The sequence below is a fragment of the Engystomops pustulosus genome, chromosome 4 (genome assembly GCF_040894005.1).
Source record: "Engystomops pustulosus chromosome 4, aEngPut4.maternal, whole genome shotgun sequence".
NCBI lineage: Eukaryota > Metazoa > Chordata > Amphibia > Anura > Leptodactylidae > Engystomops > Engystomops pustulosus.
The window spans coordinates 65,904,034-65,976,122 of record NC_092414.1 but is presented as its reverse complement, the minus strand read 5'-3'; the positions used below and the strand labels follow the sequence as shown (position 1 = coordinate 65,976,122).

The 72,089-nt window shown below is 43.3% G+C and overlaps 1 protein-coding gene across 1 annotated transcript; it reads right to left on the bottom strand.

Annotated features, from left to right (window-relative positions):
- Positions 1 to 30,241: 30,241 nt before the first annotated feature.
- RBM27 (RNA binding motif protein 27) lies at positions 30,242 to 71,523 on the bottom strand. Its single transcript, XM_072146138.1, has 21 exons — positions 71,181 to 71,523; positions 63,875 to 63,993; positions 62,797 to 62,939; positions 59,794 to 59,882; positions 58,166 to 58,338; positions 56,219 to 56,482; positions 55,031 to 55,255; positions 53,207 to 53,344; positions 51,814 to 51,963; positions 51,580 to 51,724; positions 50,813 to 50,966; positions 49,384 to 49,629; positions 47,334 to 47,471; positions 46,904 to 47,017; positions 45,121 to 45,195; positions 43,049 to 43,204; positions 42,859 to 42,963; positions 40,616 to 40,807; positions 32,434 to 32,520; positions 31,363 to 31,473; positions 30,242 to 31,004 (listed from the first exon to the last, which is right to left on the bottom strand). Exons 1-21 carry the CDS (start codon positions 71,237 to 71,239, stop codon positions 30,921 to 30,923), a joined length of 2,967 nt encoding a protein of 988 aa, XP_072002239.1. The 5' UTR covers positions 71,240 to 71,523; the 3' UTR covers positions 30,242 to 30,920.
- Between the last annotated feature and the right edge of the window lie 566 nt (positions 71,524 to 72,089).

The window sequence follows — 72,089 nt, the reverse complement described above, 5'->3', positions numbered from 1 at the left end:
GCCGCAACGTAATGCTGTGCTAAAGGAGCATTCTGGTGCACATTATCACCAGCCGCCCTATTTATGTCGGCAAGTCCGACATAATAGTGGCGCACACCCATTACACTGTGTGCACCAGAAAAAAAAGGTGCACTCAGTTCAAGCGGGAGCAGCGCGTGAAGGGATTGCCAGATAAATGAAGACCGGGCACACTGAGAAAAGTTGTACGATTTTCAACTCGGTTTGTGCCAGTTGCGATTACGAGGCGCTTGCGCCACCGTTACACAACTCTTGCGTCACAGTTACGCTTACACGGCATTTGAGTCACGGTTATGCAGCGTGTGCATCACGGTTATGCTTACATGGTGCTTGCATCGCGGTTACACAGCATTTGCTGCATGTCTGCGCTTATTCCGCATTTGTGACAGGGTTACGCTTACGCTGTATTTGCGTCCCATTTACGCTTACTCTGTGTTTGCGTCCCGTTAACACTTACGCAGTGTTTGTGTCACATTTGCAGCACATTAACACTTACGCAACAGTTGCGTCACTTTTACGCTGCATTTGCGTTACGCTTACACAGTGTTTGAATTATGGTTATTCTTACGCGCTGTTTGCGTCAAGGTTGCGATTCACAGCATTTGCAGCACACTTTCCCCTACGGACCGCTTGTCTCACATTCATGTTTGCGTTTATGCGTACCACTTGTGGTGCGTTTTTAGGTGCATGCAGTGTTTCAGGTGCGTTTACAGATTTTCTGTTTATGTTGAATTTGCGCCATGTTTAAGCTTACATAGCATTCGCCTTTATGTCGAGCTTGACTTGTATTTTTGCTTATGTAAACGGCGCTTGCGTTTACGGCACATTCACACTTACATTTACATGCCATTTGCATTTATGTCTGGTTAGCATCATGTTTACACTTATGTGGTATATGAGTTGATGTCTCGTTTGCACTTACGTTTACACAGCGTTTGTATTTCCGTTTACATTGCATGCGTGTTTACCAATGGTTATGAAATTGCATTTTTGTAAACATTGTGTAAATGCAATGTCAACAGAATTATTAGAATGTGTGTGAACATAGTCTTTAGCTGCAGATAGAGAAATTACATCTCACCACTGACAGTATGAGAGAAGATTAGCATAAGACACGCCCCCAGCTCCAGACCCAGCTCCTCGTCTCTGACCAAACACCGGTTGTAATGGTCACATCTTGTGACTAATAACTCTGCAACCGCGAGCGCTAGAAAGAAAACTCAAAGTGCCCGTGAATCTATGTAGCAGCCCCTACAGAATGGCATTCTAATCTCCATATAAGTGAGGTAGTGAAAGGTCCTCTTTAACCCCTTAACGCTCTGCGCCGTAGCTCTACGGCGCAGAGGTATAGGGAATGTATGAAGAGGGCTCACGGGCTGAGTCCTCTTCATACAAGGGTGGGGGTTGTTGCATATTGCAGCAAACCCCCAGCGCTAATAACCGCGGTTGGTGCTTGCACCGATCAGGGCTATTAACCCTTTGATTGCCGCCGGCAAAGTCGCCGGCGGCATTTAAAAGACGGCGGCGCGCGGGAGCCACATCTTTATTCCAATCGCCACGCCCACGAACGTCATCGGGGGGCGGCGATCGGTTGCCATGGTAGCCTCGGGTCTTCGTTTGACCCGAGGCTTAATGGCTTCTGCAGATTCGTTACAATGAGCCAGTGGCTCATTGTAATGAATGAGCTGCAAAAATGCCATATATTGCAATACAGAAGTATTGCAGTATATGGTAGGAGTGATCTGACCATCTAGGGTTAATGTACCCTAGATGGTCTAAGATATAGTGAAAAAAAACAAGTTTAAAAAAAGTTTAAAAAATAAAAAAAATTTATAAAATATTAAAAATTCAAATCACCCCCCTTTCGCTAGAACTGATATAAAACATAATAAACAGTAAAAATTACAGACACATTAGGTATCAACGCGTCCCAAAATGCCCGATATATCATATTATAAAAACGGTTACGGCCGGCGGTGACCTCCGAGACGGGAAATGGCGCCCAAATGTCCGAAATGCGACTTTTACACATTTTTACATCACATAAAAAATGGAATAAAAAATGATCAAAATGTCGCACAGACTTCAAAATGGTAGCAATGCAAACGTCGGCTCATTTCGCAAAAAATGACACCTCACACAGCTCTGTGTGCCAAAGTATGAAAAAGTTATTAGCTTCAGAAGATGGCAAAAAAATTTTTTTCTTTTTTGTACACATTCGTTTAATTTTTGAAAATGTATTAAAACACAATAAAACCTGTATAAATTTGGTATTACCACGATCGCACCGAACCAAGGAATAAAGCTGAGGTGTTATTTGGAGCGCAAAGTCGTGAAAACTGAGCCCACAAGAACGTGTTTTCCACATTTGGAATTTTTTTTCAGCTTCGCAGTACACGGCATGTTAAAATAAATAACATTATGGGAAAGTAAAATTTGTTACGCACAAAATAAGCCCTCACACAGGTCTGTACACGGAAAAATGAAAAAGTTATGGATTTTTGAAGGTGGAGAGCGAGAAATGAGCGAAAAAACCCTGCGTCCTTAAGGGGTTAAGTAGGCCCCTGGGCGACAGACAGAGACTTAGTCCCAGGAGGTGAGTTTACTAAAAAGGGGCCCACTAAGTGCAGTGATACACCAGGGCAGCAGTGCCCCCTTTCCACAGACACATACGAGCAAGTTTTGTGCCCTCCCACACCAGTCTAATATATTTAAATAATCTGTTGCTTAGTGCATAAAAACAATACAAGAGTAATAATACTTGTTACATAGGACCTATACCATAACCAAACATATTACATGGGGATATTACCAAAACTAAGATTATTGCATAGACAGAGCACAAGAACAAAGATTACTATTTAGATAAATTACCAGAAACATTATACACAGGGCCGCATCTGCCATGAGGCGGGATGAAAATTTCGCCTCAGGCGGCAGATGCGGAGCCCTGAGGCAGGCGGCGAAACAGCTGTAGGTGATTTGGGCACTCGCCCGAATCACCCACAAGCAGGGCGGACCTGCCGCTGCCTCGATTCCTCACAGTAGCGCTGATGGAGGACGCTGACGGCATGACATCATCAAACGCCGCCTGTGTCCTCCATCAGCGCTACTGTGAGGAATCGAGGCAGCGGCAGGTCCGCACATGAACAGCAGCGCTGATGGCAGGAGGAGGGGGAAGGCTGGCTCCCGGTGGGCTGATGAAGGAGAAGGGTCAGACGGGAAGCCTGTGCAGAGGCTTCACTGGCTGGTGGAGCAGCAGTCAGATGGAGAGTTATCACTTTGCTGCTGCTCCACCACAGCCGGGCAGCCAGAAAGTATCCTCCGCTGAGCTCTCTGCTCCTGCTGTAGAAGCTCCGATGAGCAAGCTCCGCCCACCAGCTCAGAGCTCCTGAACTTCATCAGCAGCTATGTGTGCTGCTGTGTGTAAGATACAGGTATGTTGCTGGGTGTATGCTGGGTGTATGCTGTACATGTTGCTGTGCATGTTGCTGTGCATGTTGCTGTGTGTAAGCTACAGGTATGCTGCATGTTGCTGTGTGTATGCTGCTGTCTGCTGTGTATGCTGTTTTGTAGGTATGCTGTGTATAATGCTGTGTATATGCTGCTGTGTGTATGTTGCATGCATATTCTGTGTGTATGATGCTGCCTGCTGTGTGTGATGCTGTGTATGCTGCTGCCTACTGTATGTGATGCTGCATGTATATGCTGTGTGTATATGATGCTGTGTATGCTGCTTCCTCATGTTTGTGATGCTGTGTATGCTGCTGCCTGCTGTATGTGATGCTGTGTGTATGCTGCATGTATATGCTGTGTGTATGATGCTGTGTATGCTGCTGTCTGCTGTGTGTGTGTGATGCGGAGTGTATGCTGCGGCCTGCTGTATGTGATGCTGTGTGTATGCTGCATGTATATGCTGTGTGTGTATGATGCTGTGTATGCTGCATGTATATGCTGTGTGTATGATGCTGTGTATGCTGCATGTATATGCTGTGTGTGTATGATGCTGTGTATGCTGCATGTATATGCTGTGTGTATGATGCTGTGTATGCTGCATGTGCAACATCCCCCACCGGGGCCTAGCCTTTTCTTGGGGCCTGGAGACAGCCTGGGCCCGCAGTACCTGAGTGGCTGGCAGTTGTGGCCTAAGCACGCTTGTGTCACGGTGCTTGGTATGGGGAACCAGAGGGCTGTCCTACAGCCTGGCAGGTCTCCAGCAGGGTGGTGTTGGCAAGAAATGATGAGGGAGAGGCTGCTATAGCGGATCTCCCTGGGGCAACCCTTTGGTGTCTAGAGTATGAGTCTCTGTGTGGTGGACAGGGTGCCCGTGATGGTGACAGCCGGAGTAGCAGGGACCAGACGGAGGCAGAGGTTGAACAGAAACACTTACAGTTCTTTATTGGAACCGACAGGAACATCAGCAACGTGCCTTTAACAAGATGGTGGAGTACTGGAGAGGTATTTGGAGGAAGCCACAGGATGTAGATCACCAGCCTGGATGCAATGGCAGGCTGGGAGGTAGCTGTGTCCTAATAGGAAGCTTCAGCTTTATCCTGGATATCTTCAGGTATCACCCTTGAAGGTAGGATGATACCCCTTTCCTCACTAACTCTTATCTATTAGCTCCACTTCAGGCAGGGGCTAGGCTCTTCCTGCTCTGGTCTGGTGTGCTAGCTGTACAGACTCCGAAGAGTCTGTACTGGAGAGACTCCAGTCTCCTTCTGAGCTACTGCTCAGCTAACTGCTCTCTAGAATATTCTTGGCCAGGGGTTTTATTATCTCCCCTTGGTCAGGTGGTGGCTGCTCCTCCAATTACCTCTCAGCTCACAGAGACAGGATGTAACACAGATCATTAGATACTAGACTTTTACATCATACACAGATTAACTTCTGCCTTGCCAGGCAGGATTAACCACTGCAATGTCCCCTGTGTGATGTGGTGACATACTATGGGGCTTATTCACAAGCACTCCTTCGCCATTGCATCGGCGAGGGTGTTGCATACCCCCGGGGCAATTGAAAGAGCCGCCCTCGGCTCGACTACGGATTGGGGCGCAGAGGTAGATAAGGGCACTTCTGGGAAGTGCAGGCTACATGACATGTAGGGACAATCCGCCCATGGTCCTGGAGACAGGCACCTGGGTTGGTGTCGGACTAAGACACAGATATGTAAATGCTAAGTATGACAGTTGGTCGCTAACGCCATTAAACCAAACTGTACAGTAGGAAAGGTGTGGTGTCATGTACTGTAATCCACTCCTTGCACCAAGGCCTGTATATTTGTTATGTAAACACTTCTTCCCTGGCGACAAATATATAATGTGTATATCTGCATTGCATTAGCATATGCGACACGAGTACCTCCTGACTGACATCCTTACCCATAGTATGAGTGGCATCCAGGTGCTAGCTCTGTAACACCCCCGGTCCCCGAAGGACCCGCAGTTTACGGACTACCCCCATGTGCAAACCTCGGTTTGGGGATTAAGGTAGCGGTCAGTGTTTCACAGAAAGACGGTCCGACACAGCCACACTACAACCTGTAAAGCCTATGAAAGGGTTAATGCAGACTACTGGCATATATTCTGACTGTGCAAACAGTAGGTAAATTCACATTGGCTTAGGAGCCCAATGGGTACACATCTTGAACGTTACAAACGTTACAGGAGGTAGGCTACTCAGGGTAGCAGGATAAAATGTCTCTTTACCTGAAAAGGAAAAGGCATAAAAGTGCAAGCAGAATGTCCATACCTAAAAGGAAGGCATTAAGTGCAATATAAAAATAAGTCAGTAAAGTAGCAACTTTTCCCTGGAGTTGGCAAAAGTCTCACAGAAGGTCTTTAATGGCAAAGTCCATCTTCTGGGCACAGCCCTTGATGTGGGGAAAAGTGCAATAAAGATGCAAAGGGTCTCCTCTATGTGTAGAGGGACAGAGTCATTTGGTAGGAATCTCTGCTGTGGCAGAGGAAGGGGTGCTATCATAGCACAAGACAGTAGAAAATCTCTTGACTGAGATAAATAAGGGTAAGAGTCTCAGGACAGTTTCTGGCTTTTTAGGGTAAAGAGGAATAGATACACATATATACACGTGGTACAGTACCTGAAGTGGGCTACAGCCCTTCAGGGGTTAATCAGATGCATCGCTGGGTTTAGCAGGGACAGGATCCAGCTCCAGCAGGGAATCCTGTGTATCCTCAGCGGTGGAAGATTCCGGCTGGGGACACCCGGTGGCAGTAGCGGGTACTGCAAGTGCAGCAACATCCTCCTGACCTTCGGGGGAAGGAGCGCTGTCGCCCGGGATGTCGGCTGTTCCAGCCGGGGGCTCAACTGAGCCAGGGACCACAGAGGGGTCCAGCAGTAAATAAATAGGGGCCTACGGCAGCGGCGTGGCTCCTTCTAGCTCCGGTTCTTCTGGGGCCGGGTCATCACCCCATTGGTAACCGGCAAGTGGAGAAGTGGGCCTCGTCGGAACCTCCGGACAAGGTTCAGTAGCCTGGATGTCTTCTCCCACAGAAGAGCCGCGGGACCTGACAATGCTCCCGGCAGGGGAGACAGTGGGGGTGGCGCCCTGGATCATGCCCGGCCCATGGATGGCAATGGGACCCGTACTCACGATTACCGTGGACGGAGCATTCACGTGGGTCACCGCCCGGGGACTCGCAGCCAAGGAAGAAGAGGTGTTCGGGGATTCCGGCCACTCGTCGTCCTCATACAGCTCGTCATACGGTGGGTAGTGGTCCTCATCGGAGTCGGGGATCCGGATCACACCAGCCGCCCATGGTCCTCGGGGGCCCTCCTGCAGGGAGAACTCAATACACTCTCCTGGCTTCAGGTTGTGCAGGCTCTCTGGCAAGTCAGGCCTCTTAACAGACTGGCGGGGAATAAATACCTCCCGTCCGGTGTAGTCTTGGATGGCGAAACCATAGCTGCGTTGTTTGTCGAAGAACCGGACCATGCCGGTGGTGCGGTTCTTTTCCACCCAGGCCCCAGCTGCAGACCGGCCGGCCATGTAATGCTGGGCCTCCTTCTCGTGGCGTCGCTGTTCGGATACAGCGTCTCGGAGTCTCTGTCGGACGGCCTCACCTCGGCCTCGAGGCTGCGGAGGTGCCGGTGCTGGGGCTCGTGGCTCCGGTGCAGACTCGGATCTCTGGTTGTCGGGCAGGTGCCGGAACAGGAGCAGGAGCAGCCGGAGGATCAGGAACCGTCTCACCAGGGCTAGCAGGCCGAACAGCAGGGACAGTAGGCCTCGTAGCAGGTGGCACAGCAGCAGTAGGCCCAGGCGCTGGCTCGACAGGAGTCGGGGCCTCCCCACGTGGCGCCTCCACGTGGGCCCGCGGTACCGGCGTGGTAACCGGGAGAGGCACGAGGAACCGCCCGGGATGTAGTTGGTACTCCGTCACCGTCTGGACATACCTCCTGGTGACGAAGGCTCGGGTCAGTCCTCGGTGCAGCCGGTGCCCAGCAAAGGGCCTCCGGACCGGCTGCGCAGAGACCACCACCATGGTCTCCAAGACTTCATAAAACTCTGGACGCTACACAGGAGGGAATGGCGGAGGACCCCACATGGTGCTGACCTCACAGTCCAAGATCCGCACGAGTTCTGGCGTTTTGTTGAGGCGGGGCAGGAAGTCTGCGTCGCGCCAGAGGGAGGAGTCCAAGTCCTTCCCGCCAAGAGCTGTGGCGGGCTCTAATTTTTCTGCACCAGAGGAGGCGGGGTTCGCGCCCTTCACGCGTGGGTGGAGCTTGGTGTGTCGTCTGGGTTTCCCGCCAGTGAAGGTTTTGGCGGGCTGGAATTACTTGCTGCGCCACAGTTTCTGAGGTAAAATCTTTAGGCGCGGCAGCGCCGGATGTAGCAGAGCTGGTACAGTTCTTGCAGGGATTAACCTCTTGAGTGCTGGAGCGGCGCTCAACAGCACGTGGCAGCATTAACACAGTTCAATCCAGAAACACACAATCACTTGGGCCTAAACCCGAATGGCAGCAGGGTTAGGCAGCACAGTCTTTAATAAAGGAAAGTCTTTAATGCCGTAATAAGGCACAGAAGTATCAATCCTGTTCGTGACGCCACTTGCAACATCCCCCACCGGGGCCTAGCCTTTTCTTGGGGCCTGGAGACAGCCTGGGCCCGCAGTACCTGAGTGGCTGGCGGTTGCGGCCTAAGCACGCTTGTGTCACGGTGCTTGGTATGGGGAACCGGAGGGCTGTCCTACAGCCTGGCAGGTCTCCAGCAGGGTGGTGTTGGCAAGAAATGATGAGGGAGAGGCTGCTATAGCGGATCTCCCTGGGGCAACCCTTTGGTGTCTAGAGTATGAGTCTCTGTGTGGTGGACAGGGTGCCCGTGATGGTGACAGCCGGAGTAGCAGGGACCAGACGGAGGCAGAGGTTGAACAGAAACACTTACAGTTCTTTATTGGAACCGACAGGAACATCAGCAATGTGCCTTTAACAAGATGGTGGAGTACTGGAGAGGTATTTGGAGGAAGTCACAGGATGTAGATCACCAGCCTGGATGCAATGGCAGGCTGGGAGGTAGCTGTGTCCTAATAGGAAGCTTCAGCTTTATCCTGGATATCTTCAGGTATCACCCTTGAAGGTAGGATGATACCCCTTTCCTCACTAACTCTTATCTATTAGCTCCACTTCAGGCAGGGGCTAGGCTCTTCCTGCTCTGGTCTGGTGTGCTAGCTGTACAGACTCCGAAGAGTCTGTACTGGAGAGACTCCAGTCTCCTTCTGAGCTACTGCTCAGCTAACTGCTCTCTAGAATATTCTTGGCCAGGGGTTTTATTATCTCCCCTTGGTCAGGTGGTGGCTGCTCCTCCAATTACCTCTCAGCTCACAGAGACAGGATGTAACACAGATCATTAGATACTAGACTTTTACATCATACACAGATTAACTTCTGCCTTGCCAGGCAGGATTAACCACTGCAATGTCCCCTGTGTGATGTGGTGACATGCTATGGGGCTTATTCGCAAGCACTCCTTCGCCATTGCATCGGCAAGGGTGTTGCACATGTATATGCTGTGTGTGTATGATGCTGTGTATGCTGCTGTCTGCTGTGTGTGTATGATGCGGAGTGTATGCTGCGGCCTGCTGTATATGATGCTGCATGTATATGCTGTGTGTATGATGCTGTATCTGATGGTGTGTATGCTGCATGTATATGCTGTGTGTGTATGATGCTGTGTATGCTGCTGTCTGCTGTGTGTGTATGACGCGGAGTGTATGCTGCGGCCTGCTGTATATGATGCTGCATGTATATGCTGTGTGTATGATGCTGTATCTGATGCTGTGTATGTTGCTGCCTGCTGTGTGTATGCTGCATGTATATTCAGTGTGTGTATGATGCGGTGTGTATGCTGCTGCCTGCGGTATGTGATGCTGTGTATGGTCCTCCTGCTTACTTATTTTTGACCCCCTCAGTTACTCTTTTGAGCCCTCCATCTACCACCTGCTGATGTACCAGCAAGATCCTCTGAAGAAAAATGGGTAAGTCATGATTCATTATAGGAGTAGTGGTTTATTTCATATATATGGCTGATGTATGTATAGATTAAAAATGTCTTTTAATGTGGAATGTTAATGTAGTAAGTTGTATGTACATATATATATATATATATATATATTGTAAGGGATTAGCTCCGGGGATCGTCGTCTCCTAAGCAGACGACCAGCACACACAGGGAATTCACACAATGTGAGTAAGGTTAAAACTGGCCTCAGCCAGCTTTATTTGGCAGTACACAAACTCAAAACATAAAAATAATACCTAAGCCTCTCCGGCAATAACTACACATCGAGGTTCCCTACCTCACCAGGTGCTGGCCTACTGCCAGCCACCCCAAAAACACAGTAACAGTTCACTGCCACCGCTCCACAGGCCTTTGTCGTAGCCTGTCTCTTCCCCAGGGTGGAGCCCAGTGTGAAGTCTGCCCCATGTATTAGTGCAGCCCCTCCAGCTGAAAACTAATCAACTTAATTAGACAGACCCAACTTTTCCAGGTCTGTCTTCTACTCAGCTTTTCATAAGGCAAAATGCGCCTTTTATGCCCAAAAGCTTCTCTAGTGGCAGCCACCCTGCCACATATCCTCCCCCTGTGATCAAGGCCGTAGGCCTGATCAATAAGCTTAATTCTCCCTCCGGGGTCAAAGCTCCTATATTGGGGTCTAATCCCTACGGTTCCTAGAAGCACTGTAGAGAGCCTACTATCTACTACATCTTCTATACCTGGAAAATGACAGCTTTTTTCCTTAACTGCAGGAGACACAGACAGCTCAAAATTAGTCCCAGCATCTCTTCCTTCACACAACTGATAATCTTCAATCATGTCTCTATTAACAATGATAGATTTTCTTCTCCTCTTTCTCTTGCATTTTACTGGAGACTCCACATACCCCTCAGGGCTTGGCATGGTTAGGCCCCATCTCTTCATCACCTTGTGGATGCCGTCACACCGGTTACCATCCCCTGAGGCATATGCACTGTGCTTTTTCCCCTTAGCATTGCACACGACACGCACGGGTTTGCCCGTTTTCCAGTCTTCAGCTTCGGCACCTTCTTTGTCATTGAAGGGGGCATTACCGTTCAGAACCAGGGCACGATTCACATTGGTGAGCTTCTGGTCACATGTCTGCAAAGCTGTGCGCTTGCTACCTCTGAGGTCACAACCTCCGCTCTCGGTGTAGGTGAAACTCACCTCAACATCAGCATCATCCTCATCACCTCCAGCTAACACTTCGGACTTCGGAGCCAAGTCCTGGCATGGACTTTCCACAATGGCAGCCTTAAGCTCTTCATGGCTTGCACTAGGTTCCTGGCTGACCTCTTCCTCGGTCAGTCCTTCATACGCCTTGCTGGCCAACACCTCAGTCTTCACCGAGTCTTTCCTGTGTAGGAATTTCGAGGGCTCTGTTGACATTATATCAGACACCGTCTCCTCACATCCACTGCAGTCATCACCCGGTATATCTTCAAGGCACTTCTCACCATCCAGACCATCTTCACTTTCGCTCTTCAGATGATCAGGCAGATCTACCGTTGGGTGCAGCTGTGCTGGAGTCTCTGTAGGGCCCATCTGGGTATTCCTCCACTTGCCCAGAGAATGCTGGCATGCACTATGACAGAGACGAGACGACAGAGCTTCCACACGTACACAGCAACTCGGCTGGTCCCTTTGTTGTAGACTTGGCGCCACTTCAACCTTCTCCACAGGTTCAGCAGGCTGAGACAGCTCTTCACCTGTCTTCGGGGGGTAACCATTAACCCATTCTTCGGATTTTCCCAAGACTGTATTCAGACTACTGGTTATAAGCGATCCCACTTGGGTAGCCATCACGGTTGAGACTACAGACTTAGTCACACCCAGACCGCCTTGTACTGCACCAGCTTCCCAGCCCAATATATCGGACGTCGCACCTGTAACAGTGTCTCGGGCACCAGTCACTGTATTTGTCTTCAATACGGCTTTTCCAGTTGGCTGCTGAAGAAAAGCCAGGTTGGACTCCTGTTTCCCCAAACCTTTGCGAGCAAAGTCATTACTTGTGGCAACCGGTGGTTCCAGAATGCCTATGAGAGGCCTTGATCCAGTCACTCTAACGTCAGTCAAGGGCTTCTCCTCCTTCTCAGCAACATCACGATCACTGCGGATGCATGGGCGACCTTCCCTCACAGAGTTGTAGACTGCACTCACCACACTGCAGGCAGGACTACCAAAGGGCTGGTGCAACACATGTTCCACCACATTCTGGGGATCTGGGGTCCCCTCATCCGTAGGTGTATGATTAAGAGTGGCGCTTCCACCCTGTTCACACACAATTTCAGTCAGCACGCCATCATGCGTATTCTGCGGTTCATCAGCAGGTGTACAGGGGTCTGGTTTACGCCTGGTCTCCTTCCTAGGACACTTCTGGTGCCACATCACGACAGAACACACCTGGAGGTCGGCATCACCATTTTGGCACTTTCTTTTGTTCCCCGAACACGTACACATGTGAACCTCCCATTCACTTTTCTTTGCAAACACTGTATCACAGAAAGGACAGTACGAGATATCAATCTTCAAGTCATGTTTCTGTAATATATGTCTCTTTAGGTCATCTTTTCTTCTATAAGACACGTGACAATTGTAGCATTTATACCAGTTATTCCGCAAACCAGTATTCACATGACGCTTCAGTTTATTGATGCTTCTTCTGGCCTTGTTCACACACGAACTCAGTACATCAATCTCCTCAGAAGCCTCAGGTGTATCAGATGTCTGGTTTCCCCCTGACATTTCCTGAACACTGATGTGAGACTCCTCCACAGGTGACTGACACAGGCTATCCCCACCTCCTGCAGGTTCTGAGCGAGTAGCTGCTTCTCTAGGGCTCTGTTCACACTCACTGTTTGTGTAACTCTGGGCTGAAGGGAAACCACTAACAATCAGGATCTCATTATCTTCACCTGCCCTTGCTATGGCGGTATCCCTATCTGAACTGCCATTAGCTACATTACACATCTCAGGCTCGCTAACTGTGTCATTACAACTCACCACCTCTAGGGGCACCTCTGAGCTAACTCTCTCAGTATCTAGGGCTGCACCTAGTTCACACTCTGCATAATTCTGAACAGACATTGTAACGCTATCAGATGTTATCGGCATTGCAGAATTGTCACATGTTACAGGTAGTGTCATATAATCACAGTTAACACTATAATGACAGGTTAGAGGCAGATTATGCACAACATTACACTTTTCTGGTTTAACTTCAGAAATTAAGGCATCACAAATATTATCATCATCACATAGTCCATCAGACTTTATCAGTCTCAGTGGCAGAGTCTCCTTCTGTGGGATCAAGACCCCTTGGTCACAGTTCAGACTGCAACCTGTTGAGACTCCACCCACCATCACCTCAGGTCGCTGAGACTTCTCCAGATCGTCCTTTGGGGAGATTGGGACTGTACCCGATGTCAGAGGGGTCTCCCAGGAAAAGCAGCTATTCCCACTACTTGGAATACTTTCCCACAAGTCCCAGAAAAAAGGGAGGTTTTTCCCCAGGATGAACTCCACCTCCAGATCTGCACAAATCTCCAGCTTATGTGTCACAATCGCAATATCACTTTCAAAGTCAATCCAGACAGTCTTACCCTTCCCTGGCTGGTACTTCAGGAACAATAAGATGTCCGGTTTAACTCTGGAGACATCCTGAGAACAGTCCAGTTCCACCATCAGCGGGATTCCACCCACTATCATCTCACAGGTCTTGACTGGCAACTTCTCTGGTCTCCTGACCAGAGGACAATGAGGTGCACTGACCTCACATGGCACAGCCGCATGCTGTCGCCGTTGGTTGCCCCTAGCAACCACATCTTTGCGCTGCTGCATACACGCTGCAACACGTGGCCACTTGGCCGCAGGACATTCCGCCACACACCGGTTCATCCGTAGACATCTGCAAAGCTGCTCCCGTCGGTTGCCCCCGGCAACGGCACATAGCAACCTCTCCTCAGGAATTGCAGACCGATCACAGACACCTTGAACCATCGGCTGGGATCCGCTCGCCTTGGCAGTTGGGGTCTCCATAACCCGAATGGCTTCTGGCATTCCAAGGTCCTCCCACATCATCTGCCGGCAGCGTCTCTGGAACTCATCCATCGGACCCATGGCGATTACTCCCACAGCAAACAAGCAGTCTCTGTATATCTCTCACACCAAGACAAATCTTCCCGTGACCACAGCGCCTCCAGCGGCAGGAACAACAGTCTCTAACATGAGGGCTACTGGCCCTTTAAATCTCGCTGTGTGTGCCGATTTCCATGCCATAGCATACCGCCACCATATGTAAGGGATTAGCTCCGGGGATCGTCGTCTCCTAAGCAGACGACCAGCACACACAGGGAATTCACACAATGTGAGTAAGGTTAAAACTGGCCTCAGCCAGCTTTATTTGGCAGTACACAAACTCAAAACATAAAAATAATACCTAAGCCTCTCCGGCAATAACTACACATCGAGGTTCCCTACCTCACCAGGTGCTGGCCTACTGCCAGCCACCCCAAAAACACAGTAACAGTTCACTGCCACCGCTCCACAGGCCTTTGTCGTAGCCTGTCTCTTCCCCAGGGTGGAGCCCAGTGTGAAGTCTGCCCCATGTATTAGTGCAGCCCCTCCAGCTGAAAACTAATCAACTTAATTAGACAGACCCAACTTTTCCAGGTCTGTCTTCTACTCAGCTTTTCATAAGGCAAAATGCGCCTTTTATGCCCAAAAGCTTCTCTAGTGGCAGCCACCCTGCCACAATATGTACAGATAGAATGTTTCGCGTGTTTATGTACTTTTAGTGTAAATACTATTTAATTTCTATTACTATTTAAATTAATTTAGTTTTGTATTGTTTTATTGCAAGAGACCGGGTTCTGGTTACCGATCGCATGCGTTTCCATAGAAACCTATACGTGATCGGGCCAAGACCCACCTCTGTACACTAGTGCTATGTTAGTAAACACAGCGCTAGTGTTAAGTTGCGTAAGTTGCGTATGGGCGGTATATAGAAGGAGATCAGGGCTAGGATTTTTTTTTTTTTTTTTAAAGGGGGGGAGGGGGCAGCATTTCAGTTTTCGCCTCAGGCAGCAAAAAAGCTAGAATCGGCCCTGATTATACATATATACAGGACCAGATTAAAGCTTAACACAGATACAGGACCAAACTCCAAGGAAGGAAGCAGCACTCCAAGATAAATAGTGAATATTTATTCCACCAGTGGTAAGTGCTACGTTTCGGCTGACTCTATGCAGCCATTCTCAAGCTGCATAGAGTCAGACGAAACGTAGCACTTACCACTGGTGGAATAAATATTCACTATTTATCTTGGAGTGCTGCTTCCTTCCTTGGAGTTTGTATGCATATGGGATCCTGAGTCAGTTCCTTGAAGCCTGCACCCACATTGGATTTAATCCAGTTATCCACAGTGCTGCTCCTTCTACCTATTTAGATACAGGACCAGAACTAATTTTATAACTTAGATATATTAACAGAACCATGCCTACTATATAGAAACAGCAAAGGAACCAAGCTTACTACATAGAGGACAAAAACTACTGTAGCTATTATAGTCACAGTGCCCCCACAGTAGCCAATATTCACAATGCCCGCCTACAAAAGTCACAATGCCCCTTGAGCAGCCACATGGCCCACCCAGCATTCACATGGCCTCCACACTGCCCCCCAGTAGCTACAGTGCCCACTCAGTAGCCAAAACGCCCATCCAGCAGCCACAGCGCCCCTATATTGCCCCCAGTAGAGACAGTGCCCATTTAGTAGCGAAAGAGCCCATCTAGCAGCCACAGTGCCCATTCATTAGCCAAAGTACCCGTCCAGCAGCCACTGTGCCCCCACACTGCCCCCAGTAGCGACAGAGCCTTCCAGTAGCCATGGTGCCCTTCCAACAGTCACAGTGCCCCAGCCTCCTCAGCAGCCACAGTGCCCGCACACTGACCCCAGTAGCCACAGTGCCCATTCAGAAGCCAAAGTGGCAATCCGGCAGCAAGTGCCCCAAGTATTCACCGTGCCTCCCCAGCAGCCACAGTGCCCCTAAACTGACCCCAGTAGCCACACTGCCCCCCTCTGTGGTAGCCACATTGCCCCCTCTTCCTTGTAGCCACACTGTCACCCTCAATAGCCACACAATCCGCCCAGTAGCCACACCATCCCCCTTCTCCAGTACCCAAACTGTCATCATGCTCCCCCGGTAGCCACAACGCCCCCATCAGTAGCCACACTAGGAAGGAAAACATTTACTCACCTTCCCTCACTTCCCCAAAGCAGCACCAACATCGTCCTTCTTTCTTCAGCATATGCCGCTGTACTCGATAGCATTGAAGTCGGCACGTGATGACATCAACATGTGTGCTGGCTTCAGAAGGTAGAAGGAAGCTAGGGAAGGTGAGTTTTGTACTGTGCATCTATGCTGCGCTCGTCGGGAGGGGGATGGGGCTAAAAAAAAAATTCTGTTCACAAGTGCCGCCTGAAGGTCTGGGACTGTACTTTTAATTATAGGCACACTTCCACTGTAAGAGACAGAATCTAAAAAAAATTCCGGAAAATCACATTGTATGATTAAAAATAATGAATTAGCATTTTATTGCATGGAATAAGTACTGTATATACTTGAGTATAAGCCGACCCGAGTATAAGACAAGGCACCTACTTTTACAAAAAAAAAAAAAAATTTGAGAAAATTTATTGACTAGAGTATAAGCTTAGGGTGGGAAATGCAGCAACTACTCTTTAATGAACCTTCCAGCAGCAGAGACCCCCTAAATGTCCAGCAGCAGAGCCACCCTTAATGTCTAGCAGCTGAGCTCCCCTAAATGTCCAGCAGAAGAGCCACCCTAAATGTACAGCAGCAGAGCATTCTGCAACGTCCAGCAGCAGAGCACCCTGTAACGTCCAGCAGCAGAGCATTCTGTAACGTCCAGCAACAGAGCACTCTGTAACGTCCAGCAGCAGAGCATTCTGTAACGTTCAGCAGCAGAGCATTCTTTAACGTCCAGCAGCAGAGCATTCTGTAAAGTCCAGCAGCAGAGCACCCTGTAACGTCCAGCAGCAGAGCACCCTGTAACGTCCAGCAGCAGAGCATTCTGTAACGTCCAGCAGCAGAGCATTCTGTAACGTCCAGCAGCAGAGCACCCTGTAACGTCCAGCAGCAGAGCACCCTGTAACGTCCAGCAGCAGAGCACCCTGTAACGTCCAGCAGCAGAGCTTTCTGTAACGTCCAGCAGCAGAGCAGAGCACCCTGTATAGTCCAACGGCAGAGCATTCTGTAACGTCCAGCAGCAGAGCATTCTGTAATGTCCAGCAGCAGAGCACCCTTTAACGTCCAGCAGCAGAGCATTCTGTAAAGTCCAGCAGCAGAGCATTCTGTAAAGTCCAGCAGCAGAGCACCCTGTAACGTCCAGCAGCAGAGCATTCTGTAACGTCCAGCAACAGAGCACTCTGTAACGTCCAGCAGCAGAGCATTCTGTAACGTTCAGCAGCAGAGCATTCTGTAACGTCCAGCAGCAGAGCACCCTGTAACGTCCAGCAGCAGAGCACCCTGTAACGTCCAGCAGCAGAGCACCCTGTAACGTCCAGCAGCAGAGCACTCTGTAACGTCCAGCAGCAGAGCACTCTGTAACGTCCAGCAGCAGAGCAGAGCACCCTGTATAGTCCAACGGCAGAGCATTCTGTAACGTCCAGCAGCAGAGCATTCTGTAATGTCCAGCAGCAGAGCACCCTTTAACGTCCAGCAGCAGAGCATTCTGTAATGTCCAGCAGCAGAGCCGCCCTTAATGTCCAGCAGCTGAGCTCCCCTAAATGTCCAGCAGAAGAGCCACCCTAAATGTACAGCAGCAGAGCACCCTGTAACGTCCAGCAGCAGAGCACCCTGTAACGTCCAGCAGCAGAGCATTCTGTAAAGTCCAGCAGCAGAGCATTCTGTAAAGTCCAGCAGCAGAGCATTCTGTAAAGTCCAGCAGCAGAGCACCCTGTAGCGTCCAGCAGCAGAGCATTCTGTAACGTTCAACAGCAGAGCATTCTGTAACGTCCAGCAGCAGAGCACCCTGTAACGTCCAGCAGCAGAGCACTCTGTAACGTCCAGCAGCAGAGCACCCTGTAACGTCCAGCAGCAGAGCACCCTGTAACGTCCAGCAGCAGAGCACCCTGTAATGTCCAGCAGCAGAGCACCCTGTAACGTCCAGCAGCAGAACATTCTGTAACGTCCAGCAGCAGAGCACCCTGTAGCGTCCAGCAGCAGAACATTCTGTAACGTCCTGCAGCAGAGCCGCCCTTAATGTCCAGCAGCAGAGCATTCTGTAACGTCCAGCAGCAGAGCCGCCCTTAATGTCCAGCAGCTGAGCTCCCCTAAATGTCCACCCTAAATGTACAGCAGCAGAGCATTCTGTAACGTCCAGCAGCAGAGCACCCTGTAACGTCCAGCAGCAGAGCACCCTGTAACGTCCAGCAGCAGAGCACTCTGTAACGTCCAGCAGCAGAGCACTCTGTAACGTCCAGCAGCAGAGCACTCTGTAACGTCCAGCAGCAGAGCAGAGCACCCTGTATAGTCCAACGGCAGAGCATTCTGTAACGTCCAGCAGCAGAGCACCCTTTAACGTCCAGCAGCAGAGCATTCTGTAATGTCCAGCAGCAGAGCACCCTTTAACGTCCAGCAGCAGAGCATTCTGTAATGTCCAGCAGCAGAGCCGCCCTTAATGTCCAGCAGCTGAGCTCCCCTAAATGTCCAGCAGAAGAGCCACCCTAAATGTACAGCAGCAGAGCACCCTGTAACGTCCAGCAGCAGAGCACCCTGTAACGTCCAGCAGCAGAGCATTCTGTAAAGTCCAGCAGCAGAGCATTCTGTAAAGTCCAGCAGCAGAGCATTCTGTAAAGTCCAGCAGCAGAGCACCCTGTAGCGTCCAGCAGCAGAACATTCTGTGACGTCCAGCAGCAGAGCACCCTGTAACGTCCAGCAGCAGAGCATTCTGTAAAGTCCAGCAGCAGAGCACCCTGTAGCGTCCAGCAGCAGAACATTCTGTGACGTCCAGCAGCAGAGCCGCCCTTAATGTCCAGCAGTTGAGCTCCCCTAAATGTACAGCAGCAGAGCATTCTTTAACATCCAGCAGCAGAGCACCCTGTAACGTCCAGCAGCAGAGCATTCTGTAAAGTCCAGCAGCAGAGCATTCTGTAAAGTCCAGCAGCAGAGCATTCTGTAAAGTCCAGCAGCAGAGCACCCTGTAGCGTCCAGCAGCAGAACATTCTGTGACGTCCAGCAGCAGAGCACCCTGTAACGTCCAGCAGCAGAGCATTCTGTAAAGTCCAGCAGCAGAGCACCCTGTAGCGTCCAGCAGCAGAACATTCTGTGACGTCCAGCAGCAGAGCCGCCCTTAATGTCCAGCAGTTGAGCTCCCCTAAATGTACAGCAGCAGAGCATTCTTTAACATCCAGCAGCAGAGCCGCCTTAAATGTCCAGCAGCAGAGCATTCTGTAACGTCCAGCAGCAGAGTCGCCCTTAATGTCCAGCAGCAGAGCACCCTGTAACGAACAGTAGCCAAGTCACCTGTAAAGTGCAGCAGCAGAGCCCCCATGGTGTTTTCTATTTTATTGTGACCACAGAGGGAAAAAAAATACAGGACATTTTGGGACAACATAAAACAAATTGCAAAGACATGTGGTATTGATATTTTATATGAAGTGTGTGCCCATTAAGAATGAAAGGGTTGCCAACTCTCTTCATTTTGAAATGTTTGTACATCGCCATGTCTCCGAAGCTATTATAAGGACAAACCCTATCAATATATATATTTACAATATGATGTAATAAGAGGTCCATATAAGGATGCAGGCGAAGTCACCACAGAATATTGTATTGTATATTGAAATGAAACAAATACATGTTACACTTATAAGATTTGATGTTATGTATGTCAAATCCCCGAAACAGTACATTTACCAGGTCAAAAGAAATATTGCCAGAAAATATATTTATCTGTAAATTAACATAACTAAACAGTTTTAGATGTGGGTTCAATATAGACTTTCTTAGCAAGATGCACTTCTGTGGAATCCCAGGGGAAGTAAATTACTGGGAGAGCAGAGACCGGATTGGAGAACGCTGACGTCTGATGGACACAAATAAAAAGCTTTAGCAAGCAGTGACATCTCGGCTGAGAACTGTGCGGCTGCAATAACTGGAGAAGATATGCAGAGAATTGGAGTGTGGGGTAAATGAGAGCGGGGGAGGGGGCTCATCACCACAATATGAGCACTAGACAATACACTCAATATAAGATTACAGGTCATCTCTCTATCATACAGATAACATTAAATGGGTATCTAGGACTAGGGGGCATTGTATAAAATATCTACACATTGCTCCATATCACCTTATCACTGTACTGGAGGGAGCATAGGCACAGCTTTGAGGTATGTTATCTTATGACCACATAATGGAGTTTTGTGGTAACACAAATTTTAGTGGCATACAATCCTAAAACCTTCATGGCGACCTCATATCAATGTGGAGCAGGTCTTTGCAGAACTTAATCCTAGAACTGGTGGTACCAGGAGTCTGCATGGGATATCCGCAGAGAGAAGTCACCAGCATTATATATAACATCTCTATTAAATATTTTCTCAAAGTACAAAAGTATTCAGTTGTATAATGTCAAATTATCTTCACAATAACAACCATATATATTAATATCCATATAAAATTCAATAAATTGTTAACTCCAACACAGCTGCAGTGTAAAAAAAATTAAAAAGGCCCATTTTAAACCTGCGTTGCAGATCACGTTAGAGTGCAGTACGTGAAGAACAGACATTTTTGCCTGCATTTTTGTTTAGTTTTGGCTAGGAGTCATTATCCTTTTTGCATTTTTCACACACACGGTTTTTGTGTTTTTACTGCATTTTTGGTACTTTTTATCGGGTGTGTTTTAAATCACATGATTCTTCAACTAGTGCCAACATTTTCCTACCTTTCATTCACATCACCTTGCAACCGATCTGTTAAAAACGTATGAGACTTGCACTGTGTCTCAGAGTACAATGCATTTTTGATGCATCTCCATAGACTTGTACGGTGAGTTTTTCACACGCGTAACTTGCAAAAGTGGAGCATGCTGACATTTTAAGGCGTGTTTAAAAAAAAACATGCGGCCTATGGAGTTGGAGGGGTGGTCTGGGAAAGAAGCAGCGCCACAGACCGCCCCCTCATGAATACGCCGGACCACGCTTGAAGCTCCTATTGTACTGCGCGGCAGTGTCTGCTAGCTTTACCGAGGAGCTATCGATAAAGCTAGCAGTTTATCACTGCTAAAAATCGGGTAGCACTAGGAGTTGCAAAATTTAATAAAAACTGGGCATTTGCCCAGGGCCCCACGAATGGGACTTTTGTAGGCAGAGGATGCATTGCTCTTTTAATACTCATTGGTTGAATGCCCGGGTGAAGATGCTTATTATCTATATCCTGCCTATATATCTATCTATCATCTATCTATAACCTATCTCCTTTATTTTGCCTATTTCCTATGTCTTACGATTTATCTAGCTTTTTGTCTTTCTATTTATTTATATATCTTCTACCTACCTATCTCCTATCTTATCTCTCCACTACTGTGTCTATGTATCTTCTATAATCTATCTATATATAATCTACCTTATTTATGCACCTATAAATATTTCATCTATATCAGTGGTGGCGAACCTATGGCACCAGTGCCAGAGGTGGCACTCAGAGCCCTCTCTATGGGCACCTCAGGCAGCCCAGGACCCTAGAAGGAAGCTACAATGATAATCCAAACTTCTCATTTCTACTGTATTAGTGTCCTTGCGTGCCTGTACAATTTAAACCTGTGACAGAGCAGGTAGTAATAAGTTACTGCTTAAATTGTCACATTGGCACTTTTCGAAAAATACATGGGTTTTGGTTGTAGTTTGGGTACATGTGTCTAAAAGGTTTGCCATTGCTGATCTATGTCTTTCATATGTATTTTCTACAACCAATCTATATATCATGTTTATCTCCTATGAAATTATATACAGTCCCATATTACAGATTGTAGTTTAAAAACAGTGGTATGATAGGGCAAAGTGTTATTGTGCAGGGTTAAAGGAGCCTCCTACTGAATGCGACTGATCATAAAATAGTTTTATTTTGGGCCCCCACCTTGTCTAAAACCGGCCCTGGTGCAAGGTTTATAGAAATAGCCTAATATAAAACACAGTATCCCAAGGTATTTGACTATCCATTGTCAGATACTGACAATGTGCTTATGTTATCAGGCTCAAGGTTTATCTACACTTTTATTTCGCTTTATTAGTTTCTACTTGTATATGACAGAAAAAGGGAGATAGATATACAACACAAAGACACACTCCGTACTGCTACACACACAAAGTCCGCTCTGCTACATGCCTCCCTCCCAGATAAAGACCTTATTTGTCTGTAGCTAGCAGAATAAGTATGTGCACACTGCCAGAGCTGGTCTTGTAATGTAAAGGAGCACTGCAGAGAAGAATCCGACCATAGTTAGAAGATTAAAGGTTGTATCCAGTGACAACAAAAATTGACTGACAGGTTGAGATTATATCTGTGAAAATAACGGTGAAGTAGGATAGCAAAACAACACATTTTATATTTAAGAATCTTGCCTTCATCGGAATACCCTTTTAAATAGTTTAAAGGGGTTTTCCGACAAACAAAAGTTACTAACTTTTGTTACTTACTTGCTGATCAGTGCGGGTTATCAGTGAGGAGACCCCCACGGATCATGAAAACGGGGGGTCCATGAGATTCCTAATTGATCACATCATTATCACAGGAGATCGCTCCATCCCTAGTTCTCATCACTGATGTTACTTGCCAATCAGTAACAATTTTACTACACCTTTTCTCCCCCAAGGAAATATGATCAAAAATTTACATACCCCAGTTCTTCATACCATGTATTGCCACTTCGGACATCAATGACGGCTTGAAGTGTTTGTGGTAGTTGTGGAAGAGGCTCTTCATTTTCTCAGCTGTAAAAACTTACATTTCTTAGTGGCAAAAAGCCTACAGTTCCTGTATATTCCTGGGCTGCACTGCCTGAACTGCACGCTTGAGATCTCCCCAGATTAGCTCAATGATATTAAGCTCAGGAAAATGAGCTGACCACTCCAGAACCTTCACTTTGTTCTGTTGTAGCCAACAGGTCAACTTGGCCTAAAATCATTGTCATGTTGAAATGTCCAAGAACGTTCCATGCGCAGAAACTGCCCGATGAGTACAAATTTGCCTCCGGTATTTGCTGATAATGTGAATCCTCCCTCCAACTTTGACCAAGTTTCCTGTGCCGTTGTAGCTCACACATCCCCACATCATCATCAGGATGTTTTTGGTTGTATTTATAATTTAAAACAGTAGGGAAACCATTAGTTTGACAATTAATGAGTGGGGTTGGGGAAAGAAGACTTTTGTGTTCATATTCTCAGGAAAAAGGCCAAGAAAGCTAAAATTCTGCACAGGTGTGTAAACTTCTGAGCACAAGTGCATCTGGTCCCTTTCAGCAGACAGCTTTGAGTTATTGGACCTCTGAGTTACTATTTCGTCGTCATCATTATCTCCTCTGTCAAGTCTCCCTTCCCTCCTGACAAAGATTAGTATTGAGTCAGCTACCAACTGCATGAGGGAGGAGGAAGACCCCAGCAGAGCAGCGGGGAGGATAATGACGACGACCACACAGCGACCATGACTCGATCCAATAAGGGCTGTATCGCGCTGCCGTCGGTCTGTGAAGCATGGACCGTGCAGAATCCTGTGGTATGGACCAACATCACTGCTTGGGACAGGACTCCTTCCATCAGTAAAGTACATGTTGCAAAAAAATCCTACTTCTTTAATAAACAGCAGTGCCAACAGTGTAAACATACTGTTGTCCCGCTGCTGTTAAAGGACATCTACCACCAGAAAGAAAGACTGTAAGCAAATGAGCCTGAGGGGATAGGTGTTAATGGAGCCTGGAGTACCTCAGGCTCATTTGCATACAGTCTTATTTAACCCCTTAAGGACGCAGCCATTTTGTAGCTTAAGGCTCAGTCCCATTTTTTGGATTCTGACTTGCGTCTCTTTATATGGTTATAACTTTCGAACTCTGTTACTTATCAAAGTGATTCTGAGAGTTTAGTGGTAAATTTTGGCTAATAAGTTTTGCGCTTATTTTTTTTTTTTTTTTTAAAAAGATAAAATTATGAATTTAGAAAAATTTGCCATTTTCAAAATCATCGCATTTTCAGGCAGATAGATTTACCACCTAAATAACTTGCTGAATAACATTTCCCATTTGTTTACTTTACATTTTCATAATTTATGAAATGTTTGGATAATTTATTTTGACATCACGCGGCTTACAAATCGAATAGCAATTTTTCCGTATTTTCAGAATTGACTATTTTGGGGATAAATACTGTTTGAAATTAAATTTTACATATTTAGCATTAAAACCCCCCTATATAATCAACCCATTTTCAAATCTGCACCCCTCAAACTATCAGAAACAGCTTTTAGGAAGATTGTTAACCCCTTGAGATCTTCATAGTAAATGAATCAAAATGGAGGTGAAATTTAGAATGGTCAAATTTTGTCGGTTATGCCCTAAAATTTACACATTTCCAAAAGATAAAAAGAGAAAACCCATCTAATACTTGTTCTGCAATTTCTCCTGAGTGCAGAGACCCCCCACATGTGGCTGTAACTTGTTTTATGGGGACACAGCGAGGCGCAGAAGGGAAGGAGGGCCCTGCAGCTGCCAGGATTTTGGTTTCCTCATTGGTTCCTTTTGAAGGCTATAAAATTTTCGCTTTTCCTTTATTGGACCATGTGACGGCATTTCTTTTGCGAGAGGAGATGCTTTTTCCAGTGTTACCATTTCGGGGTTGGTATCACCTATTGTTGAAAATTTAGGAACTTTTTTTTAGGGCAGGAGTAGAAAAGCATCAATTCTGTCTTGGATAATCATATTATCTGTATTCTATGGGTCGATACGATTACGGGGATGCCAGACACGAATATTTTTTACTAAATTTGCCAAATAAAACCCAAATGTCGGGAAAAAAAAAAAAATCTATCATTTTTGCATCGCCGCCTTCCAAGTGGCACAACATTGTTACTATTTTTGCTGTTTTTTTTTTTTTTTTACAGCATTCATCGTACGGGTTCAATAGTTATTTAGTTTTATTCTACTGATTATTACGGACGCGGTGATACTATATATGTGGGGTTTGTATTATGACTTAGAACACTCAAAAGTCTATGTCTCTTTATAGATTTTGGGGCTCATGGGCATTTTTAGTGTTTTATTACTTTATTTTTTATTGAAAAACTTTTTCAGATTTTTTTTACTTTATCCACCATGGGACAGGAACAAGCAATCATCTGATTGCTTGTTCATGATAATACTCTGAATAATTGATGTATTGCAGGCTATTAGCAGTGTCAGCCTATGCACATGCATAGGCTAACACTGTGCCTTTAGGATGACGTCACAGACGCCATCTTAAAGGCACTGCCTTCAGGCTTCTCTAGAGTCCCGATCAGACCCCAAAACGCGGGGACGCCGATCGAGGGGGAAAGACCCCCTGAAGGCAGGTTAAATGCCGCGGTTGCGTTGACAGCAGCATTTAATGGGTTAAACACCCGCGATCTGAGCCCACTCCGACCGCGGTTGTTAGCCGGGGATGTCAGCGGTAGATTACCGCTAACATCCTGCGACCCCAGATGCCGGTTCGGTTCCTGTGCAGTGCAGAACCAGCATAGTCTCCACGCAGTAGCTGTACTGTGCGCTATTCGTGGGACTCAGCGCAGTACAGCTACGGCGCAGAACGCTAAGGGGTTAAGCCCTATCCACAGGTCACAAGAACAAGGAAACCCCTCGTCGCTCCCAGAGATGAGCAGAGCAGCCGGTCACTCATGGCCAGGCTGCCCTGTTCATCTCCATGGAGATTGCCCATTGACTTGCTCTGCAATCTGTCAGATCTATAGCTATGAATGGGGTGGTAAGGAGGAGTCCTACAGAGACAAATCAGACCCCTTGTTCTCGTGATCTAAAGACCATCGTCTTTAAACCATGTAGACTATCTATGACGTCTCCAAATTATGTCATAAATAGATGTGGGAACAGTCTCCATTCATCTCTATAGCAGTGCTGAACATATTGGGGAAGATTTATCAAGCTGCCTAAGAGTAAAAATGCGCTTAGTTAGCCATAATAACCAATCACAGCTCAGCTTTCATTTTACCAATGCTCATGAATATTTTAAAGGGGTGCTATGGGCAACCAAGCACATTCTTACTCTTAGGCAGCTTGATAAATCTCCCCCATAATCTCCGCTCTTACCGTCACTCCTGTAGAATTGAACGGAGAGGGGATGCACATACGCAGCACTCTCTCCGATAAGCCCTGTTGGGAGCAGACCTCCATTCCTTAGACCCAGTCCTAACTCTCGGACCTGCACCTATTTACAACACATCCTATTCGTCAGGTTCTGTTATACCATTTGCCATTTTTAGCAGAACACCACAGCATTTACCCCCCCCCCCCCCCCCATCTATAACAAAAGTCTAACAGAAGCCTATGAAGGGTCTTCTGTTCACGTTCTAGTTTCGGTTACTCTCCTAATACAGCGAGTACGAGGCTGGACTCACAACCTGTTTTTAATGAGTTAGGCCCCTTTCACACTTGCGTTTTTCATGCACGTTTTATGCGCGTGCTTTTGACGCGCAGAACTTGCATTGCACTCTGACCCATTGAAACCAAATGGGTCTTTTCAGACTTGCATTTTTTTTCACGCACACAAGCGCGTTTTTTTAACGCGCGTTTAAATCTCGACATGCTCTACTTTTGCAAGTCACGCGCGTGAAAAACGCACCATACAAGTCTATGGAGACACATCAAAAACGCATTTCACTCAGACACTTGCAAGTGCAATCCGTTTTTCACGCATCAATTGCCATAGAAAAGAGAGCTCAGCCCTCAGTCCATTTCACGCGCATTTTCTGTGCGTGAAAAACGCATTGAAAACGCGCGTGAAAAACTGAGACACTGAACAAACTGACTGAAAACTGATTGCACTCTGATGCAAAATGTGCGTTTTTCACTGACCAAACCCTGATCGCACCCCGATCAAACTCTAACGTGATCTGCAACGCAACAGTGGAAGGGGCCTTAATAAACACAGTGCAAATACAAGGGGGCGGGTTTTGGTAATGCCCCATCCACTTGCATTGTGTTTCTAAGCACATTGCAAACAACACGTAAATGCAACATCAGGTAAGGCCAAGATGTACACAGATCTATTTGCTTAGGCAGCACAGTTAGTAGTAATATATTCCCAAGATAATCTAAACGTAAAAGGAAATAAAAGAAAACCCCTTACATACAAAAATCACATACATAACCTTCTATGTACTAAGAAAATAAGCGACACAACAACAGGTTTAGCTGTAAACTTTCTGGAGTGGTTCTTAATCATTCCGAATTCAGAAAATGTGTATTTTAGGATTAAGTGAATGTTTTTTTGTCTTTTTTTGTTTTGTTTTGCCTTGTTGTCTTTGATTCGAACCACTGAACCATGTTTCTTTATTGCAAAAGTGAACATGCTTTAAGAAATTCAGCTTGGAAAAAAAAAAAAAAAAGGTCAATAAAACAAACATTACATAGGATGATTTTAAATGTATAAACAATTAGAAATTCAACAATATTGTCTATCATACTATGACACAAAGTTCACAATATTGTAAAAACTATAATACAAGTGTATACTGTACATCAGAAGAACCAAACCTACTGACATGATCCTTTACGTAACCTCTTGCAAACCTCTCTCAAGTGTAATACATCTGGCCTCCTGTAGCACGGCCGTAAAAGGGTTGTTCGGCACTTGAAAAACATGGCCACTTTGTTCCAAAAAACAGCGCCTCTCCTGACCATGGTTTGTGCCAGGATCGGATCTTAGGTGCACAGAGATGAATGGAGCTGAATTGAAATACGGCACAAACCATGGCCAAGTGTGCTGCTATTTTAGGGAGAAAGTAGCCATGATTTTCAACCTCTGGACAACCCCTTTAAATCTTGGCCAATACACCCCAACACATTGTCACCATATTGCCACTGTGTAAAGCCAGAGCATTTTATTAACCCTGTAAAGTGTCAGAATGAATTGCTGAAAAGCAGGGGGTGAAGTCCTTTTTCACTAAATGCACTTGTCTATAGATGTGCATATTTTATATAAATTTCTGCCAACAGGAACGGGGTACAAATACAAGGAAACTATCTATAAAAAGTGAACAGGATTCGATGCTTACGACTGTAGTTTTTCACACAAATTTGTCAAGGGTCAAACCATATAACATTTTTGACTACTGCACAAAACTGGCAAGTGTGAATATAGCTCAATGGAGTTCATCAACAGCTGAGATGACTTCTAATTCCATTGAAATCAGACCCCTTACACACTAATGAGTCTAGTGCGCCCAACTCTCATTGGCTGCAAAGTGCGACCCGAACTCCGAGTAACCAGAACTGAACTCAGCACATCAGTTCAGGTCATCAGTGTTCAATGTTTACAACCAATACAAGTTGGGCGCACTACACTCGCTAGTGTGTAAGTGCCTAAGTGGGAAGGATATCATAAATATAGTAAAAAAATAAAAAAGGAGCCCTTGCCCAAGTGAACTAGATGGCATCTTCCATGTTCATAAGTTGCCCTGAAAAGGGAGTCAAAACAAAAATGGACCACTATGGGCAACTGCTCCACTACTGATTCTATCTGCACAACATAATGTGTAAACACGGCTTTATGCTCCAAAAGGTTTCCTGAAATATAATGACTGGACAAAACCTGGATGTAGAGAGTTGTTCCAGTATTAGTTTCCATCCAATCCCTCAGTAGTTACATCAGATCCATCATACACATGGCCTCCTCAGCCAATCCCTAGGCCTCGGCACACATGTGAATGACATATGTGAGGTCACTGCTGCAATACTGCAAGGAAACCAAGAAGCAAAACATAACATTTTTGGAATTATCTTATATGGTTTGTAACAATCCATTTAAATATACCATCTTCACACAGTAATGTAATGCAGCCAGATCATAGAGCCCTTATCATTCACATCTCAGCAGTCAATAACCTCAGATATTTTACATTGCGTCTTCCACTTAGTACCAATTGATGGAACACCATTATAACAATTATAGTAACCTCTTTTACCTTTGTTGCCCCTCCTAATTTAATTGTAGTATAACTTTTAACAATGCAATGAAAAATGCGTATTTTTTATGTAAGGCACTCAAAATTGAATTATTACAGTAAGTGGTGCATATATATATATATATACACACACACACACACACACACATTTGCTTAAAGAAGTAGCATCTGAATGCTATAACTACAGTAAGAACAAACCTAACAAACCATTAACAATCTGCTTAATATTCATATACCCATTTCTTACATGCAATAAATCCTTACAGAAACGCAAAATAAAAATATACAGCAAGACATTTCAGTAAAGCTCACTTATAGGGGGTATGTTAACTCCTCAAAACATGCCACATTTAGCAACACATCATCCTGAAAAAGAATACATTGAGGCGGTTTACCATAGGATTTGCTTGTGTGAAAATTTAGAATAATTGTGTGGCAAAGGTTTCACTTGCTGTAGCTGTGGAACGTGCTGCGCTCAGTCAATTTTTGGTTGGTCTTCTCTCTCTCCCTATTGTTGGTACAAAAATAAAACTTTTTGGGCATCTATTTAACTGTCTTTTCTTACTACACAGAAAGGAGAACGTTCTGTACAAAATTATACATCTTAAGAAAACATCTGTACATAATATATATATAAATCTGTTGCCCCTTCCCTTGCCTTTTATCCTATATAAAGATCTCGGACATCACCAGTGAGAGTCTGGCAGTGACTAGATAAATGGGGGTAACCTATGAAACCTAGGGCATTACCCAAAGCACTCAGTCCTAAAAGGGGTTTGCCTTTCTAACTATCACTGGAAACATACTAGGCACATGGCTTTAGCTGGACCTAGCTACATTCACAGGAATTGTCACCAGTCTTTAATATTCACAATGTAAGGTAGGAAGCCCAGAACACATGTTTGATCCTACCTTTTGAATATATTTGTAGCAGCAGAACTGTGAAAATGGATTGTATAGCAGGATTCTGACTTCTCCAAGTGTATCTAAAGTCTTGTGCTCTAAACTCAGATTACTCAGCCTGTCTATGTCTGCACCGAATGACTGCTTTAGTAGTTAACTGGAGGCCTGTTACAGCTTAGAAGGACTGTGGAGGCTCAAAGCAGAGAGACAGAAGTGCGAGAACACACACCCAGGGCACTTGGGGGAAGCTACAATCCATTTTTACAGTCCTGCTACTGACATTACAAAAAGGACTGATAAATCCAGGGCTGCTACCTAGCACAGTTCAGTGTGGTTAAACCTGTTGAAATGGTTCCTTTAAATGAGAACTACTAAGAAAAAAAAAAACCCCAAAAAACAAAAACAAACAGGCATTCTTGGTGTACTCCTCATCCCATTATAACAAATACATTCAAATAATGAAGGGAGATTTTGTAATATTTTAGGATAAGTTGTCACAGAGGAACTAGGGGTAACCTCGATGCCACCTATTGCTTTGTTAGGGGCTGCTAACAGAGTATGATATAACATCAGGCATATTTTGTGACAAATTTAAGAGATGATGAAACCTTGTATACTTGTATGGTATACTCCGATCCTAAAGGGTTTTCTATTCACTCTATAGCTAGGAAATCCAATAGTTGTAGCTCATACAGCATTACAGAAAGCCAAGTTTGGCACAAGTTGTCTGGTAGCAATAATGTGGGTAAACATTTTGAGGGTAATATTTTTAGGTCATCCAGGTTATTTTGATAGATTAACAAAAAAATTATAATTGAGGGCCATAGCTGGAAAAGGATTTATGGGATGCATGGCAGAAACACTGAGATTCTGCTTAGGGTTGGTAGACTTCTAGAAATTTAAAAAATAAAACTTTCACTTTAAAGACTTCCAAAAATATTTCACTATACTCTGTGTAGGACCATGTATATTAAAATAAAAAAAACCCTAAACAACAAAAACAAACAAACAGTCTCTAGCCTTTGGCTTTCATAGAAAAGCATTAAATTCAATGATTTACACAATCAAGATAGTTACTTCCTGTGACAAGGAGAAAATAATTGGCTCATTTGGGTTTACACTTTCTTCGTTTTTTCCTTCTTTATGTTACGACTGTAAAAATGTCAGTAAACACGTCTTAAAAAAAGTAATTTTTTTATGTACATTTTTCTTTTATTGGTGCTTTCATCTTCTCCAGGAACGAGACTCATCTTCATCTTCATCCTCATCATCGTCTTCATGAAGAAATGCATCTGATGTGTCTGCTTCCTGATGACAAAAAGGAAAGAGGGTTAAATTAGGAACAACTGTGTATGGGGGTCATTCATGGAATACTGTAATTTGCCACCTATAATATAACATGTTATACTGTCAAATACTGTCTTCTTTTGTTAGGCCTTGAAGGAAAATTGCCTGTTGTACTTATATAATTTTTTAAAATAATAATAATAAATCTTTAGTGTCCTGCTTTTCCAGGGTGATGTCATCTAAGGTCCTTTATCCAGTTACATGGAAAGGAACCATTTATGGATAAGGGCATTGCTTTTTAATCAGTTTTAAAGTTTTGAAGTATTTATTTAGGGGGCAGGGGTGCATGACAGGTTCTCTTTAATTACATTTATCATACCTCTTCCTTAGGCTCTTCCTCCTCAACCTCTGTGGACAGGGAAGGAGTCTTCGGTTTGTGCCAGCACACTATAAGCTTTCGACCTTTGAATTTGGAACCCTGGTTAGCAGCCTAAATAAAAAAAAAATAAAAAAGTCAAATTTCACAAAAACACCACTTTAACTTCTGGTAGCCAAATGGATGCAGTCATCTTGCCTTGAACAACTCCCAAAGTGGGAGTTGCTGCTTAGTTATAACACAGGTATACTTAATATTTCATACATAACCTAGGCTGTATAAACAAGTATACAGTCAGGAAGGCTATCTGTGTGACAGAGACCGGTCTATTCTTTGGCCGTAGCTATGATAGTTTGTGTTTCCAATGTAAAAGGCCCATGTCTTAAAGTCCATATTGTCTCATTACACAGGAGCCTTTATGAGGGACACAATGAACTCCATACACTCAAGTGAAAAAGTAGGACACAGAACAAGATTTAAAAAAAAAAGTAAAAAAGTAAAAAAAAGTACTTTTATAGTCACAAAACCCATCCTCAGTCTCTTCCATGATCAAATCACAGGAGTCTCCTGAATAAAACCCCATTTTTGCACAAATCTGAGCCAGTTCTGCCTTTTGATGTGTCATGTTTCCATTTACCCCTAAAGGACTTATTTATTCCATATATGTACAAACTTTACTACTATTTGGTTAGATTATACTGTGGCTGGTAAATCATAAATCAAATGTGTGGGACTTCAGTGCGCCCTCTGGTGTTTTAATATGCAGGTTTTCTGTACACGTTTTCTGTTTTATACAATCATTTGTTAACCTTGTATCTACAGTATATACTCGAGTATAAGCCGACCCAAGTATAAGCCGAGACCCCTAATTTTACCACAAAAACCTGGTAAAACCTATATTTTTTAACTCGAGTATAAGCCGAGTTTGGCCTTTCAGCACATTTTTTGTGCTGAAAGACTAGGCTTATACTCGAGTATATATGTAATTGATAATATGATATGATAATAGATTAACAAGGCTGAACAGAAAATATAACATCAGTGAGAAAATTCAGGAAAAAAAAGATCTCTTACATTTTCAGCTTCTTGCCTTGTCTTGAAAGTTAAAATGACGCTAGGTGGAAACTCCTCTTCCTTCAGTTCATCGACCTCGCCAAATTTCTGTGAATGAAAAACTGCTTTACAAATTCCCCAAGCATTTTATGGACATAAAAAATGTAAGTGAAAGCACAGATTATCGAAAATACTATTATTTTCTTCAATACGCAGAAAACAAATAAACAAACCTTGACAGCGCTTGGCAAAAGCGTTTGCAGCTTTTTACCTAGAGAACGGTCATTTCTACAGAGTGATACATTTATAAGTGTAACTACAACGTTAGAATTTTTCCTTAAAATTTTAAAGGAAACCTGTCATCAGGATGTGATTGATACTTTCACCTAGTGAAAATATTAAAATAATATAAAAGGTTACCTGGCAGCAAACTGCATCAAATCATTGGGGTGTTGGGAGTCTCTGGTATCATAATCATCTTGTCTCTGATACCTCTCCCTGTAACCTCCCTCCCACAAACATGAGATGACAAATCTGCTTGGAGCATAGGGTCAGCTAATGGCTGATGAGGAAGGGGAAGGGAGGAAGAGCAGATAATGATGATGATGAATGTAGCATTTTAACAGACACCCCAGTGACTCGATCCAGTTTGCATGCAGGGAGCCAGGCATACTTTTATCAACTTTTAAAAACATATTGGAACCAGAATTGTTAATTATAAAAACAGGGAATTAATAAATGGGAACCTGTCATTAGGTGAAAATGTGTGATCCTGATGACAGGTTCCCTTTAAAAGTAGTGAAGAGAACCAGTCACTAGATTTTACCCCTTTGAATATTAGTTCCCTCAGGTAGGGTCTGAAATGTCTTTTCTATAATTCCTCTTATATGAAATCTCCTCCAAAATCATTTGAAAAGCAGTAGAAGAGTCATGTTTGTTAGAGATTAGGCAAGTTAAGTCTGCAGGGAGTTTCTATAGTACCATTTGGTGTATGTAAAGTTATAATAATTTTACCAAATTATTATATGCGATTCCCCCTTTACAAAGAAAAGACCGAGCAGCACCAAGAAGGCATCATTCTGATTGGTTTTAAAGTTATGGCATTTTCTGTTCTGAAAGTGCTAGACAAAAATCACTCACCAAAGGTGAAGTGGGCGGAGACTAATGTCTGCGAGTCTATGTCCTCAGGCTGAGGCCAGCTAGCTTGCCCTCAGATCCCATGATGTCTTGTGTCCTCACAGTAATTTGCATTAACCCCTTAAGGACGCAGGGTTTTTTGGCTCATTTCTCGCTCTCCAACTTCAAAAATCCATAACTTTTTCATTTTACGTGTACAGACCTGTGTGAGGGCTTATTTTGTGCGTAACAAATTTTACTTTCCCGTAATGTTATTTATTTTAACATGCCCTGTACTGCGAAGCTGAAAAAAAATTCAAAATGTGGAAAAATTGAAAAAAAAAACCTGCACGTTCTTGTGGGCTCAGTTTTTACGACTTTCACTCTTCGCTCCAAATAACACTCCTACTTTATTCTTTGGTTTGGTGCGATCGCGGTGATACCAAATTTATACAGGTTTTATTGTGTTTTAATACGTTTTCAAAAATTAAACGAATGTACAAAAAAGAAAAATAATTTTTTGCCATCTTCTGACGCTAATAACTTTTTCATACTTTGGCGAATGGAGATGTGTGAGGGGTCATTTTTTGCAAAATGAGGCGACATTTTCATTGCTACCATTTTGAGGTCTGTGCGACATTTTGATAATTTTTTATGTTATGTAAAAAGGTGTAAAAGTCGCATTTCGGACATTTGGGCGCCATTTCCCGCCTCGGAGGTCACCGCCAGCCGTAACCGTTTTTATATTTTGATAGATTGGGCATTTTGGGACGCGGCGATACCTAATATGTTTGAGATTTTTACTGTTTATTATGTTTTATATCCATTCTAGGGAAAGGGGGTGATTTGAATTTTTATAAATTTTTTTTATTTTTTAAACTTTTTTTTTTTCACTATTTTTTTAGACCATCTAGGGTACATTAACCCTAGCTGGTCAGATCGCTCCTACCATATACTGCAATACAACTGCAGAAGCCATGTAGCCTCGTGTCAAAAGAAGACCCGAGGCTACCATGGCAACCGATCGCCGCCCCCCGATGACGTTCGGGGGCGCGGCAATCGCATTAAAGATGTTGGCGCCGCGCGCCGCCGTTTTTTAAACGCCGCCGGCGACATTGCCGGCGGCAATCACATGGTTAATAGCCGCAATCGGTGCAAGCACCGACCGCGGTTATTAGCGGTGGGGGTTTTCTGCAAAATGCAAAAACCCCCACCTTTGTATGAAGAGGACTCAGCCCGTGAGCCCTCTTCATACATCCCTTATACCTCTGCGCCGTATACCTACGGCGCAGAGCGTTAAGGGGTTAAATACATTTAGTTTCCCACAAGTAAATCCACTGAACACTGCACAGTGCACATAAAGGATGTGTATGGTGACAACCTGGCAGCTTACATCACGTGGAGGAGCAGGGAACATGTAATAAAAAGTAGAAATCATAAGTAAACCAGTTACATGAAGTCTATAACCCGTGCTTATCTTCACAGTGCACAAAATGCTGATGACAAGGTGGGGGAATGGCTGCAGCATAAGACGCAGAGACAGTAGTTCTGTGGAATCACAATAGGATGGAGGGACTGATAGGAAGTAGGGGTGATCTTGTACCACACTATTCAGAGCTTCGGATACAGATGTTTCCTGCACAGAACACATCCAGCACTGCTACATACACAGAGAGCTCCTCCTCTGTGAGCAGGGAACAGCAGCCCCTCCCAACCGATGAAACTGTAGTTTTTATTTATCCAATGTATTTCTGTCAAACTCACAGTGCTCATCAGCAGAAAAAAAGAGGAAGCAGCCACTGAAGCAATGAGGTAATCTGAGGGGGATAGCAAAGAATCTGCTAGGTATAGGTAAAGTTGTTTTACATCCCAAGAGCTATTTATTTATGGGAAAAAAAACCTCATCTTTACAATTACTCTTTAAAGAGAAGAATCTCTGAGCTACATAACTGGACGTACATGCAGATACAGACATAGCTGGAAATTAGAGCTGCCAATAAATAAAAAGGTGGGAATTGGATTAACTGCTTGCATCTCCAGTTATGTTGCTCACAGCTTGACGTGATCTGAAAGAAATTCTTACCTTTAATATGACACCAAAAGTATGTTTCTATATACCGCAGGACCAGAAATAGGGGCATCTGAATTCCACTTCTCCTGTAGCCTTTAACCCCATAGCGCAATAAGATGTACACTTACATCTCGTTGCGCATGGGGGAGCATGAAGAGGGCTCATGGGCTTCAAAATGAAGCAAACACCTGCGATCAGTGTGAATAACCCTTTGGCGCCACCATCTTGGCTCCGATCCTCACTCCCCGTCATCGGGGAGCGGTGATCCGTTGCCATGACAGCTTCGTGTCACACAAAGATCTGAGGCTATTATATTGTGCGATTTGCACATAATAATAGATGGTGTGCAATCCCCATATACTGCCATACTGCATTATGGCAGTATATGGTAGGATCAATCTGACAACCTAGGGTTAAAGTACCCTAGGGAGTAAGAAAAATAGTAAAAAAAAAAAAAAATTTTTTCTTTTTAAACCTAAAAATTCAAATCACCCCCCTTGTGAAGATAATTTTTCATGAATGTAGTCATGTTGTCCCTTAGAAACGAGAAAGCTTCCTCGGCTACGACCACCTCACATTTTGGCAGAGGTGGCCAAACATGCGCTATTGAGTCCTGCCTGACCACATGGATTCCGCAATCATTACTACAAGACGGCTGTAGTATATAGAGTAACTACCGGACATTTCATATACAAAAACCCTTTGTGTAATCAGTCCAGCAGAGGTGGTTGTATCCGAGGAATCCATCTCGTTTCTAAGGGACCATATGACTACATTTATGAGAAATTATTTTCATACAGGTAATTTTTTTAACCCCTTAACGCTCTGCGCCGTAGCTCTATGGCGCAGAGGTATAAGGAGTGTATGAAGAGGGCTCACGGGCTGAGTCCTCTTCATACAGAGGTGGGGGGTTGTTGCATATTGCAGCAAACCCCACCGCTAATAACCGCGGTCGGTGCTTGCACCAATCGCGGCTATTAACCCTTTCAACGCCGCCGGCAAAGTCGCCGGCGGCGTTTAAAAAGACGGCGCCCGAGCGCCGCCATCTTTATTACGATCACTGCGCCCCCGAACATCCTCGGGGGGCGGCGATCGGTTGCTATGGTAGCCTCGGGTCTTCGTTTGACCCGAGACTATCTGGCATCTGCAGATTCGTTACAATGAGCCAGTGGCTCATTGTAATGAATGTGCTGCAAAAATGCCATATATTGCAATACAGAAGTATTGCAGTATATGGTAGGAAGGATCTGACTATCTAGGGTTAATGTACCCTAGATGGTCTAAAAAATAGTGAAAAAAAAAGTTTTAAAAAAAAAAGTTTAAAAAAAAATATTAAAAATTCAAATCACCCCCCTTTCCCTAGAACGGATATAAAACATAATAAAACAGTAAAAATCAAACATATTAGGTATCGCCGCGTCCCAAAATGCCCGATCTATCAAAATATAAAAACTGTTACGGGTGGCGGTGACCTCCGAGGCGGGAAATGGCCCCTTTAAATATTATAAATACTTTCTTATTGTGATGCTTATTTGGCCTCTCTTTGGTTCCACGTGGAGACAAATGTGGGAGGGGCCTAGCCAGGCGCATGCACAGCACTGACAGAGGCAGTTATTCCACCGCCCCACCACAGCGCTACATCACTACATTCACAGTCTACTTCCACCAGTGGAAAGAAATAGTCCCTGCACTTACTGATCCCCAGCACAGCAGGAATCTGCTATAGATGCTGTGCGTCACCTACCAAAGCCCTGACACCGCTTCCTCTCTGTTTTAATCCTTGAATAAGAGATGTATATAAGAATTATATATGCACACGCGCACCTATTTATTCAATAACATACAAAACAGTTTATGTTGTTCATAGCAACCAGTCAGAGCTCAGGTATAATTTTGCTGGAGGCAATATAGACTGTTTCACCATAAGGATTGTTATAAAATGTAACACATATCCTATATATATTTACAAAGGATTGACTGGTGGAGTTTGTGTGTATATAACACACACACACACACACACACACACTTCAGTACAGTATCTGTATACACCACCAGTCACGCCTCGTTATAGCATGGACTGACTGGTGGTATAAATTGCGCACAGACTACTATATTCTAACTCCTGACGCTGGTTGTGTTTCTGGTGTCAGGTCCCAGAGCAGATCAGTGACAGCCAAATCAAAAATGTGGCTAAAACAAAAAACATTGGGGGGGGTTCATTATACACTGGAGCATCATGCGTCAGCATTAGATGTAAACCTCACCCTCCTGGATCTATCAGGAGGCTCCAAGCACCTGATATACCCGGAGCTGGCTGCGCTGCTGGACAATTCTATGCCAGGTCCTGTCTAGTTTGTAATCTCACTATAACCTGCAGCTGAATAGGCACAGATTGCAGCTTGTCCCCGTGTGCAGGGCATGAAGCATCCTACTGCCAGGCATGCCCCATTTCACACCCCTCCATTCCCACTTGACAAGGAGGTGGCGTAAAGGGGAAAGTAATTCAAATTCATGGCCATGTGCCAGTATTGTGTTTACTACAAGGCTTGTAGCACACAACTAATACAAGTACAGCAAACCCTATATGCCCACGTATGGTAGCTACTGCCATTTGAGGGCATATCACCCATGCAGGCGACAGGCCAAGAGGGTAGAGGTCACTGCTGAGGTCAGTTATTGGCTGCATTGATGTCTTGCCCTAGTATAACACATCATAAAAGCCCCTAGTGGCTTATGATGAAACTATAAGTTTAGGCAAGTAGTTAACTAGCAGAAGGCACCTATATTCCCAGGTGCTCTGGATAGGGTCCCAGTCCCAATAAGTGTTATGCATGCAATCCAGTCACACAGATAGGAGACTTTAAAGTGCTTGATTTTATTTATGAAGATGGCAAAGAAATGAACAAAATTGTGTAACGTTTCGGTCAAAACCTGACCTTCATCAGACACAGTTTACTAATTGGACAGCAAGTAGAAGGTTGTGCAGAAAAATGCGCTATAGGTTATGACATTAGTCTGCAGAACAATATTCTACTTGCTCTCCAATTGTCAAACTGTCTGATTAAGGTCAGGTTTTGACTGAAACGTTACACAATTTTGTTTGTTTGCCATCTTCAAAAATAAAATCAAGCACATAAAAATCAGTGTGACTGGATTGCTTACAAACAACTTAAATGCCATCTACCACCAGTATGAAGGATTGTAAACCAACCACACTGCCATGCTAGTGTGTGCCCCCTATGGCAGCATCTTCTCTTTAAGCTTCGTATGCCCTTGTTCTTAAGGAAAAAAAGGATTTAGGAGGAGGGCACACACCAGTATGTCAGTGTGCTTGGTTGACAATTCTTCATCCCGGTGGTAGATGTCCTTCAATGGCAACAGACACTAGGTGCCATACCATATCTCATGAATAAGACCCCCCAGGAGATCTATCAGGAGGCACAAGCCTGCTGATGAATACAGCAGGGATTACACCACCAACAATTCTACAACAGGTTTTGCATGGCGTAGAATTGTGCCTTAGCCAGCACCGGTTCCCAATCCGAAGCTAGCTGTGCCCCCTTCATGCCCCTCCATAGAACTTGTAAGTTCTCAAATGGGTGCAGCCAATAGGTGCAGATAAATTTCCCCCAAACCAAAATGTCACCACACTTTAATAAACTTTACCTTTCATTAGTGCCGCCTGCCTTTTTGCATATACCCTGTTTCACCGAAAATAAGACAGTGTCTTATATTAATTTTTCCTCCTAAAGAGGCACTAGGTCTTATTCTCAGGGGATGTCTGATTTTTTTTGTTCTATGATAAATGTAAATTGTTGTTCATGTAAAAATAAACTTCTCTAACATCCTTATCTTTCCAAACTCTGAATTTTATGCTGTATTTCTTGTGACTCCATCTCTATTAGAATCATTGGCCCCAGTCTCATGTTTAGTAAAAGCACTTTCCATAAATGACCCTTCTTATCCTGGTAGCTGCTGGGATCACATATGCAGGGTAACAGCCAGTGATTTACTTCCATGAATTCTTACCTAAGTCACAACCTTCTGCAGCATCTAAAAGATTTCCTAATACTAATATATGTCATGGGGGGAGCTGCTGCAATGACTGCCGCTAGGTCTTATTTTCAGAGGAGGCCTTATATTGCTAAGCCTTAAACCCTGGACAAAATTGTACTAGGTCTTATTGGGGGGGGGGGGGGGGATGTCCTATTTTAGGGGAAACCGGGTATATATTAGAGGCATTGCCAGGAATATGCTGAACACACACAGCTGCCTTGGACTTACTAATTTTCTAGATAAAGGTCACCACTGGTTCCTCTATTTATTGAGCACCATTGGGCACATTTATGCCCCCCCTCCCAGGTGACAGGAGAGAGATAGATGGATAAGATGGATAGAGAGGCAACTACCTTTTTTCTTTTTTTAGGGGACAGGGACCCTTTTGCAGGACAGCAGTGTAGCATGGAGGGACATTCAGTAGTGGAGATTACAGGAGGAGAACTCAGACTGTTGGCTGACTAATGGTGGAGGGAGTAAAGGGCTGCTACAGCCCTGTTAGGGGAGGACTCCTCAGCACAGCAGCTAACCATGTCTAGCTGCATTTAGCTTGCTTGACAAGAGCTTCCAGCAGCACATGCAGAGGCTTGCAATAATGTATTTATAAAGCCAAGCTCACTGCCCCACGTCCACTCTCATGTCTATTGGCTGCAATGCATTAGCTGATCTCTGTGTGTACAGGAGCTGTGCAGGACAAAACACAGCTACCAGCAGGGGGAGCCAGCAAGCATTACAAAGCTTTTAACTTTTTACAATGCTGTAAGATTAAAAACCATAGCACATTGCTGTAATTTAACACCTTTTAATATAAATACACAATTTTTTTTTTTTAAATGTATGGAAAGAAGAATAAGGACACAGAAGTATTGTTCTAAATTTTAAAGATGCGAGGCAAACAATGACGCTCGTTTCAGTCCTGCATATAAAAGATAATGGGAGGATTCATTGTGATTTACTTACAGCAAAGTGTTGTAACAGCTCTTCTTTTTCTTTCTCATAAAAACCGGCAACCGATATTGTTTTGGGGCGATGATCGACAACCATGTGACTAAGTGAGCCCCTCCCCCTTCCTCCTCGTCCACGTCCTCTACCCCTGCTCTGTACAGGTATATTCTTTCCCCGTCCTGCAGGCAAGATACCCAATCGAGCAGCCTAAAATAAAACAAACAAATTAGGTAAGAGTTTTGCTTTTGATCACATATACGATAATTACTTTAAAACACTCACTCCCCAAGGTGATTTTCCCATTGTTTTGTTCATGACATGTAGATTAGTGGTATATCTTGGTTGAAAGATTTTGCATTTATGAAAAAAAAAAAAATTTTAATTTGGTTTTCTGATTTCTAAATGTTATGCTCATCACATAGTAGGTCTAACCGCCCAAATAGGTTACCAACTACCATTAAAAAAAAATACTTCAACATAAACATGGTTAATATTATTTTATTAGGATGTTAGGCGGTTTACAAGTCGATCAGCAATTTTCCAGATTTCAACAAAGATTTAAGATTCAAGTATGATTTATATTTCTAGGGGTTTTAAAAATTCTATTTATTGGAAACTCCCCACATAGTACCACATTTTCAAATTGCACCTATCAAACTATTCAAAACAGCCCTTGTTAAGCATCGAAATAAAAACAAACTGGAGGTTCTATACAGAAATAACATTTTGACAATAAAATGCTTATTAAAGAGTAACTGTAAAGTTTTTTTTTTCCATAAGTCAATAGTTCAGTAAAATTATTTTACATCCCATGGATTTAGGTACTAAAGATAATCTGCAGTTTCTTAGCTATACCCCTCAGATTACCCCTGTAGGAGCTGCTTCCTCTGCTCATAGCCCTGTGAGTCTGTAGTTGGTTTATCTAACTGTTTTATGGGAGGGGCTTCTGTTTCCTGCTCAGAGGAGGTCATGTGACAGAGCTCTACGTGTATAAAGCAGAGCTGGGTATGTTCAGAGCTGTAGATACAGACATCTCCTGAACAGAATAGTGAGGGACAAGATCTCCCCTGTTCCCATCAATTCCTCTGTCCCAGTCTGATTCTACAGAACTTTCTCTGACTCTGCACCTTACGCTGCAGCCCTATCCCCACTTTGTCATCAGCACTGTGCAAATAAGCTATTAAGCCTTAGAGCTCAAACAGCACAAGCTATACACTTCATGTAGCTGTTTTACTTATGATTTCTTTCACTTATTACATGTTCCCTGCTCCTCCATGTGATGGAAGCTGCCAGGATAGTCACCATATACACTGTGCCATGTTCAGTGGATTAACTCGTGGAAAACGAAATTGATTTAATGCTACATTTCTCTGAGCTAGAACACAAGGCATCATGGGATCTGTGGAAAAGCTAACTGGCCCTGGCTTGAGGCCATAAACAGAGATTTTTGTCAAACATTTTCAGAACAGAAAATGCCATAACTTTGGGTGAGTGGCACAAAGTAGGCATTATTCTATTTGTTTTTAAAGGGGGAAATCACATATAATTATTTGGTAAAATCATCATAAGTTTACATGTTCATGCAGGATAAAATGAGAAAACACATCCAAGATTTTGTTGTGCATTTCGAGTCTTGCAATAGCCTACATGTGGATATAAACCACTTTATGGGCCCATAACAGAGCGCAGAAGGGAAGGAGTGCCATCACGCTTTGGGAGGGTACATTTTGCTGAAACAATTTTCAAACGCTATGTGGCATTTGCTGAACCTATAACATACCAAAACAAGATAAACCCATAAAAAGTGATCCCATTTGAAGCTAAACCACTCAAGGAGTATAGCAACACTAGTTTGGGGCGTCTATATCCCATTGATTATATTTTATTAACTTTCTTGGCAGGAATGCAAAAAATAAATTAAAAAAATCTATTCTGATACAGATTTTTTACTTTTATTTTTGGTTTTAAACACTGTTTGGCATGAATATCATGTTATTTATGTTCTATGGGTCAATACAATTACGGTGATATCCCATTTGAATAGGTTTTATGTTTTTATTCTGCCAAATTATTCAAAACACAAATCACTTGCTTTTGCAGTGCCGTCTCCATGCTCATTAGAAATTATTTTTTTAACGGGTTGTTACGGACGTGGGGATGTAATATGAGCAGTTCACAATTTAAAGGCTAACATTTAAACATAATAGTAGTAATAAAAAAAATTAAAGACACCTCCCCAGTACTTCGGAGTCTCTTACCTCTACTTGTAACTGGTTGAGCTTTTTCCGTAACTCTGTTGTATCTTCTCCTGAGGAGAGTCGTTTGTGGAAGTCCATCTCTGCATCTAAAAGTTCTTTCTGTGCCTATGGGGAGGAGCAGATTATAGTCTAGCACTTGCTTAGATTTATGTGATGTATAATAGACTGTCACACATCCTGTGTTCTATACCTCAATCTTAGACTTCACTTTTGATGGAGCAGATAACGTCTTCAGCTCGTCCTTGACCTGCGAGATCTTCTCATCAAGTTCTTTCAGGGTTTTCATGATCTCTGTCCGCTCTTCTGCTTTCATGCCTTTGTTTTTCTCTAGCTTGGATATCAACATCTACAGGAGATAGATTGAACAATAGAAATTTTATTGTGTGGAGAGTCAAGCATAAATGTCTGAGTGTTTACAGTGCAGCAGTGGGTCCCATCTCTAGCAGCTAGGTGATGCAAACTCAAACACTGATTTGCATTTTTATAATACTTACATAATACTAAAACTGGGGCTCAAACCAAGCAAGTTAAGTACAGCCATATCAGTGGAGTGTGCAGAAAACATTGTTTATATACAGTGGGTACAGAAAGTATTCAGACCCCTTTACATTTTTTACTTTTAGGATTGGCTGCAATGAAACAAAGTCCTTTAGAGAATTAATGTACACTCTGCGCTCCATCATGACAAAAAAAACTGAAATGTGGATCTTTGCCAATTTATTAAACAAGAAAAACTGAAATATCACATGGTCATGAGTATATGCTGTCCATTTCCTTCTGATCCTCCTTCATATGGTTCTAGTCCTTCACTGGAGAACAGTTGTGTTTAATTAAACCCATTGGACTTGATAAGGAAAGGCACACACCTGTCTATATAAGACCTCACAGCTCACATTGCATATCAGAGCACATGAAAATCATGAGATCCAAGGGTGGCACACGTTGCATTTTTGGACCGTTTTATAGCATGAGTTTTCAGTCCGTTTAAAAACGCATGTGTTTTTGAATGTTTACCAATTGTTTGGCTGGTTTTAATTGGTTTCACAGCTGCCTACACTTCTATTAATGAAGATTAACAGGTTCAAAGCAGCCAAACAAAGGGTAAACATTCAGAAAGGCATGCATGCACGATCACAACCCTTCCTCGACCTGGCCATCCAGCTAAACTAAGCAATCGTTTGAGAAGAGCTTTGGTGAGAGAGGTTAAGAAGATCCCCAAGATCACTGTGGCTAAGTTCCAGAAATGACAAAGTCAACTGCAATCACACGCGGTAGAGTGTGCTGATGGAAGCCTCTTCTCAGTGCAAGACATATGAAAAACCTGCATACAGTTTTTTTTTTAAAAAAAAACACATGAAGACGAAAATTGAAATATTCGGTGTCAATTTTTTGGGGGGAAACAAAAACACAAAAACAGGCGCTGCGGAGGTTCCCCAAATCCAGGTGTGAACTTGTTGCATCATTCCCAAGGCGACTCATGGCTGTACTAGCTCAAAAGCTGCTTCTACTCAATACAGGAGGTCCCCTACTTAAGGACACCCGACTTACAGACAGACCCCTCTGACCTCTGGTGAAGCTCTCTGAATGCTTTACTATAGTCCCAGCAATAATCAGCTGTAAGGTGTCTCTAATGAAGCTTTATTGATAACCCTTGGTCCCATTACAGCAAAAAATGTTTAAACTCCAATTGTCACTGGGGCCCAAATTTTTTTTGTCTGGATTTACAATTATAAAATATACAGTTTCTACTTACATACAAATTCAACTTAAGAACAAACCTCCGGACCCCATCTTGTACGTAACCCGGGGACTGCCTGTACTGAGCAAAGGTTCTGAATACATATGACTATGGGATATTTCAGTTTTTCTTAAAAGTTTTTAATAAGTTTTTAATAAATTAGCAAAAATATCTACATTTCTGGGTGTTTTGTTCTGTCAAAGTGGGGTGTAGTAAACAAAAATGTTAATGGGTCTGAATACTTTCGGTAACCACTGTAAAAGGGCATCATAAATATAGGGCCATCATCCATATCCTCAGGTATGTAAGCTCTGTACCCCACTCTGAAGTAGACAACTATCTACAAAAGATTGTTCCTATATATCCCCTTACACCAAAGTGCTACCACACCGACATCTCTACTAGATTTGTGTTATTGTTGAAACCATGTGATTAAGTAAACACATACAACCCATTTACTGGCCACATATGAGGAGTCTTAAGATTAAGCCGATGGCATGCAATATCACACACTCAGCACGTACCTTCTGATACTCTATTTGCTTTTCTAACATTTCTTGTTTCTTCTTCCTCATGTCTTGCTGGAGCTTTAACGCTTCCTGAAAGTAACGGGAGACATGTGATTTCAGTGGTCTTAATATGTCAGAGCAAACAGCGAATGACACATTAGATATATATGAGAGCATGAATTGTTACAGCAGAGTGAAAGAAATTATAAAGCATTGTTCTTGTTTAAAAAATTATGTAATTGTAAGTAACGGTTACAGTTGTTATCACTTGTATAATTTCTTTTTCTTGTGTTGTGGTTAGGACTAAATCAATGAAATCAGGAGATATAGAGCAAGAAGTCAGTGGTTACTAATGTACATCGGAGAACAAACTAAAAGCAATAAAGTCATTATGGTCATTCCGGTCAGTCAACCCAATGTTTCAGATGGATAAGTGTCAGTGATTAAGAGAACTTAGGTCTAAACAAAAAATAAAATGAGGTTTTTTTTTTACCAAAAATTTACTAACACAAATCTATGATACTGGCAGGATTTTGTGGAGGACATAGGAATATACTGCGTCTGTGTTCACTTACTATCCAAGCCTGTGTGGTTAGGATCAATGTAAGATTAGGGAAGAGTACTGCAGTAATGTATTTATCCAAGTAATGTGTGTGTTAATAGGCGAAATGTGTCCTATGGACAACTAACAATTGAGTGTACAGTATTACTTACAGTTTCCATACTCCAGAGGTTAGATTAAATGTGGATGAAATAAACTCACATTTATGTGTGTGAATGTTAAAGTGGCACTGGATTCGGGAATATATGTCTATTTAGTGGGAGAGGAGGTTCATTCATACATGCAGAAACAGAAAATAAAGACACAAACCTCAGGGGTTTCTCAAAGTCCTCACCAATTACCAGAAATGGAGAGCCAATGGGCTCCACTACATTTACAAACTTTGAAGTCATCTTTCCCGCAATAAAGCTCCCTACAATTAACGCCAGTGCACTACTGCAGTTACTTGTGGCAAGCTGTGCTTTGAATTTATGACATTCATTTCCTAGTTTATTAGGGCCCACTATACAGGGATAAGAGGCTATAGAGAATGACATATAAAAATGCTGGTTTTGATAAAATCCTGCTATTATCGGGGAGGCATGAGGCCCAGGCATGGGAGAAGCAGAAATCAAATCCTTCTTACCCTCCCTGATCAGGTAACTGCTGTACCTCTAGGGTTGTTTTTAAAGGGAACCTACCACCACAGATCTACGTATAAAGGTACATCTATAGGACAGGAGGATAGCCCTTCTAATGGCTAATTCTCACGTCCCTGCAATCTTTTACTAACTTTTAATTCCCTAATATGTAAATTTTCTAAATTTAGTAAAAGATTGCGTGGACGTGAGGATTAGCTCTAAAAAGGGCTATCCTCACATCCCATAGATGTACCTACCACCTGATCTACCTTTATAGGTAGATCCATGGTGGTAGGTTCCCTTTAAGTAGTTCTACTAGTAACACTATTTCTTACAAGCAACACAGTATTCCCAGCAATGCTTTATATGGTCTTTTACAGAGCCAAACCAGGCTGGGATTCTAGAGAAGGAAATATTACTGTGAATTTAAGCTGCAGAGACAGTGTGAAAAAGAAATAAAAGGCCAGGGCTTGTTCATGCAGAACAAAACCTACAAAGGCATTTAGAGCATGTAACTGAAGCCATCACAAGGGGAAGGCAGCTACAATAGGAACAAGCTATTTTTATTTCAGGCTCTCACACTGCACAAGCAGAGGTGGCTGAGCACATACTATACCTGCTTCTTCTTCAGGGCATCCTGCACATCTACAGCTTTGGAGCCTGCCAAGCTCTTAGTTGCTGCTTTTGAGGTGGCAGAGTTGTAAACCATTTTGGATGCAGGTGGCAGAGACTATAGAAGAAAATTCAAGATGAAGGTATAAAAATGGCACATAAACATTAGAACCAACAAGTAACATAGCATAAATCCAGGCTCAAGTTTTTTCCTGCCTGCCTGTACTCTACTTGCAGGAAGACAACTAATCTATATGGCCAATACATTTCACAATACAGAAACATTCGCCAACTGCAGGCTAAACAATAGCTTGGCCCAATTGTGCCCTTCTACAGACTGGAACCACCAAGACACAATGCAAACAGTTACTAAATATGTATAACTTCCCTAACATATATACATAAAACACACAGTAAGGTTACACTTCACCTACCCCTGGTTCCTCTCCTGAGTTGTTCTGGTTAGGAGCCATGTATGTTGTATCAGACTGACTGGTGACTGCTCCAAGTCGATGTTTTGCAGGTAGTTTATTGATGCTGTAGGAACCCTGGGTGGGAGGTTTAGACATTGCCTGCAGATTGTAAAGAAATCACAACAGATATTAACCCCTTAACGGACCAGACCCTTTTTGGTGTTTGCATTTTTTGTTTTTCACTCCCCACCTTCAAAAATCCATATCTATTTCATTTTCCCCATGTGTAAGGAGCTGTGTGAGGGCTTGTTTTCTCTGTAACAAATTGCACTTCATAGTGATGGTATTTAATATTTCATGCCGTGTAGTGAAATTGATTAAAAAATGCACTTGCACCGTTTTCTTGTGGGCCTTCAATTTTACAGCTTTTACGGTGCACCCCAAATGACATGTCCACTTTATTCTTTGGGTCGGTAAGATCACAGGGGTACCAAATTTATATAGGTTTTAGGTTTTCATACTTTTATAAAAATCAAAACCTCCTGCACCCACAGCAAAAAATAAATAAATCTTCATTTTGTCATATTCTGCCAATAGTATTTTATAGTATAGTGTACGGAGCTGTGCGGGGTGTCATTTTATGCTACTTTTGATGATGTTTTTAATGCTGCCATTTTTGAGGACCGTACATTCTTTTGATCACTTTATATTGAATTTTTTACTTTTTTAAAATGGCAAAAAAGTGTTATTTTCAGTTATGAGGTTAAACGCCAGGGACATCAGTTTTGATAGATTAGATATTTTGGGATGCAGAGATGCCCAACATGTTTATGATTGTTACAGTTTGTTTACATTTATATCAATTCTAGGGAGGGAGGATGGGTTTGAATTAAATAGTTTTTTTCCTTCACTGTCTGGTTCTACAGTATGGCAGTATATGGGGATTTTCCACATCTATTACAATGTGTAAATCGCACATTGTAATAAATGGTGCAAAAAGACAGCCTTTGTATCTTTAATGACTAGCACCACTCACAGGTGTTGGTTCAACCCATTTGCTCTTTCCAATCCCATGCCGACTGTACTTGGACATATTCATGTTCAAATATACAGATAAATATATATGTCTACAAATATATTGGAAACACAATGCAAGTTTCCCCTCATATATTAACCCCCTAATAAACCTTAAGTAAAGGGAGTGGTTATCCACAGTATGAGGAAACTCAACAGTTCTTTATTTGTTTCATACCCCTTAAGCATATACATGGATAGTTTGGAAAGGAAACCATCATTTCTTTAAAAACGACATGTCATCAGAATTTTACCCCTCACACCAGTAATACCTGCTGGTAAGGGGATTAGAAGTCCTCACTTTATCACCTAAAATGATCTGGCACTGAACCAAAATTACAGCAGTTTTTCTGATAAGCAAAAGAGCATAGAGGCATCATTATGACTAGCGGAGTCATGTTGACTGACACCCCAGGGTCTCCTTAAAGGGGTTATCCGGGTGTTAAAAATTACTGAGGGCCGGGCTGGGGTGGGCTATTTAAACATCTACTTACCTCGTTTAGCGCTGCTGATGTCCCGCGTCACGGTCCATCTCCTCTGTGCGCCAGTTTGTATACAAGGGTGCACAGAGAGCTTCCGGACGGCCGGAAGGGGCACGAATCAAACGGACCGCAGCGCGGGACATCAGCGGCACCAGAGGTGGTAAGTAGACGTTTATTATTTTTAAATAGCCCGCCCCAGCCCGGCCCTCAGTAATTTTTAACACCCGGATAACCCCTTTAAATCTCATCTTGAATGGGTATTCTCACCTAGGCATTCAGTTATTTTAACCTCACAAGTTGAATGAAAAGACAGGCGAGCAGGCATCCTGCTGCTATATTCAATACTACGGGAGCATCGTAAACAGAATTATGAACTTCAGAGGTGAACCCCCACCGATAAGATTATTATCCACTATCCTGTGGATATGGGGTAATATAACTCGGGTTCACCCCTTTAAAGCAGTAATATTGTTTTACATTACACAATGTATCACAAAACATTGGTGTAGCATTACCTTTGGCATATGTGCTTGTCCACCAGTTGGTACAGAAGACTGTGTGGTAGCTACGGTGTGCGTTAAATGATGGGGTATCAAATGCTGTTGAAGTTGTTGAGAACCCTGCTCATTATTTTCCCGGTGCCAAAGAACACGGATAAACCTATTGTTTAAAACTGCTTCTGTGCTGGAAATTGCTCTCCTGGCTTCTTCATTTGTCAAGTACTGGATCAGTGCACCTTCAGGATCTCCTTGGAAAGCAACCTAAAAAATAAATAAATAAAATATATATGTATATATTTTCCAGGGAAATTAGCTAAAACATATCAACATTTGAGAAAGAACGTCTTCTTTGACTATCGATTCATCTTACTGCTATTACAGCGTTAAATAGGATTTGATTTAATTCCTTCTTATGGTATTTTATCAGATCATTAGCGAAGTTTACAATATGAACTTAAAGCAACTTGTATTGGTCAACTACACTTTAGATGCTGGTCATACAAGTATGCAATGATGGCCATCTATTCCAGCAACTGCAAAATGTATACACAAGTTCATAAGGGCTGGTCCACCAATACAGCTCATCTCCCATCAACAGAAACATGACACAAGATCTAGTACTATTAGGTTTTGTCTTTTGGGACCCGCAGTCACAACAACATTGCTTCTAAATAAGGTAAGGCCCCATGCACACGGCCATATGGAGGCTGGTGATACAATTTGCTGCAGTATCACAAACACGAAAGCGTCACAGTGTGCTCACTTTCTATGAGCAGAGGAGGGGTGAGGAGAGCTCACCCCTCCCAGACTTGTCCCGATTGTTGGGAAGGTGTGCTACCGCTCCATTTAATTGCAGGAGATGGCTTAGTCCTTAGAAACCTTCGTCAGTCCCAGAAACAGATGAGGCAGCTGCCCATCTGCTCCTCTATTTAGCCCATTATCTGCACTCATCCATTGATAGTATTCTTAACGATAGCCATCAACTGATGCACAACTACTGATGATCTACTACTTAAATTCAATATATTTTGTATAAAGGATTAAGTCATCCCATTAACTTGAACACAATCAAGATCCCAGAAGTTGCTGAGCTCTCATACTCTGTACTACATACTAGCCTAGGATGAGCATTCTTCTTTTATCTATATAGATAAACACTTTGTGTTGTATTGTGCTGAGAAGATTTCTACATAGTTCTGTGGTAAATACTCTGTATAACTTGTATTTTATACACTAACCTTTCTGGTTTTTCTATGTTGTGAAGTCATAGGAGTGGTCCTCACAACTTAATTTTTTTACAGAGCTATAAATCAATCTATTCAGCATCTTCTGCACTGTAGCAAGTTTCCTGCAGATTATACTGCAGTTTCCTGGTCACAGGTTTGCTTTAAATACCTGCAGCCAAGCCCCCAGAGAGCTCAAAACATCAAAACCAAAAACTCACCTGAATATTTACTATGGTACCAAATTTGCTGAAGTGCTCATTCAGTTTGGTAATATTGTTTAGGTCCTGAGGAATTTTTCGGACTTCAAGTTTGGTATTTGTGTACTGAATCTTTTTCCCAAATCCTAGTTTGTTATGGTTGTTGTTTCCTTGCCTGGATAGGAGAAAATTTTGCAGAGAAATTTAAACAAATCAAGCCAAGTACTAGAGAAAGAATCCCTCCAAAACCCAAACCAAGACCCATTGCTCTCCCATCTTCATACAAGTCAGCCAGATATAGTCATACAGTACAGCGCTCATCTCAAACATTCCCATTCTCCCATAAACTATCATACACTTGAAAAAGGCAGCAGGCACCAGCCATTCCATTAATAAGTGAGAAAAGGATCCCTGTTCTCTAGATTGATGGGGGTCCCATTCTCGTGATCGGTGTGGCCCCCTGCAGTCGAACCCTCACTGATCAGCTTGATATCCTGTGGATAGGGGATGTCTTAAATAGACACCAATTCTAAAGCCATCACCTCTGATTCTACCTCTTCCATCTGATTTTCTTTCAGTGCAGAGGCACTGACCTTATAAAACTTTTGCCGTGCATGCAGGCATCACGATGAGGCCAGTGACTGGCTATAAAACTCCAGGTCACATGTACGGCACGTTATATAAACGAGCACGGCTACGGTTATTTTTCAGAATATCAATACATTATTGCTTTTACTTCACTGTAGCTTTGGTGGGCTGCATAGTGGGTGTAATAATCATGTCCTTACTTATCCATCCAGGGTTTCTTTGCAAAAGGCCCATCATTGGTATTTCCAAGTGCTCTTTTCCTATCCGGCTCTACCACCACTCGGTTGAGGTTACTATTTACTGGCGTAGAAGCTGGTGGCTCCGTCTGTATGACAATATTAGCAGCTAGACCGAAACACAGAGAGAACACAAAAATCAGCATAAATATCTACTAAAAACCTGCAAATACATATAAAACTCTACAAACCACCAACCTCTTGGAGCAGTGTCCATGTCACAAGACGTCAGTCCGATTAAATTTGGCCTCTGAGTCTGCGGCCGTGTAAAGAACTGCCGGTATCCACTTCTACCAGTGTTTGTAAGACTAGGCGCTTCTGGATTGTAACCATCAGGCTCATACGTATCTAGAAGATGATTGAAGACTTATAATAACCTTATATTATAACCTTATAAGCTTAGGACACAGATAACATTATAGTGATGGCTCATGGCACACGTGTGAAGATGAAGCCAGTCTAAAACAACAAATCTGGTTCAACATATCATAATGAATGTCAGTATCTGTAGTACAGTTAGAGGGCAGATATTATGCAAATTACTAAAGTACCCACCCCGTTCAAAAAAATCTTTAAACTTTGCATGATTACTGAAAGCTGGTGTGGCTCGTTTAAAGAAAGCCAAGTTTCATCTGCCAGTTTTTTATTTTTGGGAAAAAGGGGCAATAACTTTACTAAAAGGGGTTTTCCCAAAAAGGGAAGTTAGGCCGCAGATCGTGAGAACAAGGGGCCCGACCAACCCCTTGCCGCTCCTCGGACCAATAACCCAACCCGTCAGCTCTATAGAGATTAAATGGAGAAGAATGGTCATGCATGGTCATCTGCTCAATTAGAGGAGCCGCAATCTGTGGGGGTCTCAGGACTTGCCTTTGTGTGAAAACCCCTTTAAAGATGTTAAATATTCTACATGGAAATACTTTATATGTCTATACTGTGGCATAGATCCCTCAGTGTCATATTCTGTGTAGGCGAGAGTAGACCAACATGTAGGCCAACAATTGTGCCCAATTTCCCCTATTCCAGAGAGAAGGACGCATATTACTATTATGTATACTGTACTACCATTTTACAGCAATGTATGGAATAGGGCCTTACATATTAAAAATTATCCTGGTGATTGTAGACACACTATACAGTGAAGTTACAATTATGAGAATTTATATCATACAAGCCAAGTACAGGCAGTCCCTGGGTTACGTCCAATTTAGGTTCTTTAGGTTTGTTCTTATGTTGAATTTGTATATTTTATAAGTGTACAGTAATCTGAAGACATTTTTTGGGGGGTTGGATGCCAATAGCCTTATACAACATTCTGCCTGTCCCCAAGTAAACCTGAACATCTACCCCCCGGGACTGAACTGTATTTGAGCTCATTGCTCGAACTGGACCCAGCAGCTCTTCTTAGCACTGAGCTCCTGATCTTTATAGTCAAGCAGTGGCTTGCGTATCTTCATACCCCATTACCACAAAGCCACACAATGCTCATAGATGGCCAAAGTGAGGAAAATGTGAGCAACCCTAGTCATATGCTAATGAAAAACAGATGGAGTACAAATCACAAAAAGAGGGGTAGTGAGAAAGCTATGCTTACGTTCTGAAACGGAGTAGAGCAGGTTCTGAGGAGGTATTGGAGGGGGTAGCCTTCCCCCTACGGGTGCCAGACTGGGCACAGTACTCGTTCCTGGCTGTTCACGGTTATTTACAAAGCCTGAATGTGCTAATGGAAGCCCTGCATGTGTGGAAGCAAAATATAATTTTTATATTTCAGGGTAAATCTTCCCCAGCAAGAAAGAAATCACAAAAGATATGGTACCAGTAACTGCATGTAGAAGTGGAGCAGAAGCTCACAGAAGCACTTACAACCATTACACTTCTCCTTTGCACCAACTTAGGCAAGATCCATGCAACCGCAACTTTCCATGCTTCCCTACCAGTCTCAATGGCTAAACCATAAACCAATCAGCCATAACATAAATAGGAAATCTACCATCAAAACCATGAATGATAAACTCATAGGTCACGGCAACGTGTCTGTGGTAATCTTCCTATATGTGTTATCCATGGCCTCTGATGAACAACCAATGAAGTTGTAGCATGGAGGGGTTCAAAACAATTTTCAAAACTCAATATTCGGATATATGGACGACAAATATAAATGATTACCAGAGTCACAATGCCTGGATATATGAGTTAGTGACCCTGGTTTATCATTTTTGATGGGAGATTTCCAGAAACCCATCTAAATTATAATATATATATATATATACATAATTTTTTTTTTTTTTTACCAGGGTGCACTATAAGAGAAAGGCAAGATGGCCGACAATTCATGGTCCCCAAACACTTGGCTGCAGCCAACAAACGCTGACAAAAATGAAAAAAATGAAACTGTCGACATTAGGGGCATACACAGCCGTTTCAGGGAAGAGAGAAGGACTGCCAAAAGGGACCTGGAAGTATCAGTTTTTTTTTTACAAAAAGTAGGCTGGCAAGGCATTTTAAGGGGATCTGCTGCAGGACAGGGACATTGTAAAGCATGGGGTGCGGTAACAAACGGAAGGGGATTATAATTTGTGAGCACACAAGGGGATGAGGCTGGGTACAGGATATGGGTGGGGCACGCAAACTTTCCCTCCAACCTGCTCACTGAAAAGAAATTTAAAAGATTTGTTGCATACAGCCTGTCCCAGGTTACACAAATGTTGATGTTCCTCCGACATACACCTCCTACATCAACAAAATTGTGTACACCAGGACTGTAAATGCTATATTTATGTTGATAACATTGAATTAGAGAATGTGTTGATTTGTTATCCCGAGTACATTTAAGAATCTTGTGTTTGTGGGACTACCCCTTTTAAATGGGTTTTCCCAGTTTCCCTATGCCAATAATTGGAAGGGCTACTTAGGACGTGACCATTGTGACCAGTCAAAAACAAGGTACCTGGGGAGCGAGTGAAATACATTTTCAGTTTACCATGCCCTCAGGTGTCTTACAAAACTAGGAAACTTCAAAGATTGCAAGAATAGACTTCAAAAAAGCCCTTGAGACTTAAATGCCAGACCTTAAAGGTTTTTAGAGGCCACTGTGGGACAGAGATTCAATTAGGCCGGTGGTTTCGAAGTTTTTTCTGATTAGTATATGTAAAGTATCATATTCAGCCATACTGGAGAAATACGGCTTTTCTTGTGTACATGCTTGTACAGAATATGCATCTACTTTAAAAGAGCGGTAAGGCAAATAGATCTGCAAGTGACATATTTAAAGAATACGGCCTTAAACAAAGCTGTATAATGTATTCTTAATATGACATTCCAGGTTTATAAGAATCCTATCCATCAGACTTCAATATGTACGGTGATAATGTTACATAGTGTTTATCCATTTGAGTGGCTCTAGACATAGGATACTTACTTGGAGCAGGATGGACAACAGGAGGGGGCTGAGTCATTGGCCTCGGGACTGGCATTCTCATATTATGAGCTGGAGCAGGTATGGGGGGCATTAGAATACCAGGTGGTGGAAGTCCAGGGGGAGGAGGGAAAGGAATCATGCTAGGCAATGACACCTCATCTACCACCAAAGGGTCATTTCCATGATCGAATTGGCAGTGGTCACCAAGAACACAAAATCCTCGTTCTAGGAAAAAAAAAAAAAAAAAAAAAAAAAAACAACCTTAAATGAAAATAGTGTAAGGAAAAAAAAGAATAATTGCCTTTAAAATATGAAATAGTTCTTATACTTATATAGAGTCACCCCCTCCATTCAATGTTTTGTAACAGGATCTTTCTAAGTAAGTGACTCACAATGACTTAATATTCAATAGTCCATTGCAAATACCCAAAATATGCACCCATATTTAGGACAGTCTCCGATTTCTGAAGAATAATCCAGGTTGGATTCTCTATTGTGCGGCCATTCACATTGTAACTGCTGGATGCCCTAGCCAAGTGTGCATAGCACGATGGGGCTACTACTACCATTGCTCACAGAAGCAAAGCAAACATCACTGTGATATCAATGGTGAATTTCATGCCACAACGTACTTGCAAATAATGCTGTGCCAATGCGTTCCCAGCTGTTGATCCTAGCCATGCCATTTGCTATATTTATTTAAAAAAAAAAAAAAAATGCAAGAGGAAGTCTGACATTAGAAAGCACAATACAGATGTATACAGGAATTAAGCAAATAATTAATTTATCCATAGGATTTCAAATCTGAATTCAGATAAGAAGCATTGGATCCATTTATAGATTTTTGTGTATATACGTGTTAACCCCATTGGAAAGTAAAACATTCTTCTTTAACCTGTGGAGTGATGTCCTAGTAACGCCGCACCCACCTATTGTCGTCACCCGAATCATGTCTCAATAGGATTTTGTAAAGAGATGGGCAAATACGAATTTAATCTTAAACATGTACTTATAATTCTACCTTTGTCAGACTTTTAGCCTTACCATTTTTAATTGTGTATTTTATGTTCTAGATTTTATGAGTGGAAAGTAACATTGTCTTCCATGTATCATATATATAGATTAGAATAAATAGGATTATGGAAGGAAAAGGGTTAATATTAGCCAGCATTATGCAGTACTTCTTACCATCATAATCTCTGCAGCGTCGTTTCGGGGGTGGGTTTCTAGTGAAGGAGTTGGGAGGGTTGTGGTTGTTATAGTAATTGGACCAGATCTCGGTTGTGCTCTCGGGGTGGTGAGCAGGTGCGATGACAGTCACAGTGCTGGGGATAGCCTGCCCACCAGAGGAATACTGCTGCTCGTTGGAGATGCTTGCTGGCTGGGAAGCCGGAGCATAGGCAGACTCCAGTTCATTTCTTTCCGACTCAAACTTTGACCTCTCACGGTGATCTGGGGAGAGAAATGGTACAGAGTTACTAGATTTCTGATACTTAAATCAATTGAGTTTATATACAAATAAAACACACAACTCCACAAGAACGATGCAATCTATGGAGGACAAGGCACAATATTGTGTGTACTGCAGCTGTAACAACTGCACACAACACTGCCTTTATTCATCTGAAATATTCAACATCTGTACAGGACCAAATTCTGCTTAGTGACCCGGACTCTGACAAACAGAAAATTTTTAAGGAAATATTTTTTTGTGGTAAAAGTAAACCATGTCTCTGTGAGGCCAGTGTATGCCTTTGTATCTCACCACAGTGCTATATAAAATAAGGATACAAGAGAAAGATTACCCTAATGGGACAGACTACATCTTATATGGTCTTATGCGCTTTCCACTCCTAGCTATGGCTTCCTTGCCCACTCTTCCCGATGTTAGGACAAGATGCAATGCTGCCACAGGGAACTACATGACACATCAAAAAAAAAAAAAAAAATCCCCCACAATGACAGCCTTATACATTACTTGTCCACGCGATCACTTGGGTAATTTCATTCATTTGCAGGCAAGACCACCGAAAGCTTTTGCACCAGAAGTCCATTGGAGCCAAATAGGCCCCGGAATCAGAGGCACATCCGAGTGCAGCGGTGCATCTTCAGATACAGGCAGCACATTGTGACGCTCTGAACAATAACTCACCACTTATGAGAATGCATGTATTTGCTGGAATACACCAGTGAATAAATTAGACAAACCAAGTTATATTTGGCTAAACTCCCCAAGCTGAAGCTCCGTGGAAAGGGGATTTAATTGCTGCAAAAGCGCTCCTTCATACTAAATAACAGTAGGGACAAGAAACACAACAGCATCCATACATTTACAAGCCATACCTAGAAGCAGATTTCTTATACTCGGAAGGGAGGCAATCTATGGTGACTTCCTACCCACTTGTCAGATTTACAATCAAAGACAATGGACCCATATTGACCTTGCCCTTTGACTCCAGTATTTCTTAAGTGCACAATGCAGGATAAAACTGTGCCTCTAAGAGCTCAAAATCCTCATCCCACAGCTTTAGAGAGAGAAACTGTCAATTTAAAACATCTAGGATGTGAGACTAGTTTATGTGAAAAGTAATACTGCCTACAAATATACACGCAGGCACCGCTGTTCCCCCACACGTTCATGAGGCAGAACAGCCAGTTAGCTCATACGCGATCCTGATGTGGGGAAAGAGCTGCGCAGGTGCAGTGCACCCGTTTCTCCTTTCTAGTACGCCAAGGGCCAGAGCGGAGATGACTGGAGCACAGTGCGAGAAAACAGATGAGACCGCAGCGGGATGGGGCGTCAACAGGAAGGCAGAGCCGGCTGCAGCTGCAAGGAAAGCTAGAGGCGGTGTTGGGTGACAAAACAATCATGAGGAGGGGTGCATGTTTGACTATTGCGCAGAGAAACCCAACCCAGCTGGAAAAAGGCTGTGGATACAACTTCATTTTTCAAACATTGTTATGGGGCCCATGGTTATGGTCGCACCATGAAAAAGGGGAACATCACAAAATAGGAATCATTCTATTTTTTGTTGAAAGGGGGAATAGCGAATGAAATAAAATAATAAAAATTACTTTAAAACTGGAAGTCCACATTAGGTGAAGCAAATAAGGTTTAAGCAACACCGTCAATACCTCTACTCCTCGTAGACTCCCGATCCCGGCTTCTTCCTCTGCTGCGGCTCCTGCTCCGATTTGTGGAACGGCTTTTCAGAGGGCTTTTACTTCTTGTTCTTCTCCAATCATACTTGTCTCGATGTCGGTCATAGTCCCTCCACTTTCCATCTTCCCTCTTTTTATCTCTTGTCCTATAAGTGGAAGAAATGATACAAAGTTCAAAAATGAGATATCCACATGGCTGTGGGCAAATACCTACCCACATATACCTTCTCCATTCTGCTGCTGAAAACCCATCTAGTATATAATGAGAGCATTTCATGTGTCTACATACAAATATATACAACTTTTGTTTTGACCATGTTATTTGAGTGGAAAAGGCACCTGGATGGCTACTCAATTTTGTGATAATTTTGCAAAAAGTTACTGTTTTTATGCAATGTTGTCTAAGAAACTTTCAATTGTACTACGGTAGCGACTTCTGTGGTCAGAATCCAAGTAGATTTTAGGTTTTCCTCACTAGTTGTGGAACATTGCTCACTTCACAAAAAATACAACTGGGGTTCTACCTTTTATGGCAAAGTGTTTTTGACAACAATCCCGTAACCCAGGGTCTCTAGGTTGCAGTAGGCCCCTGGGCAACAGAGCCTCAGTAGGCCCCTTTGCTGTGAACTCATGTGGCGGCAATGAAAATTCAGAAACTAAAACAGTTTCCTGTTCCCAATAATATATCCTAGTTTATCATCCCAATCAGCCTCCTCATGGTTAAGTTATACACAGCCCCATCATAGGATATTTAAGCCCCTCTGACACCCTATGGATTCATTGGATAAAGCTTTATGTGGGCCCACCTCCTAGCAGCTTTTGGCCCAGGCCCCGCTTTAACTCCTACTATTTTGTATGCTACCCTAAAATAACCTGAAATGCCTGATTGCTTGATTTCTACCTACACTAGAAGAAATGGAAGACTGAGGATAATTAATATTTAGTGATTTTCCCCAATCAACAGTTTTGGCTACTATTATGTTCCTGACAGACTTATGGAAAACAGAGGACAGTGCGCCATGTGCGTCTTAAGGGGAAAGATTTAAATAGGAGAATTTCCCTTTTCATCCTCACGCTTGGGTAAGCGGACACATAAATGCTATGGATACTGCCTGGCTTCTTGCTTCCATAATGAATGGAGACCTGAACACAGGACGCATCGGGCAACACAAGTGTAAATAAAAGGCATTCAACAAGACGCTCACAAATTCAGGCAGTTTCTCCTTAGCAGCAGATGGCGATCTGACAGGATTTCTTTATCAAATCATTGGGACAATCTCTGCAAAGTTTCTACAGGGACAGGGGGAAACCAACAAGCATTGTTCTTCTGAAACAGTGTTAACATTTCGGCTTTATTTTGCTGATATACACTTGCAGGAGACAACACCATTTCCTTCAAACATGGGGAGGAGGGAAATATATGAAGTGGAAGGAACATTTTATACAATAACTAAACATTATGTGTAAAATATCTGGTCCACATACATTTTACACAGAAACTGGTTTGTGAAAGTTGAGCCTCAGATTACATTTTCCCCTATCATCCATGAAAAGTACTCCACATTAATAATACAACTTCCTGGATCTACGGACATCCTCACCTCCTCTCAGTAGAATCAGAACGATTTCTTTGTGGACTTGGGTGCTTCTTTTTCCTCAACTCTCGCTCCTCTTCGTAGATCTCCTGAAGCTGGAGGATATCAAGTAATGAAGTCACCAGATAATAAGAGGACGGCCACACAGTGTACAGTCAAGATGTGAGAAGTCATACCAATATCAACATCAGTTCTACCCCCATTACTGCCCTTAAAAGGAAATCTACCATCAAAACCCATCATGATAAACCAGGGACACTTACAAATCCAGGAATCATGACTGTGGTAATCTTCTTACATTTGGTATCCATGGCCTCCTTCCTTCTAAAGTAGACTTACAATTATGCTAATGAGCCAGACGAGCTCTTAGTGTTGTTTCCAAACACCCCTTAAGGCTGTAGCTTCACAGGCTGTTACAATGAGTAGAGCAGGCATCTACTCCCCCTGCACTTCCTGTTGCTACTAGATTACACAGAGGGAGATCGCAGAGGATTCTGCAAGAGGTCTTCTGCTCATTGTAACAGGCTTCAGCAATGGTGTGCTCTGGAAACCACCACCAGAGCCCCTCTCATTAGCATATTTCTTGTTTATTTTAGAAGGAAGGAGGCCATGGATAACAAATCTAGCCATGATGCATGGATCTATGACTTACTGCCCCTGGTTTATCCATGATTGATTTTGATGGCATATTTCCATATTTGATGGCATATTTTAAAGGGCTGGAGGGATACCGAAATACAGTAACAATACATTGAGGTAAATCTAATTTTATGGAAGAAAAACTTAACAGATAAACAAACTACAGTGGTTTTTCTGAAAACAAGTGCTCAAGTTCCATAACCCGTGCAACTCCAACACCTGTCTTGGCCAAAATGACTTTGGCTTCCTGAAATCTTACACAATGGGAGAAATTTATCATACACCGGAATTTTTGTGCCGACGTATGACAAAATCCCTGCCCCAATGGAGCTGCTGAATAAATAAAGTTCTTGCACTGATGTCTCCCTTTGACTGTGGGACTGCGCTAGCGCAGGATTTAGGTCACGTTCACATTCTGCATTGATTTACATTAAAAGGAAGTCTATAATCAGATTTGCTCTGTAATAACCATTAATACTGCTGAGTAGTCTATCAGGGCTTGTACAGTAGTTCTCTGGTGTACAAGCCCATAAGTAACCACAATTACAGGTTCACAAGGTGATTATTTCTTGGCCTTTGTTGGGTTCGGGCTGGGGGCTCCTTTCCCATGTCTGCGCACTCGCTACAGCCAGTGAACTTTACAGGCTGCAGTACAATTCTGTGCCGGTCTGAACCTCCTGATGTAGCCGTCAGCGCTGGAGGGGCTGGGTGTTCAGCACGATAAATGTCCCTCTATATGTTTATTAGCACTGCTCCTATAGTGTATAAAGCAAACTTTCTTTTTATGGTAATAAAGTGCAAGCGCTCCCTGCTCATACTGTTGGAAATCTCGCAGCAGCACACATTCACTCTGCGCTGACACTTCATTAACAAAAAAAATAAAGTTTATATTATACATTTAAGGGGTTGGTCACTTAAGGCAAAGACCCTGCTTGGAATTACACAGCAGTATTAACACCTTTGCGACCGAGGACGAACTATATTGTCTTCGTGCCATGAGCTGAGCTCTCTCCATACACAGCGGGTGACTGCTGTATAATACAGCCAACACCTGCCTGTTACTGCTGCGGTCAGTGCTGTCACCGATCACGGCAGTTAATCTGTTAAGTGCCACAGTCGAACCCGACCGCGGCACCCAACTTATGCCGCCATCTTGATCGGTTACTATGGCGCCTACAGTCTCATTGAGACTCGTAGACTTGCTTGTACAATGATTTCTAATAGCCAGCAGTTAGCAGGCTATTGGAAATCATAGTAAAATAGCTATATACTGCAATACAGTAGTATTTCAGTATATAGTATTTGCAATCAGACCCTGCAGGGTTAAATAATGGTAAAAATTTTTAAAAAAAGTAAAAGTAGTAAAAGTTTAAATCACCCCCCTTTCCCTGGAACTGATATATAAACAGTAAAAATCATAAACACACTAGGTATCATCACGTCTTAAAATGTCCGATCAAAATATATGAGAGATTTTTCCCGGCGTTTAACCCCGTAACGGAAATTACTGCCCAATTCTATAAAAAGTGATCAAAAGGCCATACAGTCCTCAAAATGAAAGCATTAAAAACGTCATCAAAAGTTGCAAAAAAATTACACCACCCACAGCTCCATGCACTGAAGTATGAAAAAGTTATTAGTACAAGAACATGGCAAAATGAAGAATTTTTTACAGAAGGTTTGAATTTTTTTAAATGTATGAAAACAAAACCTATTCAAGTTTGGTATCCCCGCGACCGTACCGAACCATAGAATAAAGTAGACATGCAATTTGGGGCACTGTACAGCATACAGTGAAAGCTGTAAAATCCAAGCCCACAAGAAAACGGCGCAAATGCGTTTTTTCATTAATTTTCACTGCATTCTTAATTTTTTTTTCGCTTCCCAGTACACGACATACAATGAAAAATACCATCACTATGAAGTGCAATTTGTTACGCAAAAACAAGCCCAAACAGAGTTCTTTACATGGAAAAATAAAAAGTTAGATTTTTGAAGGTGGCGAGTGAAAAATGTAAATGCAAAAACAAAAAAAGGGCCACGTCCCTAAGGGGTTAATGATGGAGGTTGCGGCCGTGGCGACATGGCGTTTGTATTGTGTTTACAAACGACCAATGCAAAACAATGGGTGCTGGTTACCACTTGCAAGCATTTTTACGGAAACGCATATATGATCGGCTCAAGTCCCACCCCAAGGCGTTTACATTCTATTAGTAAACGCAATACAAGTGCCACGTGTATCCGCATCCCGAGATGTGCTACCAATAAAAGGATTGATGCCCCACACATGGTTTTTAGCCACTTACAGCTTAAGCACTCTTTTTGTCATGAATAACCCGTTACATTGAGACCTGAATAAGATCATCTCACCTGCCCTGTCCCAGGCACAGACACAGAGACGTGGCGCTTTTCAGGAACCTCCTCCTTTTCCTCCTCTTTTACAGTTTCTTCAGGAGGAAGGTAACTTCTTGTGTTCAGGCTATCAAACAGTTTGTCTACAAATTCATTTGTTTCTGAGAAGAGAAGAAAAAAGGAACATGTAAAATGTATCTATACATTAAAAAACGGTCATTTTTTTAAAATAAATTTTTATAATAAGCACATAATAAAATGTGGCTTGTGCCCTCTTCTTATGAGCAGTAGAGTGACACTTGCATGTGTTTGCTTGGACAAGGTGTTACAGCAACTTTAAGGAAATTTACCGTCAAACATGTTAAACCAGAGACATCTGTATCATTCAGGGATTCTACAGTATATTGCACAGATGGTTTTTACATTTAGTATTATTTTGTTTAAATCAAAGCGAACTACTACAATCACAGAACGCCATTTTTTTGATATGACAAATATACATTGTATGTTTGCGAGTGGCATGATTTTTTTAAAAATGTTTTTGCTTTTTTTTTTTTTTTTTTTTAAACCTTTTAAAATTTCATAAATACAGTTATCCTGAGAATGCAGTTCCACTTACTCAGGCACTGTGACTGTGGTAATCTTCTTATATTTGTTATTCATGGTCTTAAAATTAACTATAAAATTATGCCATTTTTCTTTACTATTTTTTCTAACCCTCCGGGATAACAAATGACCGGTAAATATACAGGAAATAGTCACTCCCCGTTGACGTTACTGGGAGCGACAATTTAATCCTAGATGGCGGCGCATGGCAAAGCCGGAGCCATACAGGCATGCGGGTTAAACTATACACTATAGCATGAATACGTGCTATAGCATGATCTACAACCTAAAGGCCCCCCCCATTCCCCAAGAAATTTTTAAAAAGTGCCCTTTTGCACCAGAAGCTTAACTGGTAGTACTGTATGGACTTGATACAAGAAATGAGAACCAGACTTTCCTTTTGGCTTACTGCCATATTGAGTAAAGCACCTTCTACGTCAGCAGTAAAAGCAGAGGCAATTTTTTATGGATGCAGACGCTAGTTATGTACCTTTTTGTAGGAAAACATCCAGCTGGTCCAGCAAAATTGCCTTCAATTCGTTTTCTGATTTGTCTTTTCGTACCAAGGCAATGACGTAGTTTGCTAAAGCTGAAGGGTCGGCATCACATCTGTTGGGAAAGCAGTAAAACGATTACAATATGATCCAATATCTTATCCCGAGATGAATGCACTCAATGCTGGGTGGACACAAGCTGCCCATACATTGAGCCCACGCGGCTCAATCTATAGCTGATGAACTCACCATTTTCGGTCAAGTTACCATGTAAGGGCATATTCACACAGCCGTTCTGGGGCCTGTGATCTGGTCACCTAGTACGAATCACGGCCGTCATATACCTCTATGTCTCCTGGTCATGATGAGAATCAAGATGTGTGTCACCACATTGTGACCGAATAAGCACATGGCTGTGTGAATGCAGCCTAAGGTCAGCAAATGGCTACTGTGGTCACAGGACCCTCACCACTTCAGTTTGGTCCACAATGGGTAAGTGGATAGGTTCTCCTCCGTCTCCATTGGCAACCCACAGCAGTGAGGTCCAATGTAGCGCTGCCTGCAGTATTATTCTTCTCATACAGTCTGATATTAGAACACACTGCACTCCATATGTAGCACATTATATAATATAACAGATCAAGTACTTGCAAACTGTTATTTAGTCCCCTCTGTCCCAAAATGCCCAATCAAAATTAAAAAAAATAAATAAATAAAAATATCCACCACGATGGATAATCTGAGCTTTTTCTCCACTACAATAAAAACCATTGTGAATCTACACATAGATGTCGATCCAATGGTAGTTTCCTCCTACCAGCCTTAATTTGAAAGGCTGCTGGAGGGGAGTAGGCTTGTGAGTGCCGCCTTCTTGCGTGTCCTCATGGCACTCCCGATTCGACTTGTGATGACAATGTGCGCTCTGCATAGACTGATTACCGCTTTTCTCCCCTCTGCCACACCGCGAAGGGAACGTGTAGGGAGTAATCACTCTGGAGGCTAAAAGGGGCATGGAGTAGCCTTAGCGCTCGGCAGGGCTACTCCATTCCCCTGTAGCCTTTAAAGTTAATTTGCATACCTTTATGACCCTTTTATTGGCTACTTTCATGGACTGGCCAAACACAAAGTAGGGATGAGACAGGCAGGAGGAATCTTCCATTGGATCTACTTTCACAATGGTAGATTTCCTTTAAAAGGGGTTTGCCCATGAGAGAAAATTCTCAAGTGTTAACTTCCTAATGATGTTTACACACACAAAAAAAAAAAAAAAAGAAAAACGTAATTTTTAAACACCTGGTACTGTTTTACATAGCAAATTTTCAAAACAAGAGAAAAAAAAAACACACTATAAAAATAACTAATACGGTGTTCAGATGCTGCATTTGAATTGTGACTAGAATCACAAAGTGGGCAGGAGTTTCTCCCAACCACATATGCATTTACACCTAAACACTTGTGATAACCAACAAGCAACAAGTGTTTTGCCCGGAAACAATGCAAATCACATGTGGCTGAGATTCTCAATGCAATTTAAATGCTGTGTGTGAACACGGCCTTATTGTTGGCTTTGGCAAGTAGGGGCAGAGAATGATGAATGAACATTCCTAGGAATATATTAACCAAACCACTGGCAGAGCTCAGATAGTTGAGCCTTAAAGGGGCTGGCCACTTTACCTCACGTGTTTTGCAATGTGTGCATTAAGGGGGCAGGTTATTAAGCAATTTACAAATGTGTATTTAGCAAGTGCTGTATTGATTTCTTGAAATACAAAGTAAAGCCCCCTGGTTTAGAAATGTCTTACCTCATCATCAGACATTCCCGGCTGCTGGTTGGTAGGTCATGCTCGACCTTCCAGGACATTATAATTGTATTCCTAAGTACTAACAAATGGTAATGGAAGGTAATAATAATTCCTTTATTTATATAGCGCACACAGATTACACAGCACTGCACAGAGCTTGCCAAATCAGGCCCTGTCCCCAATGGGGCTCACAATCTAATCAACCTACCAGTATGTTTTGGAGTGTGGCAGATTGGAAATGGTCAAAAAGTGCCATATTCTGTGTCAGACACCAATAACTTTTTCATATTTTGGAAAAACAGAGCTGTAAGACATCCATTTTACGGGACATGATGACCTTTTCATTTCTGGCACTTTTTTGGACTGTACAACCTTTTACAGTATTTTTAGGACTATAAGGTGCACCATCAATAAATGCCTGATTGTAAGGGTGAATGGCCAGCAGGTGGCAGACTTGTGCACAGTTCAAGGCAGCTGTTGTCTGTAAGTATAGTTCATATACACTCACCGACCACTTTATTAGGTACACCTGTCCAACTGCTCGTTAACACTTAATTTCTAATCAGCCAATCACATGGCGGCAACTCAGTGCATTTAGGCAAGTAGACATGGTCAAGACAATCTCCTGCAGTTCAAACCGAGCATCAGTATGGGGAAGAAAGGTGATTTGAGGCCTTTGAACGTAGCATGGTTGTTGGTGCCAGAAGGGCTGGTCTGAGTATTTCAGAAACTGCTGATCTACTGGGATTTTCACGCACAACCATCTCTACGGTTTACAGAGAATGGTCCGAAAAAGAAAAAACATCCAGTGAGCGGCAGTTCTGTGGGCGGAAATGCCTTGTTGATGCCAGAGGTCAGAGGAGAATGGGCAGACTGGTTCGAGCTGATAGAAAGGCAACAGTGACTCAAATCGCCACCCGTTACAACCTAGGTAGGCAGAAGAGCATCTCTGAATGCACAGTACGTCGAACGATCTGAGGCAGATGGGCTACAGCAGCAGAAGACCACACTGGGTGCCACTCCTTTCACCTAAGAACAGGAAACTGAGGCTACAATTTGCACAAGCTCATCGAAATTGGACAGTAGAAGATTGGAAAAACGTTGCCTGGTCTGATGAGTCTCGATTTCTGCTGCGACATTCGGATGGTAGGGTCAGAATTTGGCATCAACAACATGAAAGCATGGATCCATCCTGCCTTGTATCAACGGTTCAGGCTGGTGGTGGTGGTGTCATGGTGTGGGGAATATTTTCTTGGCACTCTTTGGGCCCCTTGGTATGTGGTGGAACGGGAGCTTCGCATCATGGATGTGCAGCCGACAAATCTGCGGCAACTGTGTGACGCCATCATGTCAATATGGACCAAAATCTCTGAGGAATGCTTCCAGCACCTTGTTGAATCTATGCCACGAAGAATTGAGGCAGTTCTGAAAGCAAAAGGGGGTCCAACCCGTTACTAGCATGGTGTACCTAATAAAGTGGCCGGTGAGTGTATATGGCGCACTGGACTATAAGGCGCACCTTTGATTTCTGAGAAAATCAAAGGATTTTTAGTGTGCCTTATAGTCCAAAAAATAAGGTAATCACTTTTTAATTTCAAATTAAAGTGTTCAACGCCAAGAATTTTAGGACACAGCGATATCCAACACATTTATGATTTTATCTGGACTTAGTTTTTTTTTTTCCTTACTTTTTTCTTTTACTGAATATGTAGACCTCCTAGGGTACTTTACCCTAGGGAGTCTGATTTCTCCTACCATACACTGCAATACTACAAGATAGTACTATATGCTGGTTTTGCTATTGGCACACTAAAGGATTTTTAGAAATGAGAAGCCCTGGAGTCTCCTACAGACTCAGTGACAAATAGTCGTTGTTGCCACCACCAATAACTGGTGTTACTGCCCAGAACGTTTAGAGAGGACTCAACTTGTGAGCCTTCTACAAACATCCTTAACCCTTTAAGATCTTAAGACTATATTCCCTCTATATTTCAATTCCCAGGATACAGATAAACTCATATTCACTGGACAGAAGCCAAGTATGCAGAACAGAGAACGAAATCCCATTTCACAAGTCATCCAGTAGCTTTATTCTGTAGGTTTCCATAATACGAGTGCATTGCATCAGATGACAAGGGCACCGGGTTTTTTGGTGGGGAAGGGGAACGTCTTAGGAGCCATGTTGCATGTCATATTTATGGTAGTGGCTTAGAAGGCTTGAAAAATCTGCAGCGTTTGAAACTTATTTGTTCAAAAGTCGCAAAGTCTTTCACACTGATGCACTTGGGGACTAACATACTAAGGGCGTGTTCCCATGTGGCGTTTTTATCACATTTATAAATGCATCCAAAACAAGTGGGAGGGGCTTGGCCAAAATGCATATTCGTTTTATTGAAAAAAAAAACAAAAAAACAAAACAAAAACCACACATTTGTTTTGGACATGGCCCCTCAAGCTTTGGATGAGTTTACAAAAGCAACAAAAAACCATGTGGGAAGTCGACCTAAATACCTCGAGTGCTGGTTCCGCAGTTTAATACAACTGTCAGTTTTACACTGACATTCGTCCTATTACACCCAGCCTTGGACTGGGCCTAATAGGTTTTTGTACTTGGTAGACCCAGAGGCTTTGATCAGGTCACCGAATGCTGTGGGACGGTGATTACCTCACCTTTGATCGCCTCACAAGCTGCCTGGAATATCCGGCCCAAAAACTGAACTGTCCAGGACACGTTGCTCAGTGTTGGGACGTTGCAGCCAGCACACTCACTTGTGTGTGAGGAGCCATAAGGCGTTCAACTGCACAACCAGCCTCCTGCTGCAGACCGTGCTTCATACACTCCCAGCTCAAACACCAGGACAAGTAGGCTTGTCCTCATGTGTTAAAGGGAACCTGTCACCAGGGACCTCATTTTCACTAAACACAGGTTGCAGCTGGATTGTAAATATGTCTTTCTGCCTTCTCCCAGTATTTGCATAAATATACTTGTAGGTTTTAACTTACCTTGCTTCCTGCCACAATCCTGTGCGGAGTCACAGGGTACCTTTTAGTTTGCATGCATTTATAAAAACATTAAGTGACTTGTCTGTGCTGCTCACTCACAACTCAGCCCCCACCTTTGTTCTCCTGTACAACTACCCCCTCCCCCACTGAAGTCAGTTAGCCAGGCTGTGAGCCATGTCCCTGTGTGAGTGAAGGAGCAGGAGGGTGGAATTGTACAGGAGGAGAAAGGTGGGGAATGAGGAGTGAGCAGCACAGACAAGCCATGTGCTTTTTTGTTTTATACCAAACCATAACATACCATACCATGGGACTCAGCACAGGATTCTGTCAGGATGTGAGGCAAGTTAAAACACGCAATTATATTGTATTGCAAATACTCAGAAAAGGCAGAAAGACTTATTTGCAATCCAGTGATGGGCTTTTGCAACCCGTCATTAGCGAAAATGAGGTTCCTGGTGAAAGGTTCCCTTTAAGTACACACTAATCAGGACAAGCATATTCATCCTGTTGGGCAACATGCAAGCAACTGGGTGATCACCGGGGTTGGAACCAGGCGTAGCACATGGCTGGGTGGAGAAGGGAGGGGAGCGAGTTCTCCTCACCCCTCTCCATTGAAAGTCAAGCAAAGATTCCCAAATAGAGGAATTGTCCTGGATTAGTAATTACTGTTCAGTCGGAAATACGGTCAAATGAAAGACCGTATTTCCCGTTAAAAACAATGCGGATTTGTAATAGAAAAAAAAAAAAAAGCGGAACAGCTTGCACATAGCCAGAAGAACAGTTGTCTCCATGAAGCCTTAATCATGTCACAAATCTTACTTTCCACATTTGGATAGTCCAATGTTAGTGGGAATATTTGCAGAGTGGAATAGAGAAAAAAAAAATCACAATAATACATTTCCAACTAAACTACTAACCATGTTATTTTTTTCTCATTTTTAAAAGGGGCTGTCTAGGGCAGTAAAAATAATAAATATATACTTACCTCCCCGGGTGCTCTCATGGCATCGCCTGGCACTGCCAGGCCTCTGTTTTTACTAAGGTGGGTGATCCTGTCTGGACCACTGGCTTGTGTCTGCTATTGCCTGAAACTCACGACAATCCCAATAACCTGAACCTTGCCAATCATATTGGGGGCCATTAAAATTGAAAAAAAAAAAGTGTTCCTAGACAAACCCCTTTAAGAAGGGGAATCCACAACCATCCATTCATCATCCCAGGAGAGCCCTATAAGGGGAAAATGTACACCCTATTACATGTGTAAATGAGCTCCTGACAATATCTTTTATACAACCATGACACTTGGATGCTGACAGTAAAACAATCACACAGAGTCCCATTAATAGCAGCAGATAATTGGAGCTGTATGAATGTATAGTGCATGTTAAAGAAGAAAAGGTCACAGCATCCAATGTAATCAAAAAAGGTGATAAACCTTTATTCACACAGGCATGAAAAAACTGCAACGTTTCCATTCGCCCTGTAAGCTTGACAAAGATTAATGGCGAATCAAAACTTTGCAGTTTTTGTCATGCCTGTGTTAATAAAGGTCTATCACCTTTTTCATTACATTGGATGCTGTGGCTTTTTCTTCTTTTGATGGACCTCGGATCCTACACACCAGGACACTGGGCTGCGTGCATCATTTTATCCAATACAGCACTTGGTAATTATAAAGGTTGCTTTTTTTTCCCCCTTTTTTTGTATAGTGCATGTTAGACACCAGCCATGTAGCTAGGCTCATATGTGGCGGCTGTCAGATGAATGGTCACACAATGACAGCTCCAATCATCAAAAAGAACGGTTCTTAAGCCAGGGATCACGTACTATGAGGCCCTCGCAGCATGTCTGGACAAGGATCTACATGGTTATAGAGCAGCTAAAGAGGAATCACCAGACTGAACAGAATACCCCCCGATTGCCAAGAGTGAAAGAGAAAAAATAAATAAAAATCCACCACTGCTCACTCTACATCGAGAACATGCCGGAAACAGTAACCGTTGTGACCTCAGTGGTCAGAAGAGTAAAACCGGTGACCTCGTGCCTGCAGATCCTGCATAAGCCTCACCATTGGAGATGAGAGGACCTGAATGTTACTTTGGGTTTGGAGTTTGAGGCGTTTAACCCAGACACATTGTCCATAGCAACTAGACATGACCGGTTGTTAAGGGAATTATTGGTCAGATACCCAGCAATAATGGCTGTGTCCAGCAGAACACCACAGAACCAAACCCAAAGTTCAGGTGCGCCCGTCTCCACTTACCATGTGTGGTCTGGCACAGAGAGTGGATCCAGTGCCCATGTATGGAGATGGGTCCTACAGGTCCCTGTGGCAGCGGTGCCACATGTGCCACCACATCTCTACCCCAGTTCCTGTGTAGTACCCTGTACATGGCTGCAGTGCCAGGCCCGGAGCTGTCACCCTGTGTGGGTAAAGGCCATACAGTCACCGCCCCCAGACTTGTTGCCCGCAGGCCGCACGCCCCGTGCTACTTACATGGGCTCCAGTAACTTGGCCAGCCACGTCTTGAAGGCGTCCACATTCTCTATCAGCATGACGGCGGCGGAGCAGGCCTGGGGGGTGTGGGGGTCCACTATGGTGCCAGCACCGCCAGCCCGGGGCTCATCCTCGTCTCCCGGGAGTCCCGCCTGAATCTGCTCCCTGTGTCCCGCACCTCCACGAGAAGCTTCCCGCCCGTCAGTGTCCGTATCCCTGCACAACACGTCCGCCCACTGCCGGCTCAACTCCCGTCCTGTGCACGGCACAACTTAGGCAGGCATTAGGGCCTACGATAGGACCGGAAGACAGACAGCTCCGCGCAGCCAATCGCGGCTCAGGACGTGACGAACGATGACCAATAGGACGTAGCGGGTCGGCACTAGTGGTGTCGGTCATTAGTGGGAGGAGCCGAGGCAGAAGTGGTAGTAGTACCGCATGGTGACTGGAGAGCCGCGCATGGGGCTCAGTCACTGCACACTACACGTCACAGCCCTGCACAGCCCCCTGTAATCCCCAATTACCAGATGTAATATACTGTAATATGTAACATTGTCCTCTCCCCCTGTGGATGCGTTATATTAGAAGATAAGGATTTGGAGCATGTTCACACGGCAACAGTGTGTCTCTATGTGACAGGAAAATCCATTGGGGGGACATCATAGTTATCCATTTTTTTGTATTATATCCTCTTATTTTGCAACTTTTTGTCAAATGTCGCAGAGATGTCTCAAACTACTGCAAAATGTTGCACAGAAGATTCCAGAATACAAGGGCAAAGAAAATGAAAGCGTCAGATGTGAGAAGCAAATCAATCATTCTGCACAGCTCCATAAAATGACAATGCTACAAGCAGTCCAGGCTCAATACACAAACCTTAATACAATGTCTGGGCCAAACAAGGGAACC

What these genes read in the sequence shown, in the direction of transcription:
- RBM27 (XM_072146138.1), bottom strand. Translation starts at nt 71,239, where the DNA reads ATGCTGATAGAGAATGTGGACGCCTTCAAGACGTGGCTGGCCAAGTTA. An exon ending in CATGGACACTGCTCCAAGAG is followed by an intron (nt 51,725 to 51,813) that starts GTTGGTGGTTTG and finishes GTTTCGGTCTAG; the next exon opens with CTGCTAATATTGTCATACAG. An exon ending in GACAAGCACATATGCCAAAG is followed by an intron (nt 47,472 to 49,383) that starts GTAATGCTACAC and finishes TACAATCTGCAG; the next exon opens with GCAATGTCTAAACCTCCCAC.